This window comes from Conger conger, chromosome 13 (genome assembly GCF_963514075.1).
Source record: "Conger conger chromosome 13, fConCon1.1, whole genome shotgun sequence".
Classification (NCBI taxonomy): domain Eukaryota; kingdom Metazoa; phylum Chordata; class Actinopteri; order Anguilliformes; family Congridae; genus Conger; species Conger conger.
Genome location: NC_083772.1, coordinates 23,230,252 through 23,300,630, shown reverse-complemented (window position 1 = coordinate 23,300,630; position 70,379 = coordinate 23,230,252). Strand labels below are relative to the sequence as shown.

Here is a 70,379-nt window from a genome sequence, read left to right as displayed (position 1 = left end):
TGCACACCCTATTTCACCTATTTTTATCCATAGGATTGTGTGTTTTTCTTTTCAGGCTATTGAACTGATACTTGTCACAGAGCATTTGCAGATTTTACCTGCTCATAAAATATGAATGTAGCCCAGCCCTGCTTGTAATACAGCTCACTTACAGATCCTTAGATCAACTTAGAAGCTTAGAAGCTCCACCAATCGTCTGGCTCTTGACATTTGGGTCTCCCTGTTTTTCCCCCTCCAGAGGAGTCCAATAAGAAGCACCCGTTCCCTTGCCCCACCACCTATCGCACGGCCCTGGAGCACTACCTGGACATCACCAGCCCCCCCCGCACCAACGTGCTGTATGAGCTGGCCCAGTACGCCTCCAACCCCAAAGAGCAGGAGCACATGCGCAAAATGGCCTCCTCTTCCCCGGAGGGAAAGGTGTGTGACCTCTGACCTCTGACCTATCTTGTATTATTCATTCATAGAGCACTACAGTTTGTAGTCCTAAAGCCCGGAAGTGAGTTAGCATTTTTGATCCATGGGTTCCCATGGCAGATTTACAATGCATTTTTCCTCCCATAGGGATTTGGTTTTCTGCTGGTCTGTGGTTAACATAAGCTTAATAAGGGAGTTTCACATTTTGTTCGACAAGTTAAATTACATCTGTTAATAACAAACAGCGAAATTTGAAGCTGCTAATGCCTGCACTCTAAAAATGGCAAGTTTCTATATTGAAATTACAACAATGGTCTTATTCCCCCATATGTTTCATACCAGCCCATTTGCAGACATTACCATTGTACTTTCAACATAGCAACCTGCCCAGCTCTGTTTCTGGAGACCTACCACAGATTACATTACATTATTACATTATTGGCATTTGGCAGACGCTCTTATCCAGAGCGACATACAGTTGATTAGACTAAGCAGGAGACAATCCTCCCCTGGAGCAATGCAGGGTTAAGGGCCTTGCTCAAGGGCCCAACGGCTTTGTGGATCTTATTGTGGCTACACCGGGATTAGAACCACCAACCTTGCATGTCCCAGTCATTTACCTTAACCACTACGCTACAGGCCGCCCCCAGATCTGCCATAGGTTTCATTTCAAGGCTAATTTTGCACTCCTGATTCTAATAATTAGCTCCTCAACAAGATCTCTAGCTGTTGAGTGAGGTGTGCTTTGTTAGGTTTGGAGTGAAAACCTGTCGGACTGTAGATCTCTAGGAACAAGGTTTGGCACTATTTAAGCCGTAGAACTGAAATGGCTGCTTTGTTCTTGTTGCGCTGTGCACTGGTTCACCGTGCGTGTTTTCCCCGCAGGGTCTGTACCACAGCTGGGTTTTGGAGCCTCGCCGGAACATTCTGGCCATCCTGCAGGACCTGCCATCTCTGCGCCCGCCCATCGACCACCTGTGTGAGCTCCTGCCCCGCCTACAGTCCCGCTACTACTCCATCGCCTCCTCCGCGAAGGTGAGTACACCTGTCTTCCCACGTGAGTGCTACTGTCTATGCCGGTGAGTGGATAAGACTAAATATTACATTGATTAAAGTGCATTATAACAGCCAAATGATTGTCAACTTCTGTTCTCTCGGCATCACACCTGTCGACAGCCATTTTTGCACTATCTTTTCAAACATTCATGGTGGACAGAAAAAAGTTAGAATTTCTTGCCATATGTTACATTAGCTTACATTAGCTAACGTTCACCGTCTTGAACGCACGTCTGCTTTGTGAAATTCCCCACAGGTGCACCCTGACAGCATTCACCTGTGTGCCGTGGTAGTGGAGTACCAGACCAGCACCAACCGGTTAAACCAGGGTGTGGCTACTACCTGGCTGAGGAACCGGCTGCCCACGGAGAACGGGCACAAGACCACGGTGCCCATCTACATCAGGAAGTCCCAGTTCCGCCTGCCCTTCAAGGCCAGCAGTCCTGTCATCATGATCGGACCTGGGACTGGCATCGCCCCCTTCAGGGGCTTCATCCAGGAGCTGGCCTGGCTCAGGGAGCAAGGTGCGTGTGTGTATGTGTGCGTGTGTGAGTGTGTGTGTGTGAGAGAGAGAGAGAGTGTGAGTGTGTGTGTGAGAGAGAGAGTGTGTGTGTGTGTGTGTGTGGGAGTATGAGCGTGAGTGTGTGTGTGAGTGAGTATGTGTGTGAAGGTTCATGCATAAGATTCATAAACACCTTAGCACCTTTACTCTATTTTAAATAGCTTCAAATAGAATTTATAGCTGATTATTTATTTTCTTTGATCAAATGTATTTTCACGGTCACCAAGTCCCATACTCTATAGTATGCAGTAAATAAAATTATAATGAATAAATTATTCATTAATAAAATAAAAAGTAAAGTGTGTGTTTATAAAGACATAGAGAAACTCACACAGACACACACACACACACACCCACCCACAGAATAATGTTTGTTCTATCTCTCCCTGCAGGTCGGGATGTGGGCGAGAGCATTCTGTACTATGGCTGTCGGCATAGAAATGAGGACTTCCTGTACCAGGAGGAACTGGAGGAGTTTCAGACGGCTGGGGTGCTCACACAGGTCAGCGTGGCCTTCTCCAGAGACCAGGAGGAGAAGGTGGGTCCCTGGAAGCCCTGCAGCTCTCTCATTGGTCAGGAGAAGTGTCAGTCATCACTACCATAAATGGTAAATGGTTGGCATTTATATAGCGCCTTTATCCAAAGCGCTGTACAATTGATGCTTCTCATTCACCCATTCATACACACACTCACACACCGACAGCGATTGGCTGCCATGCAAGGCACCAACCAGCTCATCAGGAGCATGTGAGGGTTAGGTGTCTTGCTCTGGGACACTTCGACACAGCCCGGGCGGGGGATCGAACCTGCCAGACGACTGCTCTTACTGCCTGAGCCATGTCGCCCTTTACCAGACAGTGTCACTGTGTTTAGGGATATTTGTATTGCATGTTTTGTTAATTGTATATTGTACATAGAGATAGGAAATGACCAAGCTCCATTCTGAGACAAAATGCACTTCAAAACTACCGGATTCCTTTAGATATTCAGATTAGATGTGTTTAGATACGTGCATCAATATGTATTCAGTGGTGTAGGATAAATAACTGGGTGTTCATTCATTCCCAAATCATCTCTGTGTAACTTAAGCAGACATATCTGAGACTAGACAGTTAGCCTGGTTTTAGCCTCAAAACTCAGAATAGTGTGAGGTTATGAGACAGACAGAGAAGGTAAGTGATCCCAAGCAGAGTGAGATATTCATCTTAAAGGTCCTCAGAACAGGTGTGATCTGAATGTTTTTTTCATTCTGGAACCTCAGGTGTATGTGCAGCACCTGCTGAAGAAGGACCAGGAGCACCTTTGGAAGCTGATCAACACGGAGAACGCACACATCTACGTCTGTGGGTGAGTGATCCAGTCAGGTCTGTCAATCAAAGTCTCACCAAAACCTCTCATCAGATATGAAGGATCTGGAGAGGTTCAGAATTCAGCATCATCCTGTCTGGAGTCGATTCAGCAGCTAAACCTGTAACTTCTGTGTTACTGCCCTGCTGAAAAAAATCAGCTCAGGCTAGGTTTTGAAACAGCTGGTAGCTGGTTGATCAGTTAAACAAGCTCTATACTCAACATGGTTTGACCAGCTCAAGCTGTATTTTGAAACAGCTGGTAGCTGTTATCTCAAGCTGATCATAGCTGGATTTTACACCAGGGTGTGTATGTATCCCAGGGTTTCAGTGAATGGTTAGTCTAGATGCACGATTCTAAGGTAGAATCCATATATAAGTGGTTGTAAGGCCATGAACACAAGGTAGATGGGCCAAGTCTGTAACTACCACACCAAGCCTACAAATTGAGGAACTACTGTACCAAGACAAATACAAATTCAAAAATCCTATATTAAGTTGAAAAACAAGTGACAATAGGTGAATAACAAGTGACAATAGGTTAGGGGACTCCTGCAGAGGAGTTAAGATATAGCATGAAGAGATTCGTCTTCAGACTGCGGTGGAAATCAATGGCGGCTGATTTATGGTCTTCTTGCTGACCTGACCACCTCTTCCAACCTCAGAGCATCTCTCTTATTCCTTGTCGTCTCCTGTTTCACAGGGATGCCAGGAACATGGCGCGGGACGTGCAGAACACCTTCTACGACATGGTGGAGCAGACGGGCGGATTGGCTCGGCCCCAGGCCGTGGAGTATGTGAAGAAGCTGATGACCAAGGGACGCTACTCACAAGATGTCTGGAGCTAAATCACACCCTCAGACTGACCAACTCTCACAATCTGTGCACAATCTGTTCTGGATTTGAGTGGACGGGTTTATCGCTGCTGGTGTGATAGCCTCAGGGATGAACTGACTGTTGAGCGTAATATCTGGGTTAAGTTGGTCAGAGACCTAAGATTGGATGCTGTTAGTGCTTTTGCCTGACCTACATAATGACCGTCAACTGATTTAAGAACACTTTCTGCTGTACCCAAACCACAACAATACAATATCCTCCATTCTATTTTTTAGAGCTCATACAAAAACTGCTGTATTGATGGAAAATGATTGTACATATTTGTTCTTGAGAATGTGCCAAATATCTGCAGAGCATAAAGCACTGGTCATTCACCGCAGTGGGAGGGTGGTGTGACTGCACTGTGTGCTGGTGCAGGGTCATCTGAAGGGACAGGTGTGACTGCAGTACAGTGAGCAGATGCATGCTGGGAAGATTTATAATGTTAGTCAACATAAGATAATGTTATAGTGTTATTTGTGGAGCACTTAATCTATTCCTACAGACCATTCTGTTAACTGTCAAATAAAAACCAACCTGAATGAATGGCCTGGATTGCCCCATGCACACATTCTTCTTCTTCTTCTTCTTCTTCTTCTTCTTCTTCTTCTTCTTCTTCTTCTTCTTCTTATTATTATTATTAAAAATAACATAAATTCTTTATTACTATTATTAGTATCGTCATTAATATCGCCTTCTGACAATAAAAAAAACATGGAATAAAATGATGAAAATATAGTATTCATTCTTCATAACCTGAATATTTGTTTGACACAGGCAATGGCCTAGTGGGGCACCGGATAGCCTAGTGGCCAAGGTACATGACGGGGGCCTGGAGGGTTGTTGGGTCAAGCCCCCATTTACCAGTGCAGCTGTAACCCCACATTGCTCCAGGGGGGACTGGTCCCTGCTTAGTCTAATCAACAGTAAGTCAGCTAAATGACTGTAATGATACACTGTTGCATTACCCCATAGACATTATGAACATAACAACTCGTTGTTATGTGGCTAATGGAATGATAGAGTCTTGTAGAGAAGTGTTTGGAAAATACTGTAGCTTTATTAGATTTATCTGAAATTTCACTGCAACACAGCTGTCGCATGTACAGAAAATATTTCATATTACCTTCAGATTTGAATGCACGCAAGCACACATACGCACACACACACACACACATACACATGCACGTATGCACACGCAGGTACGCGCACACACACACAATACACAGCGCATTACAGGAAATTGGGCTTGGTGCTATAGTTGAAATAATGGTTGTCACCCACCATGTGACACCCCTGGAAGAGAGATGCGGCAGTTCTGGCTTCGTACTGTTGTACTGCCACATGGAGAGAAAGAGAGCAACCACAAAACCAAATAATAAAAAGTTTGTGCCCTTCCCCCTCATGGGTTCCAGGCAAAAATAAACCAATACAATAAACTAAAACAACAAAGAAAAAGAAAGAGCTGGCTGGATTAGTTAACGCAGCCCAGGTGTATGTCAGCTCCACCAGCAGGGCGTGGCAGAGACAAGTCTGATTCTCTGGACCGATTGCCTCAACAGTGTAACCAAAGCTGGGAAGGATTCAATAAGTGAAAAGAAAAAATTTACACTTGAAAATGTACAATTGTGTTACACATTTACACATTCTTCAGGCTACACTCATGCAGTTTGCAAACACATTTGTTACAAAAACAGTAAAAAAAGAGGAACAAATAGTTTCATGTTCCCATTAGTTACACCCAGCTAACATACAACATCATAACATTATAGTAACATAGGTGCAATGAAATAATGTACAAGAAAGAGAACACACAATTACACATAAAATAGATTTGCATTGACTTTTGCTTTGTCTGTTGATGTAAAGGATTTTTATCAGCTGTTCCCGAATGAGACTTTTTGTGGTCATGTTTCTTCCAAAAACCATAGTAAACATACCCCTTAAATGCCGTCATTTTCCATGAAGGTAAGAACCAACATCAAAATGTACTTTCAAAATAATGTTATTTCATGTAATGCTGGCTGCACGCTGTGCGATATCAGCCGTCTCTTACGGTTGGTACGTCACACTGTGCGATGCAGCTCCGACAATATCACGTCTTTTATTGCTGTCACACTGTACGTTAAGAATTCTATAATAAGAGCAGAGATTCCATTCTACGACTACAGTGACTAAGTCATCTGACATCCACGGGCAGATATTTGGTGTGAACTCAAGCAGGTGTTCTCCAAGCCTCATATACCAGATATTTGGCAATAATAAAATAATGCATAAATCAATGTATGAATTTCACCTGGAGTAAACACAGTTATTCTCAACCTGCCACAAACATTACAACATTTAATATTTCTTTTCAACTAAAATATATACTGACTAATAATCTGCGTCCCTGTGACTGTTTTCCCACATAGGGAATAAATAAAAGAAATAATAAATGCAAGCTTCAACCAGTGGCTTCAGCCAGAGGACGACATGAATCTCAATACCGAATAAAGCAAGGCTCTGTAGAACACTGCATGTAAATAAAAATATATATATATATTTTTTAAAACATACTTTTACTGTCTATTACAGAAAACCTGTGAAGAGATCAGTGGTATGGATACCGCTTACTGTACACTTCCGAATGCAGATGCAGCTTTACTGTACAAACTTGAAGTTTCTCGTCCCATTCAAAACCCGATTGGTCTCCATTTAGCCGACTTAATTTGAACAAATTCGACTTTGTGACATCTGAACTTCATCTCTCACAGGAACAACCACTGTGCTGATCAATTCAGCCAGAGTTAGCCATCCGTGGAGTCATTCTGCAAGGCCAACAGGAGAAACCAGAGTAGATCAGGTAGCTTTATAAGTGCCTAAAGTGCTCCTTTTCATACCGCAGAAATGACTACGATTGAATTAAGTATATATTGCACACACACTCCAAGGAGTACATGGGATAGCTCTGTACTTTCCAAATGGTATTTCTTGTTTCTTACTGCTTTGGAAAGCGAATTCATCTGCACACACAAACACACACAAACATGGACCAGAAACCAATTCTGGTCCCTCTTTCACCGTCTCTACAGTAACCCTTCCTCCGGTCTCCCTCCCTCCTCCTCTACCTCTCGGCATTGATCTTGTAGCGCAGGACAAAGTAGGCAATGAGGCGGAGGGTGACGAAGAAGATGGCGAGCACGATGAAGTCCAAGTACAGGCGGGCGTTCTGCACGTCCAGCTCTCTCAGGATCGCCTCAGACTTCTGGAAGTGACAGGTGTCGTCTGTGTCACAGTGCAGGTCCTCTCGGTTCAGTCCGTAGATGGAGAGAATGACTCCCTCAAACCCGTACCTGCAGGGACCAGTGAAGCAGGGTTATAATGGTGACTGCACTGAACATAACATAACATAACACAACAAAACGCAACATAACATAACATAATGCAACAAAGCACAACATAACACAACAAAACACCACAAAACAAAACACCACAAAACAAAACACAACAAAACACAACATAACAGCATAACATAACAAAACAAAACACAACATAACATACGATAACTTAACATAGCATAACAAAACATAATATAACCTACTGTAACGTAATATAACATAACATAACATAACATAACACAACATAATATAACATGACATAACATAACATACTGTAACATACACTCAGTTAGCACTTCATTAGGTATTTATTAGACTTATGTTTTAGAATTCTACTGCTGTAGCCTATCCACTGTTGTAATGTGTATCAGCTTTGACCAGTCTGGCCATTCTCCTTTGACGTCTCTCATTGACAAGGCATTTCTGCCTGCAGAACTGCTGCTCACAGGATTTTGTATTTTATTTTGCACAATTCTTTGCAAACTCTAGAGACAAGTGTGCGTGAAAATAACTGCTCAACAGGGTGGTGCAACGTTTACTCATAGGGTATTCATAGGGTATTATCCTGCTTATACCACGGCTAACTTGCCAAAGTAATGTAGCTATGGACAATTTATTTTTAGTTTAGAAACAAATGTATTAATTGAAACACAATGGTAATGGGGGAATAATCCCAGTTGCTGAGAAAAATTTGCTTTACGTAGCCTCAAATTTCCTGAGGTGACTAAAATCTAACTGCGTCATCGCCAAAGAAAAGTTCACTAGCTCACCTTTGGCGAAAGGAAATAAAACATTAAGCTATTAGCTAGTGTTAGCTCGCAAAATAATAGTAACCAATCTATAGAAATGTGAGACTGGATACCAGACTTCTATGTCATGCAACTAAATGGAGTATGGCTGGCCCTTCCCATTTTGAACTGAAGCATAGAAAGACCTCAGTAAAAAACTATGGAGAATAACACTATAACTATGGAGAGCTTTTCTTTGTCCGAAGAAAAACTATGGCACTTGATATCAGGTTTAGGTTTGCATAATGGCAACTGTTTATGGTTGTTACAGTAACAGTTAAGCAAACCACAAAACAATCAACAAGATGCTCACCACTAGATAACACAAAAAATAGCTCTGATGCCCAATTATATGATGAAATCACAGGAAACTTTTTCCGTTCCACTTGCCTGACGTATGACATGTAGGACATCCACTGCAGGTATTTGGGGATGGTGTCAAAGCTGACGAAGAAACCGGAGAAGAGCAGCACAGGAATCGCAGTCACAGGCCCCACGAACGTCGCCACCTGAGACACGACCCACAGCACAGCAGCCTGTACACTATACCTTTTAACTGCACATGTTCTCACAACGTAATAGATGTTCTGTGTGAATGCGCTACGTTATAGCATACAGTGTGACTGGACTGTATACTGTAATAGATGGCTAATTTACGTATCATCATAGCATATGGTGTGACAACATGCATAATGTAAGAGGTGTTTTACAAAGCCTCTTTAAGCAGTTATAGCGTACAGTGTAACTGCACTGCGCAATGTAAGAGGTGTTTCATAAAGTCTCTATTAGCAGTTATAGCATATAGTGTAGCTGCACTGCACAATGTAATAGGTGTTTCATAAAGTCTCTATTAGCAGTTATAGCATATAGTGTAGCTGCACTGCACAATGTAATAGGTGTTTCATAAAGTCTCTATTAGCAATTATAGCATACAGTGTAACTGCACTGCACAGTGCAATAGATGTTTTATAAAGCCTCTATTAGCAGTTATAGAATACAGTGTAACTGCACTGCACAATGTAATAGGTGTTTCATAAAGTCTCTATTAGCAGTTATAGCATACAGTGTAACTGCACTGCACAGAGCAATAGATGTGTTATACAGCCTCTATGACTCACCTGTAGCGACGTGGAGGCGGCTCCAATCAGCAGGCCCAGGGATTGAGCCACCAGGGAGGTCATGGTGCCGAGCGACAGGAAGAGTGTGAAGCGCAGGGCATCGCAGGGCTGCGAGGTCATCCAGTACACGATGCTGCAGTACGCCACCGGGAACACCACCTGCAGGGAGGGGTCACACTCTAATACAATACGCGAAAAGCACAGCCTACCGGGAGGGTTTACACTCACACTGTAACACAACAATGACCTGCAGGTGCGAGGTTACACTGCATTTAATAACGCTGCATTAACCTGCAGGAGCAAGGTTACACTGCCTTTAATAACGCTGCATTAACCTGCAGGAGCGATGTTACACTGCCTTTAATAAAGCTGCATTAACCTGCAGGAGCGATGTTACACTGTCTTTAATAACGACCTTCTTCATGACTTTTGTCTTTCTGTCATTTATCAAGCCACCTATGCTGCTGCAATTGATTGTACTTATGACTTAATTCCAATTATGTAGAGACCAAAACTCATCCTGAATTAATGGTTGTCTTTGAGGCACATGACATGTGTTCAGTACATAATAACATTGTGATTATTACAGTATCTATGGAATTATTTCCCAGATGGCAGTTGGTGAGCAGAGGCAGAAACCCTGGTTATGTAAAGCTGTTCAGGGACTGTTCTAAATCGGGCAACATGGCTGATTACACCCTGTGAGTGGTGGTTTCTCTCTCTTTCCCTCCTGTCTCTTCTTGTTCCTCCGTCCCTGTTTTGTGTTTTTTTTTAGACTATGATTTCATAAGAAATCGCAGCTGTGAATTCTGACGTGTGTCAGCAGCACAGAGGGTGATGATCTCTAGCTCATGGCACACTAAAACCAGTAGAATGGAGAATGTATACCTGGAAGGGGACATCTGCCATGGTTTTGGCCAGGTAGTACGCCTTCAGACTGTACCAGTAATTCAGGTGCTCCCTAAGAAACACCCCCATCTCTAGTGGAACTGCAGAGAAAAGGGGTGAGGTGAGAAAAGGCTAAATATGAGCAATTCCTTTTATTATGAGGAATTTTATTTTTAGACAATGAAAATGAAACAAGGACTAAGGACTAAGCACAAGCATGCACACACACACATGGGGAAGGCTGTCCTGCGGCAATGGGAGGATCTTTAACTCTCAGAACACATAGCTGCCATATCAGCACTAGACAGCCATCAGGACTGCCTCCCTGAAACAGTTGCTCTGTTCCCAAAAGAAGCAACCCTCTCGACATGCACACAAGCTGCAGCAGGATTGGGCCAGATCAGGTGAGGATAACCCACACACTCATAGGTGAGAACACACACTCACAGGTGAGCACACACTCACACACACTCATAGGTGAGAACACACACACACTCACAGGTGAGGACGCACTCACACACACTCATAGGTGAGAACACACACACTCACAGGTATGGACACACTCACACACTCACAGGTGAGGACACACTCACACACACTCGTAGGTGAGAACACACACACACTCACAGGTGAGGACGGTTGGCATCAGAGCGGCGAACATAAGGAAGAGCATGGAGAAGAACAGGAAGCCTGAGTTGCTGAGCACTTTCTTGGCCTCGTTGCCGATGCCCAGGTAGAGCAGGCCGATGAGGATCCCGATGCCCACGTGAGAGGTGATGCGCAGGTGAGTGAGCACCTGGAGGACAGCCGGAGCATCACACCGTAAGAGCAGGGCACACCTGGCCTAAACCATATATTTATTTTTTAACCATTTATATTTTCTCTTTTTTTGACTGCGTTGTCCTCCTTGTCCATTAGGGGGCGGGCTTTCTCACCGAATCTCTCATGATGCTGAGGAAGGTCCTCTTGAACAGGATGCAGAACTGAGTCAGACAGCTCGCTGAGAAACTGTGGCAGCCCTCTGCAGTGGAGGAGTCCTGGAAATGCATCATCACCATAATCATCATCATCATCATCATCACCATCACATTACATTATTGGCATTTGGCAGGCACTCTTATCCAGAGCGACGTACAGTTGAATGGACTAAGCAGGAGACAATCCTCCCCTGGAGCAATGCAGGGTTAAAGGCCTTGCTCAAGGGCCCAACGGCTGTGCGGATCTTATTGTGGCTACACCGGGATTAGAACCACCGACCTTGCGTGTCCCAGTCATTTACCTTAACCGCTACACTACAGGCCGCTACAGGCCGATGATGATGATGATGATGATGATGATGATGATGATGATGATCATCATCCTCATCATCATCATCATCATCATCATCATCACCACCATCATCAATATCAACATCATTATCACCATCACCATCACCATCACCATCATCATCATCATCAGCATAAGGACCCTCACTGGCCACTGAAGCTGCATCTAACTTTTACACAACATTCATAATCAAATCTCAGAGAGCGGGAGGTGGGGGGGGGGGGGGGTTAGCTGATCTCAGAGTGGGGGGGGTGCTCACCTCTTCAGAGGGTCTGTGCCAGAGGAAGGGGTTCAGTGCTCCCTCTTTGGGCCCCTCTGTTTTATAGTCCTTTTCACACTTCCTGTCCTGTAGAGCCTTCACCAGCCTGGAGGTCTGGTCCCCGTACTCTCCTGCAGCAACCTCCATCACTGCAAATCACACAGGGGAAATCACCATAAACCTCCATCACTGCAAATCACATGGGAAATCACTATAAACCTCCATCACTGCAAATCACACAGGGGACATCACCATAAACCTCCATAACTGCAAATCACACATGGACAATCACCATAAACCTCCATCACAGTAAATCACACAGGGACAATCACAATCTCCATCACTGTAAATCACAGAGGGGAAATCACAAACTCCATCACTGTAAATCACACAGGGGAAATCACAATCTCCATTACTGTAAACCACACAGGGGAAATCACTGTCACATAGAGCTAATAACCATAGAGATATTCACCGTATGAGGGACAGTGAACCAATCTTACCAAAGTCTGCTGGGTTGTGGTATGTTGGGCAGCTGAGGTTGAGGTCCTGGAGGTACGGTACCAGATTAGACACCTTTCCCCGATAGATGCACTGCCCCTGGCTCAGCACGTAGAGCTGGACGCAACCCATAAACCAGCACAAACCACACCACTGTTACTGTAGTCTTTCCTCCATCTCAGATATTAAAAGCAAGTGTGGGTGTGTGTACGTGTGCATGCATGTGTATTTGTGTGTGTGTGCATGAGTATCCTTTGCAAAGATTCTCAGGGAGTAAATTATGAACTGAATTCACCAATTCTTGACATGGCAACTGCAAATTTCTTGAATTGCCTGAACTGAGAGATAACTGAAGACTTTGCCAAAGCACTTGTGGGCAAGACTTGTTTTTAACAACCTCCTCAGTGGATAAATCCTATTACTAAAGCCATGTTTAGCCTTGGTGATATTTTCAAAGATAAACAAATCCTTTCCAAAGAGCATCTTGGACACCTCTCTTACACTGTGGCACCGACTCCAGGAGTACTCCGTTCTGCCACATGTTCCTGACCTTAATCCTGACCCTGGTCTGAGTCTGAGGGGTGGGGGTTTTGATATGGTGAAGGGAGGGGTTACCTTGTCGAAGAGTTCGAACAGCTTGGCGCTGGGCTGGTGGATGGTGCAGATAATGGTGCGCCCTCCCTGGGCCAGAGCCTTCAGCAGGGAGAGCACCTGGAGGCAGGAGGAGCTGTCGAGGCCACTGCGAGGGGAGGGGGGAGGGGATTGGGACAGTTCTGAACGCCATTTTAGAAGAGTGTAACTGTTTGAACCCAGATGATACTATCTTATATGTTTTAATAGTTAACTTCACTGCACACATTCTCTGTTAATTACTTCACTGCATGTTTTTTGTTAACTTTTTCTTATCATTTATTGTTGCTGTTATCTTAGCTGAGTGTTACTTGTATGTGAGATATTAGCACAATGAAATTAAATTTGAACTCAGTTTACATATAATACATGTAAAGGTCTCCGGATTTAGCAGCAGCTGCCAATATTCACCAATGTTGATTGTTGATTGAATCTAGGCCATAAAATAGTTTGTGCACCAGTGTGAGCCTACCTGGTCGGCTCATCAAAGAACATGACGGGGGGGTTGTTGACCAGCTCCAGGGCGATGGCCAACCGCTTCCTCTGCCCCCCCGACAGGTTGGCTGTGCGGGTTTTAGCACATTCCAGCAGACCCAGTGCAGTCAGGATTTCTCTCACCTGGAGGACAGAAGACGACCTCAGTGTGATTTTGTTTAACTCGTGAAAGGGATAACAATGTGAATTGTAGAATGAGTAAAAGGTAAATTCTGAACTGAAAATATTCTGAGAGTTGTCAATGTGTGGAACAGCTTACTAGGTCAATTACTACAAAGAGACATGTTCTATCTGTAAATGCTCAAGTCCAAGCTTGATCGATCTCTGGTCTGTAGGAATGCAATGAACCAGGATGGACTGAATGACCTGGTCTCATCAGGTCATATTCTTATGTTCTTCAATTCTGAGACTGGACATCATCAAATCAAAAGTAAAATCTATACTCACTTCATCACACTTGAAGTATATACCATAGTCCTAGATTGAGTTCCTTCAGCATTAATCAAAAAAGATTTCCAAAGTTTACATTCCTCATGAGAGATACAGTTGCATGAAAAGGAGTTGCAGGAAGACCTCACCATCTCTTTCCTGCCCTCGTCCTTCTCCTGGAGTTTGAGATTAGCCGACACCTGAAAAGAGAGAGATGCAGATTACTTTGGGCTTGTGTTAACATATCAAGTTTCACTTAAAAATCTTTCAAGAGTTCAGTCGAATTACAGCATGTCAGCATACAGGATTAAGAATAAGATTTATGAGATGAATATATAATTTATTAATAAGATATTAACAAAATTCTATGCCAGTAGTATTAGTTTTATTAGATGCACAAGAGTCACACTTTTGGGAAACCAAACTTGCTTGGTAGTTAAAATATAGGCTAGTCACTGTTCACATTCTACCCTCTGGCTACAGTTTCTGTAATGGCAGCACCGTGACCTTTAACCTGACCTCACTCCCTGACCTTGACTGGACCTTACCATCATGGCCTCCTGCACGGTCAGGTGTGGGAGGAGCATGTCGTCCTGCATGATGTAGCAGGAAACCTTGCGGAAGGAGCGGAGATCGCGAGGCTGTCCGTTTATCTGGATCTCCCCCTTCATCCCCGTCTCTCTACAGAAACACAAGAGCATGAGATAATGTTTATCTATGATCCCATTGCCCTGAGCTTATGGAATACATCAAACTTTAGCAGGAATAACAGCTTGGCTGTGGGGAATATGTCAGCCTGTATTTAACTATTCAAATAAATGGAACCACACCTGCCTCAACTGCCACCAATGTGTGATATTTTGCAAGATAAACAAATCCTTTCCAAAGAGGAAATCAGCTGAGGTGGAGAGGGAGAGACCAATTTTTTAGCCAGTTAAATTAGGGGATGATTAGATGCCAGGCAGGAGGAGCCAGGTTTTGTCGTGCACGTTCATTCAAAGTGCAGGAACATGCAAGCAAACGCCAGGTGAAAGGTGTCTTTACTATTTGCTAGGTTAGGGATGAGTGATTTGTAGCCCCAGCTTTCTACCTTTTGTCATTCTGAGATTAATAAACTGGGTGTTCGAGGTGTGATTTCGGAAAGCACTCACCTGTAGCCAGCTAAGATGTTCATCAGGGTGGACTTGCCAGCCCCTGAGGGGCCCATGATGGCCACTAGGCCGCCGCTGCTGAACTTCCCAGAGATCCCCTTCAGCAGGGTCCTGTGACCTGAAACCCAGGACAACAAGAAGGGCTCCTGAGTCCTCCACCAGCAGGGTATGGGAGCAAAGCCTTCCCAGGCACACCCAGTTCTCATCACAGGGCACACCTGGGACTCATCAGAGAGAACACCTGGGGTTCATCACAGGGCACACCTGGGGCTCATCAGCCTCCACTACCTGCCTTCTGGGGATAGAGCCATCTTCGTGTGGAAGAATGGGAACCGTGCTGGTTGACCAGTTCAGACCAGCTCCCAGCTCAATATGGTTTGACCAGCTCAAGCTATGTTTTGAAACAGCTGGTAGCAGGTTGACCAGCTGCAGTACCAGCTCAGAAATTTCTACCAGCAGCACTAGCTGGTTGACCAGCTTATACCCAGCTAGACCAGCTTATGACCAGATGATCAGCTCAATTTTCAAACTGGTCAAGATGGCATGGCTGGATTTTACAGCAGGGAAAACACCCACTCTCTCTGGCATAGTGGGTGTGTCTTGGTCAGTGTTGATTCCGGTGTCATGACCCTGTTATTTTAACCTATTTTCAAACAAGCAGGCTTTTCAGAGCAGAGGGTTTGTCTCTGAATTTATTCCATGCTGTTCTATTTATTTATTTGTCTAAATGAATCAAAAATAGATCTAGATAATCAAAGAAAGGACTGAAATAACCTCCACCTCCACCACTGGCCCTGCGAAATGCCCTGCAGTAACCTGTTATTCGTCTAATGGACGATCCTGAGTGCTTATCCTGTTGATTGCGGAGGTTTGGCAGTCTAATTAGACTTTCTGTTGTAATCTGCAGGGATGTCAGCCACAGATAGCGGCACGCATCTGTTCTGTTTCAGAGCAGACTGTGCTCTGCGCTGCATCAGAGGCAGGTTCAGAGAGAGACTGTGCTGTTTCTGAGGCAGACTCAGACCGGACTGTGCTCTGTGCTGTGGCTGTATGGAAAGGAGCAGAGCGTTTACAATCCACCGACCTCCATGCTGACCTTCAGGCGACATTCAGGAGTCATTCCCATTGGGCTAATGGGCAGGAACAGCCTCCATTTTGTTTTTGGTTAAGCCAAATTAATCTCAACTGCTCTGCAACAACCTAGAAACATGTGTCACACCCCTGGGAGGACAGATGAGCTGGACACAGGAGATACGGAAAATGCCAATTTTCATCAGCATTTATTTCAATAACACAGAGAGTGAGCCAATAAAAATGATATGCTTCGTCCACAACTCTCACGGGATTGGGATAGCAAATAATAAACTGAAATAAGAGACACTGGGAAACCACAGCCCCAGCCACCTACTGTGGAAAGAAGCACACTTTTAACTCCTGGACTGATTCCTAATGCCATCCAGGTGTGTGTGCCGACTTAACCTGTGGGTGTGGTCCTCTGTTTGCCCTGCTTCCCACCCACACACTGAGCCCAGCCGCCGGAGGATCAAAATAAAAAGTGTGCACATGGATGCAAAGGCGCAAGAAGATGTGGAACACCTTACGTAACTGTTAAAAGCAATTCCTTGATCTGATCAGTTAATTATCTGAAGAAACTGTTCTGTCTAGAGGGACTGAATGATATTACTGTAGGTTCACAGTGACATAACAGACTATAAAAATATGTGCACAAATTCATATCTCTCCTATTGTAACATTAACTTAATTTCAGATCAGATATGCAACCAAAAGAGGTTGGTCACCTCGGATAAATGTTCTATGTACCTTCTGTGTCAGATTTGAATAAATAATGGAGCCACACTTTTGGTACGTGTCTGTCTGACTCGGCAATCTGCCTGCGGTGAGAGTATGTTCTAGAAACACAACCCTAATATGAATAACAAGCTCCTTCTCACCTTACTGCCCGGTCACTATGGTAACAACATTATGCAGGCAAGCCACAAAAACCAAATGTAAAATGAGCAAACTGCTTTAGGGGCTCAGATCCTTTCTCAGATTAGAAAAACATGTCTGTTATGTTAATTAGATGTACCGTTCTCCTCCACTGTGAGAAGAAATGGTTGCCTTTGTTTGTGACGATACTGCTACCATTTTAAAATTTCGCAATTAAGACAATTTGCAGAGTAGAATGCAGTGGCCTGAAAAAGGGGAGAGGGCATTTGCACAAAAGTGAATTATCTGGATAAAAAAGACTTTATATTAACTTTGGGTTTGACTCATCTGTCTTGATGTTGCTTTAATAATTTGGTATTAATCGTGCATCATGGGAAATCATCACTAATCAAATTCAGAAAGCATGATTACATATCAAACCATACTGCATCATCATCATCCTCAGGAGCTCGTGACTAAACAATAATTTCAATGACATTTTTGTATTTGAGGTCTCATAAAAAAAGTTATAAAGTATTCATACACTTATTTAAACAATAATGATAGCAATTTTAAATATTAATGAAATGTAATACTTAAACATTTGATATTTTCATTACTTTTCAGTACTTTTAGTAATCTTTTTTTTTTTCTACAAACTGTGGATCCTGCATGGCACAGGTAGAAAGCCGCTGTTCACACAAGCTGACCTAATTGGATCTAAGAATAGTTCTTTAATTTTCTCTGGCTGTTTATCTGCAGCTCTCTGCATGAAGGAGTATGATTGTTAGCCTTACTTAGAGCTTCCCTCCTGTACAGAACCAGGGTGAACAAGCTTGTAGAATTAGCACAAGCCCTAACAGCACGGCGACCTGCACATAGACAGATGCAGATGATACCCTCGCCCATCTCTCCCACACAGCATCTTCCCTCCCTCATCCTAGCAACAGCATATCCAATCCCAGCAGGATACCGACAGGCTCCACCCCTCCCTCTCTCAGTTGAGGTTACTAGAGTTTGTTGACCGATAATAACCGGAGCAGCTGAGATGTTTCTCTGATGTGTCTCTGTAGTCGTGCATCCATTCAGGAAAGATCTTCTGTCCAGGTGTGATAAAGCTTATATGGACTATTCTCATGGCTTCCAAGTTTCATTTCAGTCAATCATGCCATTACTTGAGAAGGTTTCCCAATGTTCATTGGTACCAATGACAAAACAATGCACTCTAGACCAACAAAAAAAGTAAATGCTGTGTAATGAACAGTGACTGAATCTAACTGATTCATATGATATGGTTAAAAAATAAAAATAAAATACCAGTTTCTGGAACTGCTATCTCCACTGAGAGAGATTACCGCGGGGACTCTGTTAATTCCAGTTGGCACTTTAAGGTGTTAAATAAGACCTTGATAATGACAAGCACTTTGCATGCGGGGGACTGAGAACGGGGGTGGTAAACTGCAGTAATCAGCATAAGGACTTGTTGTACTCTGTAACAAGCGAGTCATCATCTGTTGTGTGGAGTAGAGAAGTCTTGCAGCCTGATGATAATCTCTGAGGTTCTTGGAAATTCTGTATCATGTAATTCCTGATCTATGCCTGGGCAGGAGTTACCCAGGCCTGGTTTGGCCTTGTTTGGAGTTTTGCTCTCTCAGTGGGATATGCAGGCTGTTTTTGTCAAACAGAACCCAATTTCCCATTAACCAAAGGTCTCCCAGAGGTCACTCCGATCAGCTGACCAGTCATGTGATCCATAAGGTCAGACTGAAGATACACCTGATCCCGGCCACAATGACTTACTCCGCCTTTTATAATTTAGCACCCACAAAGGGACCAGTCCTCATGAATACCAAGGGTACAAAACACACAGTTTATAACCAGCACCAGTGAGCACAAAACACACAGTTTATAACCAGCATCAGTGTGCACAAAACACACACTTTATAACCAGCATCAGCATGCACAAAACACACACTTTATAACCAGCATCAGTGTGCACAAAACACACACCTTATAACCAGCATCAGCATGCACAGAACACATCTCATTCAAACCTGTACTAAACTAAATACATTAATCTCACTGGTCAAGATGACCTTCAACTGCAGCTGAGAGATTGTTGGTGACATATTTTGAGAGTTCCAAGGACCATCCCTTGCTTACTGCAGCCAGGACCCTTGTAAATGGACTGCATTTCTACAGTGCTTTACAATGGACATCTCTCATTCACCCATTCACAATTGGACACACACACACACACCAATGGCAAAAGGCTGCCATGTAAGGTGCCAATCAGCTAGTCAGGGGCATTTGGGGGTCACATGTCTTGCTCAGGGACACTTCGACACACCCAAGGTGGGGTATGGAACCACCAACCCTCGGACTACCAGAACTGTTCTTACCTTCTGAGATAATGTCATCTTATTTGTAAGATAAAACTGTTTACATCTCAAATGTCTAAAATACCACTGAGGCTAGAGTTCAGGCCAGAGAGTGTTACCTTTCTTTCTCCACCAAGGTCCTTCGGGAACGGAATAGGAGACATCTTTGAACTGGATATTGACCGCAGGCCGCCGCGGTAAGTACGAGAAGCGCTGCGCTTCGGCTGGGAAGTTCTCCACTTTCTTACAGTATCCCTGCATTAACGGGGTCTGTTGAGCGCCAGGGTTGTTTGACACAACCTCCTCCATGGACACACACACAGTCCTGGGGTCGAGCATGAGGTCGGGTGGCCCGTCCGCATTCTGAGGAGGAAAGAAGCAAAACGAAAATACCAATATGTTAAACAAAAGCCAGCCAGTTAGCTGGAGGACAGCATTTTGAAAAGAAAGCAAGTTTATTGATGAAACGTGACTTATGACTGAGTTAAAATTATTCATAAAAGTAAAAATAAAAATGCACAGTATACTCGTAAAGTGCACATTTATTTAAGTGTTATGAAAGAAAACCAGTCTATATGGTTTGATAGAGTGCTTCCCTGTGCACTCGCATTAATGAAAGCACAGATCACCTAATCCCTACGCATCCCGAGAAGGCACAGGGGTTACTATCGGTCAAATTTATCCTGAGAGAAAATAAAAAGGAACGAGAGCTTCACACCATTTTGATTCGTTTAATACATGATACATTCATGCAATTATCAAAGCAACGCGTCTTTATGAGGAGTGATTATATATTCAGTAGTCTAAACACATGCATTCAATGGACTCTAAAAATATTAAGTACACGCCATGAAGTCGCGACATTAACTAAAATCTGATGTTAACAACGTATAGCCTAATAAATAAAGTCATGAAGAAGAATGAACTAATAACGTAGAATATTTGAGCATGCATATGCTTTTCCGAAAAGGGTTTACTTCAGTTCATACTGGAGGCTCGTACAGATTCGTACTTGTTCATTCGGTATGAAGCTAACATGAAAGAACACCTTGTCTCTAATGTAATAAATTGAAACATGGCAGGATCACGCAGATATACTCTGTGCAATGTATCAATAATCAAACATTGGTTTTATTCACTAGGCTTTTAACCTACAACAACACTATGAAAACAAATATTTTTTACATCTAAAAATAGCAATATGTTAAAATAAAAACATTCATGCTTACCATTATGATAGAGTTGGTTTCAGCTGTATTGTTAACCGGCTGTCATAAGACAAGCCATTCCTCTTTTTGTTGCGACCAAATTATCAAAACAGTAGCTACTGTCTCTTCAAATCTACCGGGGGTAGTATTTCCCTTTGGAATGTCTTCGTTTCCGCGATAACTAGTCCCTGTCCTCTCCTCTAGGCGGAAGAAAGTGCACCGTTATTGTTTACAAGCTCACTGCCAGTTCTTGATTGAGAACGACGTCACACTCTACCGACCGGTTGGCGACTGGGGATGCGCAGAGTCTGGGTCAGAGGAGGGACCTTGGAGAAAGATGCTCTTTCCCAAGAAACTCTTGGTCATTATACACAATAATCTTGGCATTACCATGATGCATCGATATGTATCATCCAGCATTCGTCTGGTTAGGTTTGCATCGGTGCAGTGAAAGTTCCGCAACTGCGTGTAGCTACAGCGAACGTTTTTGTAAAATTGCGCCCCGTGTTAAGCTAATAATGTGAAGTTTCGGACCCCTTAAAGCTTTCCAAACACAACGTTTTCACGGAACACTTTCTTTTCTTTACTCTTACTAATAACTAATATTGAAGACCGCATTCCGACAATATTAGCTAAAAATACGGATTGCGCAAATAAAAAAAAATTAAAAGCGAAAGGAGAACAATATATATCCAATATATGTGTTAAAAACATACACCGCGTATGAACACCCGTAACCGCTCAGTGTCGAGTCCTTAGGGACCCCCCTGGACAGGACAAGCAAAAGCAGTCTCCATGTTCCCCCTGGTGGTGGTTCTTACATACGACAGTCCTCAAACCTGGCTAGAGTAGAAGTGGGGGGTGGATCACTGGATGGAATTCGTGATATGGTCCACCCCCCCACTCAAAGGACACAGAAAAGGCTCTCAGGACAGTAAAACCCGAGCAAAATTGACATTTTCTTTACTATTATGCCCTTTGGGATTTTTAATCCACTTTTTGTTCCTTTGCATTCTGTATTGATTTTGTTAAGTTTTCTGATTTTCTCATTTGCAATTACTTCTAATAACACCATTGACTTAAGTTTGTTTAGTTGTCTTTAGTGAACATATATGTAAAATGTTTCGTTCCTTAGTCTATGTATATTAGCAGTGTTTGTGTTCTGCCTTAAAATGTTTTTAAAATGATGATTTGGATTTATTGAATGTGTTTTAAAAAAACAAAATGTTGTTAAAATGTAAAGAAACTGTAAAAACCAATGAAGGCACTTAGAAGGCGTTAGTAGCCTACATACTTCTGACAAAATCAAAAGGGTTTTGTCACTTTAACTATATGAGAAAGCCGGTGCGTTACGTTTTTCATATTGCGTTGGGTAATCCGGTAAGCAGAATACAATAATAGTCCTCATTTTTGGTTTTGGGTTTAATGCCTTGGGAACTTGTGGGAGGAACAAAGTTAGGTTTCAGATCATGCAGAATAGTACAGACCAGTAGTTCCCAACCACGATATGATGGAGGTTCATGTTATGCTTGCTATTGCTATATTGCAAAAAACCACATAAAAAGAGGGAACTATCAGATCCATAGAACAAGTGACCCAGAATGAAGACCAAGGCAGAGGATTTATTTTAATTTTATTTTTTATTTTTTTATTTTTATTCGATTTTTTCCCCTTTTTCTCCCAATTTGGTAGCCAATTGGACCCCGTCTGATTCAATTAGAGCTAGTATTAGATACACCGCCCCCATACCCCGTCCCTCGGCGGCCAAGGGGAGAGCGATACGCCTTCTTCAAGCCATCTCGTCTCACAAGTCGTGACCGTGATTCCGAGGTGCTCGAGGTGCTTGTTTTGTGCAGCGATCTACTAACCCTGCCAAGTCCCTCCCTCTGGAGCAGCGAGCCAATTATTGCTGCTCCACGTGAGCCGGCCAAACTTGGCTTTTGGCAGAAGGCATAGGATGTATAATAAAAGTCTGGGGTATTGTGGGATACTGGAGGACCAACAATGGCTTAGATCCCAGTACATAACCCCAGAGCGCTGTGCTGACACTAGGCTGGATACTGGGATACATTATTACCCTGCTCACTGCTTCCTGTGACCTGGACAACACAAGAGACATGGAATGCATTGTTAGCATTGTTGGCTTACAGCAGCTGACCGGCTGGCCCTGAGGGGGGAAATTCTGTTGTGGACTGAGCACAAAACAGCGTCATTAAGTTAATCACTGGAAAACCTCTTATTGTTCTTAGTGATTGGTTCTACTCCACATTTTGGAGGCTGGATTTGAAGAGACTTTAATGTATGTGACAGGCATGTGCCTTCTGTTTGTTTAAAATGTAAAAAGGAAATAAAAGGGAATGTTTTTGTGTTTGAGTAAGACTTGAGGGTCCCACCATCTTGCCCCTCCAACTCTCTCTCAAAGCCTCCTAATAACAGTGACCCCCCCCCCCCCCCCCACCATGCCAATAGCCAGCTGGCTCAACTCCTCCCCCTAGAGGAGAGCAGGGGTAGTGTATAAAAACAGCAGAGGGATGGAGGAGGCAGAGGTGGCAGAGCTGAAATGGAGAGGCTAAGCTTTGTTGTCTTTGTGCTGCTGCTGCTGTCAGCAGGCCAGGCTGCTCCCGCAGGTAAGATCGCAGTGCTAGCGGTTTCTGAGGACTGCGGGGGGGTTGTGTAGGGTTAAGGATATGGGGGGTACAGATCCTCAAATAGAGGTCCAGTGCACTCATGTTCGTGTGAATTATGAATCCGAACAGTGCCTTTGATCTTCGTATTTAACACAGTTGCTGATTGGGGGTTGAAATGTCTAAACTGTTGCAACATATTGACTCTACTGTCATGTGTACAGTGTATATGAGCCACCAGTACTGTTAGGCATACTTTTCAATAGCTGGACTGCATAGTTCAGTGGTAAACAACTGATTCAGTGTTGAACAGCTTCTCAGTGGCACTGCTTTGTAGCTGGTTCTTAATTTGGCTCTTTCTTTCAGCTGATGATGCTGAGGTTCAGAGCTGGATGTGTGGATACAAAGGGCACTGTCGCAGGTTCTGTAATATCCAAGAGTACGTTGTTGGCTATGATGGTTGCCCCCGGCGATACAGGTAACAAACAGGACAACAGTGTGTTTTGTAGGCATGCAGCATACTTAAACTATCCTCTGTAAGCTAGTTACATTGGACAAGGATTAAATAAAAATAGGAAATATTAATATGGTATGGTTATTGGAATCTGAAAATATGTCTGGGATTTACATATAAAACACTGAGGCAGCAAAAAGAATCAGGCAAAGAACTGCACAGAGATTTCATAAAAAGCAAATAGATTAACAAACTTTCCCTAACTTATGTACACTGTTTCAGCATCTTCAATACTCTTAAAAAATTATTCAAAAAAATTATATTTGCACAAATTATGTTCTGTAACTTGCAGAAGCCTATTTCAAGACGTGATGGCTGTGTTTTTAATTTCATGTGTAACGGTGTCTCCATATTCTTTTACATGAGTTATTCATCCATTAAACATTGAGCAATATGAATGAGTCCAAAATCAGAAGCTTTTAATTTTCCATTCCTCAACTGTGGCTCATATGTATTTAATTATATTTAATAATAATATTTTTGTAAATTAGAACTCCAGCACTGACCATTCGTTACTTTAATCACTTTCAGATGCTGTGTACTGCGAGCTTAACAAAAACCATGACAACAAGAACAGCAAAAAAAATAATCAAAATGATCCAAAAGACAATTCTGAATAAATAAAACTACTAAAATCAAGTAAGTTTCCAAGCAGTGGCTTTGTAAAATACCTGTTTGTTTATGTCTGGGGCTTGCATAATGCTCAAATTAGTCAAAGAGCCTGTGAGTTATTTGGTAATAATTAATAGATAGCATCTATCTAGATAGCATGAATATATAATGTACACTTTATGTCATAAAGTTCCATAAGGGGGCTTCATTAGTAAATAAAGGGATGCTCCACACAAATATACATGTGTACATTGATATAGTTGTGGGCATAGTGCATCCACTTACTATGAGCAGGATTTAAAGATTGAAAGCTGCTCTTGTTGCGAATGCGTTACATCATTCCCTGTATTGTGCGGCTAAAAGTCCCAACAAAAGCGCCAGACTGGCCCAAACATCCAGAGTGGCCTGGCAGTTTTGTGAATGAGTCATTCTCATGGTCGTGTTTATGTCATGAACAAAAAAGCTCAACAAAAATCCACATTCCAAATCCATTCAGTCATAACTGAACATGCGTATATCACATAATTTTAGGAGGTTGTAAGACATGACATGAAAACTGAGAAATAACATTTGAAAAGATCATTTCTATCTTCAGAAATCTGTCAATAGAATTAAAAACCTGCAGCAGAACTTTCCCCATTAGTACACAAGCAAATATAAGTCGTCTAGCCTACACACCACCAATACTGAAAGTTTTACATCAGCTTTTCATCACAGCAAACTGTTATAGTGACAACATATTTTGCCGTGATTGGTAGGCCTACATGTAGGTTGAATTCAGGTAATTTGGGACAGTTTGTTAATGCAGTTTCTTAATAAGACTGGTGTTGAGGGCAGACTCAAATTGTCCCAAATTACCTGACCTCACACATGTCACAAAGGCAGCAGAAACCTTTATTTAGTTTTCATCTTAAATCAGCCCAAAAGCCAAGTGACGTGAGTTAAACGTGTCATCGGCCTCTTTTAACCGATCCGTTAAGTGCCGAGTAACGAAAAAGCGCACATCTCGTGGCTCTCTGATCCAGGATTTCTGACACGGACTGAACTGACGATGACGTCGCCGCCACAGACCTGTTGTAACTAAAGCCCATTCACCTGACATCCAGCACGAAAGAGAGAGAGAGATAGAGAGAGAGAGAGAGAGAGAGAGAGAGAGAGAAAGAGAGTCAACCCGCGGAACACGAAAACAAGCTGAAATTAGGCCACCGGTCCATTGTGTCTGAAGAAACAGGCGCGCCGGTGTTAACACCGACCGACCGACCGCGGCGGCACGGCGGAGGGGAGGCGGCGCGTGCAGGTGCGCCTGTAAACACTGCCCCTGCTCTTTGTGCCCGTCTGTCATGTGCCCGGTTATTCACGCCATCTTTGTACGTGCTGTACGGGTCAGCACAGCGTGACACCGCCACAATGGAGCACAACACCCACAAATCTGTTTACAATAATGTCACTGCAGCCGACAGACCACCCGGAGCTTCTGGGGGGGGGGGGTGAGCGAGCGTGGAGACCTCCAACTCTAATAATGTGTTCACTACAGATGTAAAGTGGTTTCTCCCTCAGTTTGTTGTCTTTACATGAAATTTATTGAAGTACCCCCTTCCTACACGCGAGTGTTCCATATTATTGCAGACAATAGGAGGGGGACCCAGCAGATGTATGTGGAAGACATTAATTTACATTTCAGTTATTTAACCCAAAGCGACTTGCACCGGGGCATGAACCACAAACTGTTTGGGTTCCAGTCAAGCACCTTAGCCACAAGGCTACAGGCTGCTGATACTACATTCCACAGGCTGGAATGCTCAACTTACTGCAGATATTGTCTGCCAATTACTTCACTGCATGTGTGTTTTTAACATTGGAAGTTAACTCCATCTATCCATTATCTGAACCCGCTTATCCTGATCAGGGTCGCAGGGGGGCTGGAGCCTATCCCAGCATACATTGGGCGAAAGGCAGGAATACACCCTGGACAGGTCGCCAGTCCACCGCAGGGCACACGCACCATTCACTCACACACTCATGCCTACGGGCAATTTAGACTCTCCAATCGGCCTAACCTGCATGTCTTTGGACTGTGGGAGGAAACCGGAGTACCCGGAGGAAACCCACGCAGACACGGGGAGAACATGCAAACTCCGCACAGAGAGGCCCTGGCCGACGGGGATTCGAACCCAGGACCTCCTTGCTGTGAGGCGGCAGTGCTACCCACTGCACCATCCGTGCCGCCGGAAGTTAACTCAATTAAACGAAATTAAACTCGATTTTAAATTTAGTTTAAAGCACATTACACAGCCAAGGCAAGGGTGCTGAATGATTGATCAATAATTGGAAATAACTATATACATTCAGAGGGGAATATTGCTTGCCTAATCATATATAATAACTCATAATTGAAAATAACTGTTCCACAGTCTGTCCCCCTGAGTTACATCAGAATCAGCTCCATGGAAAGAGAAAACTCCAGAGACAGCCACAGTGACTGATTTGGCTGTTTGTTTAAATAGAGTCCAGAGGGAATTCCCCCCCTCTTTCCACAGACCTTTCAGATATCCTACAGCAAGCTTAAAACAAGTGGGCACTCAGGTAAAAACATTATTCAATTTCAACATTGGATCTGACCTCATTAGTCGCTGCACACAGCTGACCTTTGAGGTACATGCAGAGATTAAAGAGCAACACCGTCTGTGTCACACCGAGACACTGTGTAACAAACTCAAAACACCACGTGGCAAAGGAGATGTGAACAGATATAAAAATTCCATCATAACTTTATTTATACTTTTTTTCCTGACGGACAGGCAGATACAATAAAGGCAGCTAATGCAGAATATCTACAAACATAATTGCAAATACTTTTCTGTAGTATTCACTAGGACGTTGTTCAACTGAGAAAGAAACTGCATCCAGACGTATTAACTAATTATGATAAAATATACCTTCAGTCACTCAGCGCTGTGTACAATACGAAACAATTGCTTGGACATGCATAGAAAGGGGTAGACTTTTAACCAGATCATGAGTGTATATAAAAAAACAATACCGTACAGCAAAACAAATATCCCTGCTCTTAAGTAATAGTTCCTCTAAACAATGTTGGAGAAAAGTGGCATCATAGTAGCACTGAAAAGATACGTTTGGATACAGTCCCTTTTTCAAACATGTTTATTTTGACCTTCAAGCCTCATAATTACAAAATAGAATTCAGAATCCACATGAGGAGGGGGGTGGGGAAAGAAGTACTACAGTAGCAAAGCTTTTTAAATGCAGATAGTCACACTGACTAAGGCTCTCTGGCGAAGACTCAAATGTTCTTTAAAATCTGAGGAATAACATCATTCCACTCACTCTCTGCATTCCCAGAAGGTGAAAAAGAAAATCTGTTTAGAAGCTTCAATGATGACCATTACATTTCAGAACTAAATAAAGTATATCTTCATTTTGATGACAAAAATGTTTTCAATATACATGATGCAATGTCATAACTTCAAATCAAGCAAAAAAAAAAAAAAAAAAAAAATACAATACACAAATAAGCCAAAATGTAGAGGTCCCATTTCTGATCGTTATTCAAGAGGCTTTTTGTATTAAATTGAGAGAGAAAGCACTGTTGCAGAACCACATTATTTGAAAAATGGGTCCTTTTGCACAACGTCAGATGAGTGCATTTCATATAGTACAAGATGCTTTCTTATCCAGGGGTAACCTGGGAACTTCAGTGAGATGCAATATAAATGTTGTTGTGGTCAATATCAAAAGATCTGTGATGGGCCAGAAGCAATTATTTCAAACAAACATTAAATTGAGTCGACATGGCCCGAGAAAAGGAAACGGTACCGGGAAATTGATAAGCTATAGCTAATCCCTGGACAGGTCAAACGCGGCGATTATCCTGCACCATTTTGACCCTGCAGGCGGAATCGCCATGAGGCTGGGTACGTTTGCTTTTCCGACCGCTCTTGCCTCCTCTACTTGGTTTTCTTCTCCATTGCCAGGGCGTCGTGAAGTTTCGAAACATTCTTTTCGTAGTGGTCCATCACCAATGTCCCGTTCTCATCGAAGAAAGTCCCCACTGACTTGGTGAACTCAAGCTCCCTCGACTGTCTGGTTCTACCATCAATGAAAGCGACTCGCAGGGTGTACTGATCATCAAACCTGCAATATATAACATTTCCATTTTTATACAGAAACACACAAATCTGAATGCTATGACAAGAGCTGATCTGTTTTGGTCTTAATTATTTATATCAACTCAATCATATTTAGTTCTGACATTTGTATAAGCAGCTGCAGACTGCTTATACAAATGCAAGTGTATCCAAAAAGATTTATCTGCTCAAGCACAGGTATGAACCGGCAGTTTATAGAGCCATCAGAAAACTAAAACTAAGGTAACTGGTTGGAACAAAAACCGGCAGGCGGACTAGCCCTCCAGGACCAGAGTTGTGCGCCCCTGCACCTGACCACAAACATTCTGTCAGACTGCCCCTGGAGCAGGAGTGGCCAATGCCTGTATTCACAAACACTGGTTCACTGATAGATTAGATCACATACAAAAATTTCATACAGGGTCACACAAACAATCTTCAGCTGCCATTCATGCGCTTATCACAAAATGTAGCCAGATGTCAGATGGCATGAAAATCAGACATTTACAGCCCTGACTGCCCCATCTCAGCCCTGGAGGACCAGAGGGAGAACCCCCCTGAGAGAAATACAAAACATAATCTCAATGATGAGGAATAAGGGGGTTAGAAGGTAAAAAGGCAATGCTTGAGCAGGTCAAAACACCGTTGAAGGTTGTAAGTGGCCAAGGAAACCACACTGGCCCACTTGCCGTGAGACTACTGCCAAAGTGAACTAACATGGCAGCTGGTTTCTGGTGTGAAATCAAACTGAAAGTAACTGTCTGTGAGGGGCAGATGGGGGGAACAGTCTGTTGGGGAAGTACCTTTTCAGACTTGAGGAAAGTTGCCAGATGTGGTCTGGGTCCATGCCTGCTGGATCTCTCTGAACTGCAACCAAGAAGATGCTTTTCTCCTTGTAGGAGGTGTACAAGGTGAGAACTCCCATCATTATGAAATACGTAACTCGATCAATTAAGGAAAACATAATCGAGAGGAAACACAGGAGCTATATGCTATACTATATGTAGGAGTGTGCACCTGCCCCTACAAAAGCATCCACTACAAATAGCACACTTACTGTGCTAACCACCAGCCCAGCGCCTACTCTCTTCCTGGTTACACTTGATATCACTTCCTGTAGTTGCTGTAGTAGAGTTCTTAAAGCAACTTGCTGTATTTGAATTCAGTTTTTTTCCACTTCTATTAACCTCTATTTGCTGTATCTCTATTTGGCATTTCAATATATTAAAGTCTGTTTATTGCTATTTTTACGGTGTCATTTATTACTGCTGCAAAGCACTTTGTGCTGTATGCGTGAAAAGTACTATACACATACAGTTATTAATACTTGACATTTAGAATCACAGACTTGCACATGAAAACCACACATCAAAGGATATGATATAACACAGCAAAGCAGGACTGGTTTGGACTCAGGGAAAGGGTGGAGGTAATCCCACACTAAAGCTACAATAGCAAAGAGACAGGACACCGTGCAGATAAACAGACGCCCATCTACAAGGTTGAAGTTCTCCGCATAGCCGTATTTCTCGAGGAGGACCTGACGAAACAAACAAAAGAGGCGTCTAAATTTTTTTTTTTTTTTTAACATTTCATTACCAACAGTCACCTACTAAGAATAGCGTTTCAATGCTTAGCAACGGTTGGGCACAAGACATAAAAGGGGCAGTTATCAAAATGAAACTTCCCATGATTCATTCCGCAGGCATACCTTCTTTGCAGCATCGTCCAGAGAATTCTTGACAGCTGCCCCATCCCATTTGTCGATTTTCACCGGTTTCTCGTCAATCCTCCACTGAAATTAAATAAGGAATGGGTCACGAACACGGACTACATGTAAATTACCGACGGAAAACGCAGTTTCAAGTACAATATTTTCCGTATTCGCGTCTCTAAAATAACTGGTTGCATTATCCAAGGGTTACTTTTATATCTGCACTTATGCACGTTTGCAAGACCTGATATTGAAGCATCTGACCAACCATGGAACCCAATAAACTATTTAAACACATTCAATGTAGGCTTAACCAAAAATACTGCATTCTATTTGAACAATGCTGATGCCACAACACACTTTTCAACCACTGGAGCTAGCTGCCTTCTCAAAACATTAGACAGGTTGCTAACGTTAAACAAAGTACACAAGCGAACGGTACATACAGTAGGTAGCTAGTTACCTTAGCTCGCTAGCTACACAAGTAGCTAGCTAAGGCTTGGATAACAAGGGAACGATTTTTATTAAACAAATATGAGTATATAATTTATAAGTTGCTCGCAGTGTACATACCGACATTCCGCACGAATACCGTCGTAACTTTTGAAGGAGCTCACTGCAACGCAGTGACACGTGTACTTGTGCTTATCTGAAAAGATGACGCTAGCTAACGGTAGCTGGCTATTTAGCAAGCAAGACAACCCTCAGCCAGTCACAGCTGCAGTCTGAAGAGCTAACGTTAAGCTAACGTTAGTTATTACATACAAGCAGCAGCGTGCAAACGGCAATTGTGTACATACTGTACTAATTCAGGAATACTTTAATTTCCTCACATTAAACTTAAAGATGTTCCCATATTTTAGCAAATATAACTATAAATGCAGCATTTGCTATAAAGAATAACCGAATCAAATGCTGGCGCTAGCCGTTTCCTTACTGGGAACTCTGAATGAACAAACGTCAGTGTTATTTGATGAGAAAGGACGATAAACGGGAAGTATTGAAGTACATTTCAAATCAATAATGTAAACAATCTGTACATTGAATATGCCGCAATGGTGACATTAGCACCGATTCGATCAAAAAATGTAACATCTTACTTTTTCTAGTAAGCCATTCTTTCCGCTTTTCGCCGCCATCTTTTCTTCCTGTTCGTTTGCTGTGACCTGGGACAATATGATTGGCCAACGTAATAAATGTAGCAAACCAATCGACTACTGGATGAAAGGATGTGCAACCCGAATGAGGAAGAAAGAATCGACAGTGACTGCCACTTCAGAGCTTGAAATAGCGAATTTGGAGTTGTGCCTTGATAATAAACAAGTGAAAAAAATGGTTAAGTACAAATACACAGAGTGGTCGGGGTCACATTTAAGGTTGGCCAATAATATTATGAGGGGGAAAAAGTTGGCAGAATTGATGGAACTGTAGGAAATAAAAACAAATTGTTACTTCCCTTCCCATAGCGTCTGGTTCGGCAAATTGTTCTAACAGCCATTAGGTGTCACGTAATCCTGTCTGGAGCTGTCCGCATGTAAGGTCTTAAAAGTGTTGGGTGAAAGAAGTTTAGTGCCACTAGATGTGGAAAATAGCTTGCTGTATTATAAATCCTGTTACTGTCATCAACAAAACACCATCAGTCAAATTAAACACTAGGTCTACCTACACTCGTAACAAGCACAGTTCAAATGACCACAGCCATTATCAACACGTTTAATTCATATATTTCATATGTTAATATATTTGGCTCTTTAAGAAAGGGAAGTTTCCCAATAAATGCATTTGGTCATAATCTGGATGGTCTATGCCCATCACATTTTGGATCACATATTTAGAACAGAATCTACATTTTCACTGCAAATTACTGAACAAAAGAGACTTGGTGAAGATAAGACAGGTTACATATTAAATATGTAATGAGGCAGGTTTATTACACACAAATAGGGGACCAATGTTCCTGACATAAATTTCTACATTTCTTCAAAACACCAGGGTTCTCCTTGTAACATATTGAAAATGATCACAATAAAATATATGATTTCTAACAGTATCTTTAATTATAACATTGCAATATTAAATAAACCAACATATTACAGTATGTTACATAATTACAGGACATTACTGAAGTAGTGTTGTGTGTACAAAAAAAAACCTCAACATGCTTTCAACACTTGCGATAGTTCATGAAAAAAGGAAATCTAAATAAAGATACTGTTTATGCTTGCTAAATTGTGAAATTATTTTTGACAAGAGATGGAAGACAAGAGCTTTAAAGACCTGGAAAAACTCCAGTTACTTACAAACTGAAATTTTAAATGGCATCTAGGGTTGTGCAATGAAACCGTAAGCCCATGGAAAATGCTTGTATGTACAACATTCATAAATCAGGTATATTTACTTTGTACTTAGCATGTCCAATGGAAAACATTTTCCATCATGACATCAAAAAAATTACATTCTCCTCACAACATTGTGAATATTAAACATCAATTAAATGTTCACACAACAGGATATTGTTAATGTGTTGTGAATCTAATCATTTTAAGCCACAGCCCTAGATGCCCCCTGAATGCATTCATACATTCCTTAAACAAACTATTTTGCACGTTCCTCCTCACGCTGTGCGACCGTGTGCACTATACACGCGGTCTGAGGGATTTCCTTTCCGAAAGCAAGAAATAAACACATAATACACAGTGTTTAGAACAGAGCTGGGCATTGTATTGTGAAACAAGCTTCTTTGTCAGCATCTGATCCAAGCAGCACTATATTCCTAGCAGACTGTTGAAAGACCCCCCCCACCCCACATTAAATGTGGGGAATGGAGTGCCAACAGAACCCCTCCTGATAGGGTCATGCAGCTCTGCCACTCAAGCTCCATAGTTTATTCACTAAATTTACAACCAGGTTCAGTTAGCAGGAAACCAGTGGCAATTTGTGGATGGAATTGCACTGCACTGTTATACCTGGTGGTAAAAAAGCCAAATACATCTCAACATATGTGCATTATCTTTTAGATGAGGGTGTGGTAACAGCAAGCACATTTTCTGTGCTGATAAAACCTAACTGTCATTTTCAATCACGCCACCACCACCACCATAGGAAAGAATCCACTTTGGCACAAACCTAGTTTACTTCCCCTGAAATAACAAAATAAATCTATATACAGCGAGTAGGCTTATACGCATGTATCCATATTTTAGCGTACACATTGTGCATATTTCATTACACCTTTAATAATGGTTAGTTAAGCATTTAAACATTTGACATAATTAAAGCTCAATTTGGCAGATGGCAGACTAACATAACATGTTTCAAATGCTTTAACAGAAAGTAAAAATCATAAAATCATATCAATAGCCCTTGAAAGACTTCAACAAAAAGCAACAAATATGAATGAAATTCTGAATTCCTTTTGGAATCAGAATTGGCGTGTGGTTTTTAAAGGGTTTGGATTTGGTGAGCTAAACCTCAGTCTTCCAGCCCGTCTCTGCCCCGATGCATAGTTCAGTGTTGCAAAAGGCAAGACACAGTGGTCGGTATTTCCCATTTACTAAGAACTGTAATTGTGAACAGGGGAGGAATATGCATGTGTTTATATCAAGGCTACGCTGCAGATACAGGTACATCTTGCACTGACACAAGAGGGAGAAAACCCCAGAAAAATGAAAACATAGAGCAATGTGACTGCATGTAGTGTTGACTGCTTGTGGAAGTCTCACATGGCTTGTGATGAAAGCTACAGCAGCCCAGTAGCACCTGTGTTCAGGTTGCTGCCTGGAGCACTTTTAAGGTACTCTGCTTCAAAGTCACTTCATTGGCCAGTCACTCAACTGTTGCTGGATAAACCACAACAATAGCGCCAAAAAAAAAAAGAAGTATTGCTAATAAGTTTGCATTTTATTTATTAACAATGAAAACGAGAGTAACAATGAAAGTGTTTGATGACCATCTCACTAGCCTTTTCTGACCGACCCAACTGAGGGGACTTTTTCCAAGTCAAAGTAACTTGAATCCAATAGACCACAACAGTTAGTAAAAATTAAAACTAATGAAGATGGAAACTGCACAGGTATTGTTGAGGCTTTTGACAGGAAAGAGTGGGGTACATTTCTAAAAGTATTCCAGTGAAATTGATAGTGGTGAATCTGGTATGTGGTCAGTTTAAACAGTTAAAAAAAAAAAAAATCAGGTTAAGTTATCAAGTTGCAAGTTTGAAAAAGTAAAAAGGAATTATAACCAGAATCATTCAAACAATTCCCCGAATAACCACTACAGAAACGCTTAACCTTCACATTTTCCCATTGACTAATAACAATATATGCAGGCACAATAACCAAGAGTATTTTTAATTCTGAATAAACAAAGTCATATATTTTTTTAAAGGTAGCAATTACATTAAAATGAAACCTGTCAGTTCTCACTAATCATGTAACGGGTGGTAAAAACTCCCTCATAACCTTAGTTCCATATTTCATTTTTTTGGGGAAAAACTCTCACTGAAGCCATACATAATTTTTCGCCACGGAACATCCAAATTGAACCAAAAATAATAAAATCTCAACAAAAATGATGCTGTTAATATTTACTCAGCATTCCATTAATCAGGCTTGGATACATATGAATAAAATGAAAGACCAGTGTAACTCTTACATTAATGATCTGCCAGATTTCTTTTGTTGTGCAAATGTTCAAACTCCTTGAGCTTTCTACACTTTTACACATTTGGCACAGAAAATGAGCAAGTTCTTGGGAGTAAGCAGACTGCATTCCGTACTTTGTTGACAGTTCCATTCAGATAATGTGTAAGGGTAGTCTATTCCCATCCACTACATGCCTAAGTGTAAATGTAAATGCTAAGATAAATGTTTTGTGCTTCAAAGGGCAATGTCTGAATCTAAACTGCACCTGTAAGTCAGGTCACAGTGACCCATCAACAATTAATGCATTCATAACATAAATAACAGCCTTGTATTTTCTGAAGGATTATAAAGTAGATTTTTGCCCATTTTCTCACTTTTCCTGAAGCATTTTACCACTGGAGGCGACTAATCAAATTAATTTGAATATTAAGTCAAGAGATCCAGTCCTTTAGAACGATTGTGAAAAACACTTCATCCACTTGCATTCCAGAAATCATACAGTAAAGCTGAGCAACTAAGCAAATATAAATGCTTTATAAAAGCTGGTTCGGCACACACATCTTTGAATTCCCCACTGAAATAGAAGGGCTTTGAGCTGACCTCTGGTCTTATGAGGGCGGAAATGCACCGGAGAGGAGGGGGAAAGATGAGAGCCAGAATCTCAGCAGAAAAGTCACGGGGACGGCCTAAAATATTTTGGGTGTGGCCGGAAAATAAATATGAATATATGTATATGAATTGTTTCAGATGTGACAATATGGGGGTGTTTGCTCTTTAGTGGTTTTAAACAAAAAGAACAAAAGACGTGTTCCATGGAACGTCAAAGTTATGACTTGTATCCAATCAGGACAAATGAACAGGGTTGGTCTTATTCTGCTGAAAACGCCCCTGGGAACCTGCTGTCCCTCTCATCACAGCGCCGCAAACACTGATATGCATTTATGCATAAAATAACCCTAAAATAAAACTAAAAATGTCAGGTCAAGACACAGGTATTAATATTAATTTAAAGATATACTAACATACAGCATAACCTCTGCCCTAAAATGTCTTTGTTGTACAGTTTCATACTCATGTTTTTGGAAATGCCCTAGTATATATTTTTAGAAGATGCGGTTTGCCGTGTTGTTCTTGCACCCATGTGACCAGGGCTGCCTGTTGCCAGGGGCGACACTAGGTGAGAGACGTCTCAAGGCCTATAATGGGTGGGGATTTCAGGCGTGGTTAATAGATTTTGGGTAAGAACCAATAAAACACCTTTGCTCCCCACATAGCAACACTATGGTTGGCAGCCTGTTCATTTCTGGTAGAGCTGTTCAACTGTTCATTCCTGGTAGGAGCTATGCCCTTTGGTTTTCCGCCGTTACTCACAGAGGTCAGTGGTCCTGTTATTACTAAGTCCTACAGTATCTGTCTGTTTCCTGTGCCTGGGCACCTCCGATGCCTACTTTTTGGTGTACATTACCCAAATAAAAAAACAAAATGTATCCATGCGTTACATCTTTCAGAAATAACCACAAACCACCCAGGTGGTAGCATCTTCCATACCACTGTAGTACATCATACTGATTCTGCAAATTATCAAAAAAAGATTATATTAAATGCATTTGCGGTAAATGTAAGCTTCTCACTACTTCTGATATAATGCATATGATCAATCTATATTATTTGCAACTGAATAAATCAGTTTGTGACTTTCAAACAAAGTAAGATAATAGCAAAGTCATTATTAGATTAGAAAAATTCTGAAAAAAACAAAACAAAACAAAACAAAACAAAAAAACATGCCCCCTGTGCAATTCGATACTCATCGGGAGATTCCATCCTGATTTGCCTTCAACACTGAATCAAAGGACTTTGTGCCTAAAAGCGTTACATTTAAGTGCCTGAAAAGGACAAAAACGGCCGAAGCAAAGACAAGCGTGTTGGTTGACTGACCAAAGAAGGACTACGGGTGGGGAAGGGACAGGAGCCGGAGGGCTAGCTCTTTTTGGAGATGCGTACGGACCTGCGCGGGCTGTACTCGGCGTGGCGGTCGGGGAAGGCCCAGGAGCGCAGCAGGTAGCGGTCCGGGCTGGCCCTGCGCTCCTCGCGCTCGCGCTCCATGTTGAACTGTCTCTGCAGCCTCAGGGCCAGCTGGCGGTCCTGCCGCTCCTGCTGCAGGCAGCGCTCGTACAGCCGGCCCACGTCCACCTCGCCCCGGCTCCGCGCCCTGCCGCCCGCCGCCTCCAGGTGCTTGGTCTTCTGGTTCCTCTTGCGGCCGTGGCTCCTCCGGCTGGTCCGGGAACCGGGGTTCAGCCGCTGCTCCGGCGCCTCCAGTGGCTTCTGCGGGCACTGCAGGGCGTCGCCGCGCGGGCTGTAGAGCAGCAGGATCGGCCGCCTGCTGCTGTCGGCCACGTCCTCCGACTCCTCGCACGAGCCCAGGGCGGGCGGGGTCTGGGCCTTGGCCAATCGCTTCGCAGGAAGGCTGTGGTCCGCGCCGGGCTGCTCGAATATTAACCTTCTCTTATTGCACAGCTTCCCCTCTCTCTCGCTCTCCGTCTGCGAGTCCTGCCCCAGCTTCTCCTTCCTGCCCCCTGCTGGGCTCTGCCCCAGGGTGTCCTGCCCCAACCTGCCCTTCCTGCCTCCTGCTCGGCTCTGCCCCAGGGCGTCCTGCCCCAGCCTGCCCCTCCTGTCCCCTGCTGGGCTCTGGTCCAGGGCGGGGCTGGTGGCAGTGCCGCGGGACGACACCTTGCTGAGCTGGCGGTCCGTCTCGATCTGCCGCCACTTGTGCAGGATGGTGGGGCTGGCCTCGTAGCTGGTGGGCCGCTGCAGGCTGCGGCTCAGGTTGCGGGGGGTGGACTTGACCACAGTGGGCTCCAGGAAGCGGCCATCGGGCAGCCGCTTTGGGGGGGTGCAGGGGGAACACACAATGGGCTTGAAGTGGTTGAGCTCCTCTGAGATGCTGTCGTTGCTCTCGGGGCTGATTGACCGCTCCGGCTTGGAGGCGGTCGCTATGGCGACGCCCCGCCAGGGGTGGCGCCTTTCGGAGGCGAGGGCCGGGGCGGAGAGGGACCGGCTATTCTCCGTTGACAGCAGGATCCCCGCGTTGTAGCTGTAGGCCACGGAAGCCTGCCGACAGAAAACGTTTCAACAATGTAAGTCATCATGTTAGCGATGTGGCGAAGATGCTATGTACTGTAATGTACTGTAATGTAACACTTTGTGATGTAACATTCTGCGATAGGATGTAATGAAATGTGCCGTGACACACAATGCACTGTAATGTAGTGTAATGTAACCAATTGTACTCCATTGTATTGTAATGTACTCTATTGTATTGTAATGTACTGTATTGTAATGTATTGTAATGAACGTTGTTGTACTGTATTGTAATGTAATGTACTGCAATTTACTGCAATGTGTTGTGTTATGTTGTAATGTATTGTATTATATTGTAATGTGTTTGTTGTGTTATGTTGTATTGTAATGTATTGTATTGTAATGTACTGTGTTGTGTTGTATTGTAATGTATTGTTTTGTGTTGTAATGTAATGTACTCCACACCTCGGCCATGGCAGACAGCCGTGACGGGCAGCCGTCCTTCCCCCGGCCCTCCTCCCCCTCGGTACAGCTCCTGCTCCTCTGCACCACCCGGTTCTGCAGACTGCTGAGAGAGGAGCATGGCCAAACATTTATCACCATTATCACCACCCTTTACCGGAATATAATAATAATAACAACGCCTAGCGGACTACAGACTAGCATAGCCTAGCAGACTACAGACTCCTTCCAGGACCCACTTCACACACTCTCAGACTCAGTTCTCAAGACTCGGACTAAAGTAATTGTGCAAACTGTATAAAAGTTGGGTTACATTTGGCTGGAGGCTGGTTAGAGTAAGTGTGTAAACAGTATAAAGGTTTGGTTACATTCGGCTGGACGCTGGGGAACTCCGGGTTTTGCGGACGAATGCAGACGCGTGTCTGCTCCTCCTCCCTGCCGGCTCCTCGTTCTCCAGGTCGGACAAAACCCCAAAGATCTGAGGCAAAAACAAACAAAAAACTTGACACAATATAACTTGACTGATTCCCATATCGTAGCATGAGGGAGGCCAGGCTGCTACTGCACTGACTGTCAGCAAGTTATAATCTGTAAACATGAGCCAAGTACAGCCTGTCAACAGCTTGTAACCTCCTGAACCCAGAGTGACTTTGCCAGGAACGAGACCCCACCGTGCTCCAGCATTGTGACTGCCCCACTGTTTCAGAGGCCATAGGCTGCACTTATTTACAGTTATTTAGCTGATTATTTTATCTAAAGCAACTTACAGTTGATTAGACTAAGCAGGGGACAATCCCCCCTGGAGCAATGTAGGATAAAGGGCCTTGCTCCAGGGGCCAACAGCTGTGCGGATCTTATCGTGGCTACCAACCTTCCGGGTCCCAGTCCTATACCTCAGCCACTAGGCTACAGGCTGCCCCCAGCAAAACCAAACATCAGTGCTGGTCCTTGGAGGCCCAGATCCCACAGATGTCTGAGGGCCAAAGAGGTCCAGATAGGGACACAGTGTACATTAAAGTGAGTACTGTGAGATGAGGTCGATAGATCATTACATTTTTATATTGTGCTTTTCTCAAAGCACTGACAGCGATGAGGGGTAAACTCACCACCAATGTGTAGCACCCAACTAGGTGATACATGGCTGCCATTTTGTGCCAGAACCCTCACCACACACCAGCTGAGGTGGAGCAGGAGAGAACAATGTTTTTGCCAATCAGGGGATGATTAGGTGGCAGGTTGAAAGAGTTAGGGTAGGGAATTTAGCCAGGACACCGGGGAACCCCCTACTCGTATGAAGAGTGTCATGAGATCTTTAATGACCACAGTGAGTCAGGACCTTGGTTTAATGTCTCATCTGATAGACACAGGGGTTCCACAGATCACCGTGAAGAGCTGCAGTTTCTGATGTTGCTCAGTACTTAATTCATCAGTTGAAGCGTTGGAGTACTGGGTTCTCAGAGCTAAAATTGAAAAGTTTCAGACTATATAGCTAACAGAATCAAGTCAGCTAATTCCACACACCTGAAATGACAGTGAAATCACACTGAAATCATGTCCTGAAAACATCATCCATCCATTATCTTAACCAGCTTGTCCTGAACAGGGTATCCCAGCATACATTGGGCGAAAGGCAGGAATACACCCTGGACAGGTCGCCAGTCCATCGCAGGGCACACACACCATTCACTCATTCACTCACTCACTCATACCTATGGGCAATTTAGACTCTCCAATCAGCCTAACCTGCATGTCTTTGGACTGTGGGAGGAAACCGGTGCACCCGGAGGAAACCCACGCGAACACGGGGAGAACATGCAAACTCCACACAGAGAGGCCCCAGCCGACCGGGATTCGAACCCAGAACCCTCCTTGCTACAAGGTGGCAGTGCTACTCACTGCACCAGCCGTGCCGCCCCTGAAAACATCATCGTAAAATAATTCATACAGTGAAACCACACTGAAATCATACAGCGACCTCACTGAAATCATAGTGACACCTCACTGAAATCATAGTGAAACCACTGAAATCATACAGTGAAATCATCATAGTGAAACCTCACTTAAATCATATAGTGAAATTGCCACCAAAGTTGATTTTACACAGTCTTTCACACGCAACTCATCCTGATCAATAATCCAGAAGAAAAACCTACAGAGTTTTGAAAGTGCTTTGGTATTCCACAGTCCTCCATTTTCTGCTGAGGTTGTGTTCTCTTCTCCTCTTTCACTACCACCTGAAAAAAGGCATATTAGTGATGACACTTCCTGTAATTGCCACCATGGGAGCTTTTATGGTGAAGACTCCTTCTAAACCATCTAACCTACTGAATTGACCTTTAATAATATCTGCAACATTAGGGATGCCATTTTATTTTGCAATTGTGGCTGTGTTTCCTGGGAGAATATGGATACACAAATTAAACTGCAAAGTATTTGGCCAAACACTTCCCATCATTTTTATATTCTAGCTACATTGAGATCGATAGTTTCATACAGAGCTCTGAGCTAGCAACTTCCTTCCACATATCTTAGTATTTCTACAACTGAAATGATCATTTCACCACTGTCCAAAGCCTCATCCCAATAATTAATGAGCCGGAGTTGAATTTGCGGCTGCACCCAAAATGAACACCTAATAATAATCCACTTCTTTCACTTGCACACCAAGGCAATACTTTAGGTCAGTTACAGTTAGTGAGGGAACAAATACAAGACAAACAATGTTTAGCTTAAAAATCTGTTTGTGAAAGAACTGAAGAGCTTGGGAAATGCCAATATTAACATACAACAACTTATCTAGTGCTAGTCAAATAAAATAGTGATATATCATCGTTTAGACCTGGAGAGTTTTGTTATTTGACTGCAATCTTTCATTCTAGTGAAAATAAATCAATACTAGACAAACTTCGGGGAAATAAGCATCTTTTAAATGAGTCCTTTAATGCCCCCTTTACTCACTTCCTAAAGTCACTTGATATTTTAGTTTTCTTTCTTAAAATGTGATGCATTGCACGTCTGTGGTTGTATTAGACACCATCCCTGGCTTCAAAAAACAGTTACGTGCTTGTTATGACATAATGCGTTTACTCAAACATTACAAACAAAGCGCGGTTTTGAAAACACAGTATAGAGCAAAGCGAGTGGGGTGTCACTGGAATTACCTTATTCTTTTGCTGCTCATAGTCCTGTCGGATGTCTCCAGGTTTACAAATGTGAGCAGGGGAACAGAATATTTTCTCTGTAGGAAAAAAACAAACAAAAAAACGACTTCACAATCTTAAACTGAACGGCTTCCCACTGACTTAGTTTAGCTGTTTGAAGCGGCACAGATAAGCAATATAACATTTTTTACTCATATTTTGAATAAGGTTGCACAAACACAAAGAAAGATGAACAATTGAGATTAAATCAAAATAATACAACAGATAAAGTATGTGCGTCTTTTCTACCCAGAAAAGCTCTAAATCCGACTGTCACAATGCTATCTGTTGATTCCAAAAGCTCCACCCACAAAAAAGTGCACATGCCCGGACTAGTCAACACCAAACTGGATAGTTAGCCCAGACGTGCGAATTGATAGGTATAGTGAATTCAGGCTACTATTGTTTTCTGAATGTCATATAGCGAAGTATTGATTAAATGTTAGCAATTATACAATCAGTTCCCCATTTAAAAGTACTACCTATGTGGGGCAACGTTTTCATAGTTCTCCAACTTGCGAGCCAAAGTTAGTATAACTAATGGCACTGCCTGTCGCCCCCTACTCTCCCAAATAAAAACATACGGTCGACATAACGTTATGGACATTGCCTGCTGCAAACTTGGATTCGCCATGTCTGCAGCACTGAATTTACAAATACGTGGATGAACTAGTTAATGACACCGCTATGTTTCCTAGTCTAGATAGCTAGCCTTATCCAACAACTAGCAAGCTTGCTAGCTAGCTCTAACGGTAACTATAGTAACAGTCGCTAACTAGTTGACTGTAGCTAGTGTAGCATAGGCATAGCAACAGATGAGCGACTCTTCGGAGTGCTAATGTTCCACGCTGCTCACGACACACAGCAGAATAGCAACTGGGCTGTCTAGGCAGGTAGTCTAGGTAACCGTTAGCTAGCTAGCCAATTACAGTGAAACAAAAAGTAAGTTATGAAGAAGCCAGCTATCACGGCGATACCATGAAACGCTCACACTCCTGCCATTAGATGACTAGACCCGCTAAAGTAGCTGATGCTAGCAAGGTTACGGGAAAAACAAGCTCATCAGCTGGCACTAGGCTAGCGTTATCGTTCGTTACTTAATATTGCTAAACGTCATGCAGCGTTGATTGCATTAGCTACTTAGCTAGATAACATTGCCTTTTACGTAAACGCATCTCGCCAGCTAACGAGTTTACCGAGGGTAACGGAATAATGCCTGGTTATTAGTTTCACAACACAAAATTGAGGGTTTCAAACATAATCGCCACATTATGAAATTTTATATTTTGAGTTTCCTGTTATCTATTTAGTTGACTAATTGATGTTGCTGGTTCACAAGACAGCACATCTAACGTTAGCATAGGTAGGCTAGCTAGCGAATCTTAGCAAACTAACACAGGTTGTGGTCAACTCCATAGTTTAACTTACCTTCTCCCTCTTGTCGCTCCATTCTCTGTTTGCATTTCTCGGGATAACTCTGCCTGACCCTATCCCAAAGTTCAGTGTTTACCAGGCCCTTCTCCCGGGACTGTCTGCGGGCCCAGCTGGACACTCGGAGGCGACAGAGCGGACAGCACAGACTGGTAAATTGTACTGCTTGCTTAAAACAGGGAAGACACACCGAGTGTCTGCAAGGCATAGTAACGGGTTCCAGAAAGATTTCGTGGCACAACGGGCACCTGGCCTCATCCAACGTTAGTAACCGTGTAGTTTCTTTTCCTTCTGGCTGTTCATCCTTGGACCCGTTCCTGCTTTTCTGTTTTTCCCGCTGTCCAATAAGTCCACTTGGGGACTTGGCGGGGCCCGCAGCCGCCATGTTTATTAGTGTTTCCCTGTCTCAATTCAAAAAAAAAAAAAAAAAAAAAAAAAAAAGAATGCTCCGCCTAGTGGACAAACACGGGATTAAAATGGTCCCATGATCACATGTGTGAGGTGACATGATTTATTGACTTAGCTTGCATTACGCATATTGAGTGATTCATTGGTTTTTGAAACTCTGGCTAACTAAACCAGTCAGTTTGACGGATGAAGTTATGGGCCCATACCGATGGCCTGAGTATGGAAGGACGCAGTCGTTTACGGGTCCGCGTTTCATCGCTCTTCAGCGACCCCTGCTGGTTGATCAGACGCCGGGAGCAGTCATTAGCCCTTTACAGATGCATCATAACCAATGCTCCAGGAATTTTCCATGCCGGCGTCCAGTGTGTACGAACTGGAGCAGGAGTCGATCTTACACGTAAGACATTCCTCTTTACCCGATTAGGTCCTGGTAAGAGTTATGAAAACATTTTTTGTCCCGGGCCTCAGAATGCCGCCCTCGTAGTTACAGACCACATTATATAATTATAGAATATGTATTAATGTATTTTCCAGCTGACAACAAATTTTCCATGAAGGCGTATTCGTAATTAACATACTAATTGACTGATACACACAACTAGCAGTTGAATAATTCCTGATCTGTAACATTAATCTGACATAAGTTGTATGTAATATTTTAGACTTCTACCTTGTTTCAATGAAATGTGATTGTCTTTCAGTTAATTGAGCATAATAGATTTTATGTTTATAAATAATTAAACTTAATTTATTTTAGCCCATTCACAGTAACATATTATATTTATATGGCATGTAATTAATTATTTACATCAATCGATAATGTAGTCAATACATTCAATCGAAAAACTAAATAATTACCTTTCTCTCTTACCACTTACGCAGAAAATCTTAAGTGTGTTAATCGCTTTTAATGAAAATGATTACTGATATTCCACAAGTTCAAACATAATTCAGAATTTTACACCAATTCCAAGTCAGTCACAATGAAACGCATTAAAACTTAACCCTTTAAGGTGCAAGATCACAAATATGTTATTTTCTGAACATTGCAATGCAGATATTGTAACATTAGCCTACTGGTAATCGAAAGCAATGCAGTTCTAGAACAATGACTTATAATAATAATAATAATAATAATAATAATAATAATAATAATAATTTTATTATTTGATTATACTTCATAAGGACACACAGATCGCGAGTGTGCTTTACTTGCAAGATCAGTGGTAGCAGAAAAGTGTCAGTCTTCGTGTCTATAGCTTTTGGATTGCAATAGAGAAATGATAATGAACTGAAATATATATCTGAAATAATGATTTCAAAACTGTTGAGAAACCAGCTGTGCTGTAAAATATTTTTTCAGTCCTTGTTATATATGAGAGACGCAGCATCTAAAAGGGAAGAGGAACGGTTAAACTGTTAGAAACATTTCAATAGGTTTAACCAGATGTGTGCTATACTGCATGTGGATCTCATGTTTTAGCATTGTTTTGTTCCCTTATTCGTTGGTATGTGACACAGTGTGGGTTATGTTGCGAATGCTCGCCCCTGTCAGAGCCCGTTAACTTACACTAATCCCTTCCCACAGCTGAAGGGGCCGAACGGCAGTTCTGTCGGCAGGCACACTGGACGGCAGAGCCCGCTGTAGTTAGCACAGACCCAGGGGAAGGACACAGCATCCCCTCCCAGACCTGCCATCAGAGAGAGAGAGAGAGAAAATGTGCAGTCTGTTTCCACTGAGTACAGCATGGGGTACATGGGCCTGTGGCGTAGTGCTTAAGGTCGATGAATGGGCCCCGCAAGGTTGGCTCAAGCCCCGGTGTAGCCACAATAAGATTCACACAGCTGTTGGGCCCTTGAGCAAGGCACTTCAGCCCACAGTGCTCTGGGGGGATTGTCCCCTGCTTAGTCTAATCAACTGTAAGTTGCTTTTTGTAAAAGTGTTAGCAAAATAATTTACAGTATGGCCAAACAAAGTGCAGGATCATCTATTGAACTATTAAACTACGAAGTATGGTTTTGAGGAAAAGGATCAGGAGGTATTGTAGATAAACTAACAAAGACAAGCTTTGGAAAACCCTAACGCTCCAGCACTACTGCAGTGGAATAATTCTAATGATATTGCTCACTCTCTGGGGTTTGATAATACTGAATATGTGAGCACCTTATGCTGTGACAGGATGAAGTAAACTTCCAGTTGAAAAATCTCAACTCTTTGAAACTTTATTTTCAGAGAATTTCTCAAGGTTGCTCTTGACCAGATACATAGCCAAAACAACGCCAATAGCCAAAACAACGCGCTTGCTCACACACACACACACACACACACAGACACACTCACACAAGCTAATATATACTGTGTAAACAAACAATAGCAACTACAGTCCTGCCAGAAGAACCATAATGCACAAAATACAAGCCATATAAATGATAACAGCAGAAGCATATTATAGACAATTGTCGTTATCCACCATACTCACAAGCAAAGGCCATGGCAATAAGCACCACCAGGAGCATCACACACTGGTACTTCATGACTGTCTGATGATCCGGACCCTCCAGAGCAGTATGGCTGCGGTTTGGCTGTTCACCCTTGCCTTACAATCTGGGAGGAGGGCTGAACTGTACAGGCCATTCCTTCTGCGGCAACGTGAAACGGCCCTCAATGCGAAATGCAATAATGCGAAGATGAATGGACCACATTGTGCCTAACTGCATTTAGTAGTGCCAACACATCCAGCAGCAGTACACAGCCGCTAAGGGAAGATTGAAATCACCTGATTTCAGACGCATGTTTTCCCTTTCGACTGTGGCAACCTTCGGGGGCATTGAGCAATTGGCATTCTTCAGCTGGAGCTGTGTCTGTTTTGCGAGCCCCCATGTCTTAACTCGGGTGTGCACAACAAGGGCCAATCTGCTTCAGGATTTTGTGCCAAATTCTGCTCTTAATGATTTAATTAGCGAAATAATGTCTTTATCAGACATTTGTAGATGCACCAGCTGCAGCTGCAGATTTTACTGTGCTCAAATAGAAGTGAACCAACATCATTTTATAGCTATCAGAAAAATAAATTAAGGTTGGAACAAAAACCAGCTCGCAGACCAGCCCTCCAGGACCGGAGTTATGTACCCCTGGCCTTAACTCCATTGTTCCCTCAGACATTTTTTGGACAGCACCCTGTTTGGTAGAATAAGAAGACCAAGTATGAGGAGCAAGCAGTGAGGTGGAGAGAACCAGGGGTGGAGCAGGGACATTTTTTCAATGGCAAAAAAAAAAAACCTATTAGCGTGCTATCTCCTGATTTGAGCCCGCTGTAGTTAACACAGAACCAGGGGAAGGACATAGTATCCCCTCCCAGACCTGCCATCAGAGAGAGAGAGCAAATGTGCAGTGTTTCCACTGAGTACAGCATGGGGTACATGAACAGCCTGTGGCATAGTGCTTAAGGTGCATGAATGGACCCCGCAAGGTTGGTGGCTCAAGCCCCGGTGTAGCCACAATAAGATCTGCACAGCCGTTGGGCCCTTGAGCAAGGCACTTCAGCCCACAGTGCTCTGGGGGGATTGTCCCCTGCTTAGTCTAATCAACTGTAAGTTGCTTTTTATAAAAGTGTTAGCCAAATAACATGTACTGTAATTTACAATATGGCCAAACAAAGTGCAGGATCATCTATTGAACTATTAAACTACGAAGTATGGTTTTGAGGAAAAGGATCAGGAGGTATTGTAGATAAACTAACAAAGACAAGCTTTGGAAAACCCTAACGCTCCAGCACTACTGCAGTGGAATAATTCTAATGATATTGCTCACCCTCTGGGGTTTGATAATGCTGAATATGTGAGCACCTTATGCTGTGACAGGATGAAGTAAACTTTATTAAAGAAAACCTATTCGCATGCTATCTCCTGATTTGAGTGTGCCTTGTTCAAAACCCCACTGACACAGGGAAATCGAGTTGAAGCCATGGAGATTGGCTTAATCTGGCTCTGTTATGGAACTTCAGACAGCGCTATCCTACAGCACATTCTTCTGCCGGACACAGGCTGGTCAAAAGCCTAAAAATAGCCTCAATGTCTGATCTCAATCAGTCACTTTGTGGTCGAAAAAACAAAACCAGTTCTGTCATGCATTCTTTAAACAGCCACAAAATTTAATTGGGAATATGATTGAGGACAGCGATGTGGCAGTTTGATGGAACTCTTAGAAACAACTAAACGGAACTATTTTACATTCCTTACAGTGTCACTGAGGGTTAGTGAGCAAACAAAACAGCCCCGTTCCTCAAATCACGGTCTTTAAGGGCAGATTGCTGGTTTTCCACCCTCCCTGTTCCTGGGAATCCGGTGTCAAGACAGTCTGGTCAATCAATAGCACTAATTGTTCAGTTAACTGCCTGGGAAAAAAGAAAACCAGAGCCCGACTTGGATTCAAGGTCTAGATTTCACTATCCCTGCAATACAGCAACAGTTCTGCAGTGTCTGAGACTATACTGTGTGTTCTACTCTGTTACACGCAGTTTAGATACACACAAAACGGGCACAGTTACTTGGCGCCATCTTCTGGCTTACCTGTGGATTGCAACATTTTCAGTCTGATTATCATGGACTGGGTTGGATTCCACTTTAGCACATTCCCTTCTCCATCGTCTTCCGTAGAGGAAGGAATTTTGTGACAATTTGTCTGACATGCAGCAAGCAAACTTAACAGGTGATCTGTAATGGAGGGTAGAGAAGGTAAAAACCAAAAAGGAACTGAAACCACCCTTGTAGACGTAGAAGTGCTAACCCATAGCAACCACAGCTCTGTCTGTAACAACCACCCAAGCTTATTCTGATTGACAATAAAAACACACAAGCCAGCAGCTTGAATGATAAAAGATTTTCACTGAGGATTTCTTAAAACCACTCAAAAACACAAAAACCCTCCCATCCTTCAAAATGCACTCATCATGAATTATTAACCAACCTCCAAAGAAAATATCAATGAGGTTGGAACATATTGCCACCTCCATTTGACAATGCAATGATTCACCCTTGGCAGGAAGGAGGAACAGGGGAGCAAGGGAATATAATTGCTCCCTTCCCTTTCATAATTCAGAACCGAACCCTGGGAGGAAGGAAGACAGCATAAAATTCAAGCCATGTTTTTTTGTGATTTAACAAAATCTGAAGCAGAGGTTGACAATTCCATTCCTGCAGGACTGATGTGTAAACAGGCTTGTTTTCACCAATTAAATCAGCCAAATAAGCTATCCATTTGTGTACACTAATGTTGGTTTAATCGTAGATGAGACCAAAATAAGATGTTTCATGGTGGGACACTGGAGCAAACCTCATCTATGAAACTATCAATTATAATGAATTATTTTTTTTGCCAGACCTACAAAACAAATTGAAGTACTACTAACTAGACCTACTAGTGTGAAAGCAGCAAGCAGCAAGACCTCCCAGCCTGGCCATTGAAACTACATTACCCGTCAGCCATCAAAAAGTACACCGGTTCAACCGCAACTGTTGTCATAACTAAGGAATAATGTCTGCAGCCATGGGTTCCAGTGATAGAAAATGATGATTGTATTAGTGCTGTTTTTTTTTATTTCAAAAGTTGCCCTGGTAATTAGATAGCGTTACCTCTTTAACTAGCTAGTTCTAAACGTTACAGAGTAGAAAGTGACAAGCAGTCTGCGCAGTTTGCTAGTTCGCAAAGTTCCCAAATGTAACTGCTTTTTGCGGTCGTCATTGTGGATGTGGCAATAAGCGCTGTCCTTCATTTATTTATTGATAAAAGGTAAGAATACCGCAAATGATAGAAGTAGCTACCGAAGTTAAAACATGCCATCTAACTAGCTAGCTAGCCGTCTGTGTTGATGTTTAATTAGCTCGTAACGTGACAGAATGGTTGTTACGTTATTGACCAACTTGACCACTGGAGAAGTCAAGTCAACTAGTAAGGAAGCTAGCTGGTTGCTAGTGAAGTCACCTGTGGCGTCTATTGGACAGGTACTTGAAATCAGCATTGTGTAATACTAGTAACTAGCATACGGGTAACGGGTAACGGAAAACGAATGATAGGAAAACGGATCATTTTCTTGGAAACGTTCTTTTTCTCTTGGAGACGTTCTTGTCATGGGGGACTGTGGTGATCTCAACGCGAACCTGAATTTCCGTACCACTGGGGATCCCCGCTTGGATAAAGCAATTTACCAATGGATCTCTTGGGATAAGGTAAGTGCATCATCAAACGAATAAAAATGTTGCTGTCTGCCCTTACATTTCCTTCTGGACCGAAAAGTAATCGAAACGCATTCTCTCGGGTGCTCCTCTTTGAATACTTCTGGAAATGACTTGATTCTTGAATTCATTGGTTTTCTTTGTACATATTGTGTCTGGTTGATAACTAAAAGTATTGAGCCTTTGTTTGGGGAAGTGACATCTCATTTCTCTGGGTAAGGCCGGTTACTCAATGCACGGTCGAAACCGGATCCTTTTACTTATGGAGTTGCAACATATGGTCCCAGTTTTAAGGTACCCACGGGGGTAACGTTTAAATAAACTTTTGCTGGAATGTGCCTGTGTTTAAGGGGTCAGCCTCTTTCTACTGCTGTTGCTGCTACCACCCACCACACTAAATGGTTGCAAAATAATATTCATTTTTTTAATTTTAAAAAGAGAGAAAGTATTTGCATAAGCAGCAGGTGATATACAATAGCCAGGGTACAGAACTGTGATGGGTTGTTGTGGTGGTCACTTCTATTTTATTCTATTGAGATTACTAGTCAGCTCATTCCTCCATTGAGGGACTTTCCTCTAGGGGTATGTCAGTTTGCTAGGAGTTCTATCTAGTCTACTGACAATATCTCCCCTGAGAGGCATCAACTAATTTCATTGGTATTAATGGGGCTGTTCTGCTTAAGTGGCTAAGACATGAATGAATGTAAACACAGGCACTGTATTTACAGAAATAGTATTAAATGGTTAGTATTAAAGTGCATGTGACATGAGCCGTGGTACCCTTACTTACTAGGCTATTTGATGTAGCTGGCCAGTAAAGGTAATTTATACTGATGTCAGTGGACCAAAAGGACGAATCAAGTCAAGTCATGTTTATTTATAAAGCACATTTATAATGACTACCATCAACCGAAGTGGTGTACAATTTCTAATTACTATATACGTTAAAAAAAAAAATCCAGAGTACTGCAATAATAATACATAAAGATGCAACAAGAAACAACAAAGACTAAGAAGAGCACCTTTTTAATTGATATTTGTTGAACCCCACTATTTATGTTTGCTGCACTTTAACTGTGTATGGCTAAAGGACAAAAGTTGGCACATAGGCTTAAATGAAGCAGATATACTGCATAGTGTACCTTAAAACCACAACATAATTCTGGGCTCAGTCCTCATGTTAGCAGCTTCAGTGGAAGTTCAGTTTTTCATGGCTACATAAACCCTGGCTGGCCCCTTCTCCGGTCTAAATGTCAGACTCATTCTGACCCTAGGGGGTTAAATAATATAGCATGGCATTCCTTTTCGTCTATAGCCCTGTTTCGCAAATCATGGTCCTCAAGAGCCGAGAACTGCTGGTTCAACACCCTCCCTTTACCTGGGAGTCAGGAGTGAAGACAGTCAGGCCAAACAGTAGGCTTAATTGTTCAGTTAAACAATTGAAGGAAAGAACCCCTGGGCTGGATTTGGATTTGAGGGTCAGATTTGACTCCTTGGAATACAGTTTTGCAGTTATTGCACAAATCAAAGATGGCCTCCTCGCCCTAACTGTTGATGCCATACTTTATAGGTGAATGGCTGAGTTGGCATAGCCTAACTGTTTCATAATCCATTTTAATCACAGGATTGTTCTGTAATCCAACCAAGCTGCTTGTTAGCTGGAGTGTTGTTGTGGACTTTTGCTTTTATTGTCCTCAGTTAGGTGTCCTTCAATTACTGTAATGACCACTTTTGCTGTAGGATGCAGTTGCATGGTTAACTGTTTCACAAAGACCAGTACATTTTCATTTGCACTTTTTTTCTCCACAACAAAAGGAAAGTTGATTGAGTAGATTTTTTTACAGCTTTTGGGACGGGTTTAATTTGGCGAAATGGAACCTGTATCAGGTTAAAAGCATATTGTTGTTTTTGAAAAGCCTTATTCAGGGTGGAGGCACAACAGTCTATAACACTGGCATCAGCATAAAAATGAAAAGTGTCCTCTGGTACATCTTCAACAAGACAGTTTGTGTATACAAAAGAGGACCTAGCAAAGGGGAGGCCTGACTGAAAATTACTGTTCTATTACCGATATGAATGGTCCTGGGCTGAAAATAAGATTAAAATTGAAAAATTCAGGGAGTAAAACCATGTACAGAGTACAAGGTTTTTGGAGTCATTTATACTGTTATTGTTTTTCTCTGAAGCACAAAACTCCCCAGTACCAGTTACAGTAAGCTGGCACAACATCAGAAACTCTAAATATGTAACATGCAAAAATGCTTGTGTTGAGTGTCCTTCTGATGGGTGCAGAACCCACACACGCAGGGGCAGGTGGAGTGAGTGCTTGTGTTGAGTGTCTCTCTGGTGGGTGCAGAACCCGCACATGTGGGGGCAGGTGGAGTGCTTGTGTTGAGTGTCCCTCTAATACGTGTTGAGGGTCTCTCTGATGGGTGCAGAACCCGCACACGCGGGGGCAGTTGGAGTGCTTGTGTTGAGTGTCTCTCTGATGGGTGCAGAACCCGCACATGTGGGGGCAGGTGGAGTGCTTGTGTTGAGTGTCCCTCTGATGGGTGCAGAACCCGCACACGCGAGGGCAGGTGGAGGCCCTGGTCCAGGAAGGCTGTGTGGAGGAGCTGAGGTGCAGGCTGGGATCCAGGATGAGCTTTGGGACCGCCGGGCTGAGGGCGCCCATGGGGGCTGGCTTTGCCCTCATCAACGACCTCACCATCATCCAATCAACACAGGTTAGCCAACCGATGATCTCACCATTATCCAATCAACACAGGTCAGCCAACCAGTAACCTCACCATTAACCAATCAGCACAGGATAGCCAACAAGTGCCCTCACCATTATCCAATCAGCACAGGTTAGCCAACCAGTGACCTCATCATTATCCAATCAGCACTGGTTAGCCAACCAGTGACCTCGCCATTATCCAATCAGCACAGGTTAGCCAACCAGTGACCTCATTAATATCCAATCAAGCCAAACAACAACCTTTAGTGTCCAATCAAGACGTGTCTGTATGGTGTTGATTAAGGCACAGTGTCTGAATGGTGATTGTGTGTGCGTACTGTGTCTGTATGATGGTATGTGTCTGTATGGTGTTCTGATTAAGGCATGGTGTCTGTACGGTGTTGTGTGACAGTACGGTGTTGTTCTGATTACTGCTGTTCTCATACTCCAGGGCCTGTATAAATACTGCGCCATCGCCTTCCCTGATCTGCACAGCCGAGGCCTCGTGATTGGCTACGACACTCGTGGACAGGAAGCCAGTGGCTGTAGCAGCGAGCGGTACCTCCCCTTCCCTTCCCTTCCTCTCCTCCTCTTCCTCAGCTCCAACATTAGTGTCTGGCTTTCACATTTATGAGCCTGAAGATTTCACTGTGAAACAGTCTGCCTGGTGACGTGTGTATTTTGTGTGAACATGTTGGTGTTCTTAGTTTTACTCTTGGCAGAGAGGCTGTGTTAAAGGCCTGTGTTTCTCCATCACACAGACTTGCCAGGTTGGCGGCTGCCGTTCTGCTTGGCAGAGGCATTCGCGTCTATCTCTTCTCCACTTATGTCCCGACACCGTTCGTGGTAAGTATGTCCTCATCCACTGTGTGTAGCCCCTGGGAGAAATAGCTGCTCTACTCTGTTCTGTACAAAAAGCAGAAGTTTCCGTTACTGTAATGTCACTAATAATGTTGCAGAGGGGTTCAGAGGGTAGGAGGGTCTTCATCAAAACTTACGAGTGAATTTTGTGCTCAACCCCCCACCCACCCAAACCTAAGCCATACGCTGTGAAGAAGCTTGGAGCTGCAGCAGGAGTGATGATCACCGCCTCTCATAACCCCAAAGAGGACAACGGATACAAGGTGCCCCGCCCTTTCACCACTGACCTTTCACCCCTGACCTGGTGGACAGAAACGTGTTTAAATTTGTTCTGTCCACCATTTTACCTGAGTTTTTCCTCCAGATGGTTTCACAGAACTGACGCTGATGGGGCAGCCTGTAGCCTAGCAGCTAAGGTGGTTGGTCGTTCAAGCCCCAGTGTAGCCATGATCAGATCCTTGAGCAAAGGCCCTTAACCCCTCTTTGCTCCAGGCGGAGATTGCTCCCTTGCTCAGTGTAATCGTCTGTAAGTAACTCATGTAATGTGCTGTCATGATGCTCCCGCTCTCAGGTTTACTGGGAGAGCGGGGCACAGATCGCTTCGCCCCACGATAAGGAGGTCCTGCGCTGCATCGAGGAGAGCGGCGAGCCCTGGGGGGGGTCCTGGGACCACGGCCTGGCCGAAAGCAGCCCCCTACGCACCGACCCCACCCTGCACATCTGCACCTGCTACGCAGAGGAGCTGCAGTCCATCTGCTTCCATAGGTCCACCGGCCATTTTACGGTCTAAAGAGTGTAGGCAGTGTGTGTGTGTCTGTATGTGTGTGTGTGTGTGTGTGTGTGTGTGTGTGTGTGTGTGTGTGAGTACAGTACAGGGGTCAGACTGTGTCTGTTTATATCTGTGTGTGTGGTACAGGGGTCAGACTGTGTGTGTTTATATCTGTGTGTGTGTGTGTGTGTGTGGTACAGGGGTCAGACTGTGTGTGGCTGTACAGTACAGTTCACAAATAATGAATTTGAATATGCCCAGAATGAGGAGCACTGTAGCCTCTAGTCTGCTGGAACCATAGACCTCAAATCAGCTGCTTTTGGTTTCACTAAGGTGGGTTCAGGAAGTGAAAGTGAAATTGAAGTGAGTGGTTTCTGGGTGGATTGTCTTGTGTTTAGCGGACCTGCTGTCTTGAGATGGAGGGTGCGTGTTTTTTTTCTCATTGATGAGGATTTAATTGTCATTTGAACTCTGTTTGTTTGTTTGTTTGCTGTATGTTTAGAGAGCTGAATGCAGAGACGAGGCTGAAGTTCGTCCACTCTTCCTTCCACGGGGTTGGACACAGCTTCGTCCAGCAGGCCTTTCGGGCGTTCGGCTTTGCCCCGCCCATCCCTGTACCGGAACAGAAAGATCCGGATCCGGAGTTTCCTACCGTCAGCTGCCCCAACCCAGAGGAAGGGGAGTCTGTCCTGGTGAGCGCATGGTCTCCCTTCCTCCGCCAGTTTCATTTTAAATGGTTAGGTTAGCAGAACGAGAGGGCACAAATGGAAATTCCATACAAATTTCTTCACACAGAGTGGTCACTGTGGAATAGCTTGCCAGGACATGTAGTGGAGGCTGAAACTCTAGGGGCTTTCAAGACCCGGCTTGATACGGTGCTAGGTACTATTTAGCTTTTAGGCAAACTAGCCAGTATGTACACTGTAGTGGGAGGAAAAAAACCGGGGGGGGGGGGGGGGGGGGAGATTCAGTCAGCCAGGATGGCAGTGTCTCATATGACGGTTGGCGGTCGTAGCAGTAAGTGCTGATGTATGTACAGTTCGCCATTACACATTAGGGGAGGACAAATGGAAAATCACTTTAAGAAATGACAGAAGACAGTAGTTAATATTTGGAAGCAGTGATAAACAGTGATAAATATCTCTTGTAGGAGCTCTCTCTCCGGCTGGCTGAGCGAGAGGGGGCCACAGTCGTCCTGGCAACCGACCCTGATGCCGACCGCCTGGCTGCAGCAGAGCTGAGCAACAAGTACGGCAGATCACACAGATAAAAGGGCTGGGGAGGGCCTCAGCATCATGTGGTGAATAAACAGAGAAAGTGTAAAAAATATATTTAAAAAATTTTTTTTTAAAAAAAGGTTAATAAAAGTTCGGCTTGTTGCCATTTATTAAAGAAAAAGTTGCCAAAACCATTTATCACGAAATAAAATACTTTTTTACAAAATAAACCAAAATTCTGCGGGAGAAAAGGGGAGCCAAAAACTAGAATACAGAAACCACCAGTCCTACTCTTATCTCAGGACTGAGAACAGGCCTCGGTTATGTAGACCTCTGATTAGATACATGGCCACAGGTACAGTGATTACAATTAATCACATACCTGCATGAAAGGCCGGTGCTGCCCCCTGGTGGACAGCACCCCAATTTCCCTTACTGGCACCACAATGCACATATAATACATACAAACATCCATCCATACATGCTGTTATTACTGTTATTGAGCAATGTCCATGGCAGAGGTATGCAGACTTCAGGACCTGTGATCTGAGTGAATCCCTTGCAGCCGGTGGAAGGTGTTCACAGGTAACGAGCTTGCGGCTCTCCTGGGCTGGTGGATGCTGTTTAACTGGAAACAGCTCCACTCGAACCCCACCGACACCGCGCAAGTGTGCATGCTGGCCACCGCCGTCTCCTCCAAGATCCTCCAGGCCTTCGCACGGGTCCACGGCTTTCATGTGGAGGTAGGAGGGGAATGTACCGCCACACATGTACCGCCACACATGCACACGGCCCTTTTCACTAATACACACTGTTAACCCATTATGGACTCTATAGGCGCCCTATAGAAAACCCATAGAAAGGCCTAGGAATCACAGTGCATTTCAACGGTCATGTGTCTTGAAAAACGGTCATATGATCAAATACAATGCTGCCATCACATCCGTCTGTTTAGGGAGATGTAACATGCCGGTTGCATTTGCCCATTAGGGGCTAAATATATTTGACTGCAATACATTTTCTGAAATGGGTTGCATCAAATGAAACTGGCAGTAATCTATATGCCCATATGTTATAAAGTGTTGATAATATATTTCATGTTTTTGTTTTATGTTTTGAGTGTATTCCCTTTCCGTGGTAGATGTTCCATAATTCCATGATTGTGAAATGTTGAGTAATCTGTGTGCAAATGGAAACACTGATGTATAAGTAGAAGTACAGAGGCTCCCTGTGGTGATGCAATGTGGGCTGCTATGCAGGTTTCTGGTCACAGATCATTATCCTTTAGTCAGTATACTCCTGAGTCTGTTCATTCAGGTGCTCACAAATGGCACCGTAACATTCTTATTGTATTTTTATTTTATCATCGCATGTTATATTTGCGACTTCCACAGCTACACAGACTACAGTTTATCCTTCACACACAGCTGGGTGTTGTGCTGAAGCAGGTGAAGTACTAGGTGTGAATAGGCTCCAGCAGTAGTGCCCCACCTACTGTAGGAATGAAACCTGCAACCTCTACGCTACAACTTCTTCTGCTCCCTCTTGCCCTATCTCAAGGAAACTTTGCCAGGTTTCAAATGGATCGGGAAGAGAATCGATGAGCTGAGGAAGGTGGGGAAGGAGGTGATCTTCGCCTTTGAGGAGTCTATCGGTATGTAAATATCATGATTAGGTGGCTGGTTGAAAGAGCCATGGTTTGGAATTTAGCCAGGACACAGGGGAACCCCCTACTCTTCATAAAGAGTGTCATGGGTTCTTTAATGATCACAGTGAGTCAGGACCTCGGTTTAACGTCTCGTCTGAATGACAATATCTCCTCCAGCACAGTGTCTGCACTGGGGGCATTAGGGGTAATTTGACCAGATGGAAGATCATCCCCCTACTGGCCCACTAACACCACTTCCAGCAGCATCTTAGTTTTCCCAGAAGGTCTCCCATCAAAGCACTAACCAAGCCCACACCTGCTTAGCTTTAGCCATTTACTTACCAAGCCCACAGCTGCTTAGCTTCAGTCATTTACTAACCAAGCCCACTGTTGCTTAGCTTCAGCCATTTACTAACCAAGCCCACAGCTGCTTAGCTTCAGTCATTTACTAACCAAGCCCACAGTTGCTTAGCTTCAGCCATTCAGCAGGAACAGAGTGCATGATGGGATGGCTCCGAGTACACAGTGTCTGTGTGTGGCTGGATGTCCAGGGTTCATGTGCGGCAGCATGGTTCCAGAGAAGGACGGGGTGAGTGCAGCAGCGGTGTTGGCGGAAATGGCCGCCTATCTCGACCGCCAGAACCTCACCCTGAACCAGCAGCTGGCCAACATCTATCACATGTGAGCTGCTCTCTATTCTCCTATCTTCGTGCTCGTACTCACAGTGTGTGTGTGTGTGTGTGTGTGTGTGTGTGTGTGAGAGCTGCTCTCTATTCTCCTATTTCCTATCTGTATGTATGTGCATGTGTAGGCGTGTGAGCTGCTCTCTATTCTCTTATCTCCTGTGCTCGTACTGTGTGTGTGTGTGTGTGTGTGTGTTTGTGTGCTGTACTCACAGTGTGAGTGCATGTGTGACTCAACCCGACGGTCCGCCCCCCTGCGTGGCTGTGACTCTCCTGGTCAGGTACGGCTCACATGTCTCCACCACGTCCTACATCTTCTGTCACGACCCTGCCGTCGTGAAGAGGATCTTCTCCCGGCTGCGCTGCTTCCACGGAGAGAACTCCTACCCAAGGTCGTGCGGAGGTCACTGCATCGCACACGTCCGAGATCTCACCACGGGATATGACAGCAGCCAACCCGATAAAAAATGCGTGAGTGTGTTTTACCTGGCTTTAACCGTGACATCAAAACCTGTGACACCTGTTCAGCTCTGTTAAACAAATGACTCATTTAAATACTAGTACCATTTGTGCGTGTGTTACCTGCCTGTTTTGTGCGTTTCCTTTCTCTGTTTTGACTGGATGCATAAGCACTGTCCAACTCAATGCTGTTTATTCCTGCAGGGTGTGCTGTTGTGGTCAGTCAGCGTTTAATTGGTCAGCTTGAGGTAGTTAATTAATCTCACCTGGAATCTCTGGCTGGTTCTCCAGGGGAATGTTGGAACAAACAGGCACAGCTTTGTGGCTCTCGAGGGGAATGTGGGAATTGACAGGCTCAGCCTTGTGGTTCTCCAGGGAAACGCTAGAACAAACCAGCACAGCCTTGTGGTTCTCAGAGGGAAAGGATGAACACGGCTGGTCTGATATTTCAGTTTCCTTTTCTTCTGATGAAGATTTGGTATGGCCGAAACGTCAGCTCTGCTGATTTACTGCATTGCGGCAAGCGAACGAGTCTCATTGTTTCACTGGGTTCCCTGCCTCACAGGTACTGCCGATCATCAAGAACAGTCACATGATCACCTTCACCTTCCACAGTGGCGTGGTCGCCACCCTCAGGACCAGCGGCACAGAGCCCAAGATCAAGTACTACACCCAGATCTGCGCTCTGCCAGGGGAGAGGTCAGAGGCCAACCAATGCTCTTCTTTTCTTACTAAATAAATTTGTAATTTGTGATCATAAACTGCCCTCTATTCTGGGTGACACAGCGGCTGGTTGTGTCACCCAGAATAGGTGACACAACCAGCCACATGGCTCAGGCAGTAAGAGCAGTCGTCTGGCAGTCGGAGGGTTGCCGGTTCGATCCCCCACCCGGGCTGTGTCGAATTGTCCCTGAGCAAGACACCTAACCCCCAAAATGCTCCGGACGAGCTGATCGGGGCCTTGCATGGCAGCCAATCGCCGTCAGTGTGTGAGTGTGTGTATGTATGGGTGAATGAGAAGCATCAATTGTACAGCTCTTTGGATAAAGGCACTATATAAATGCCAACCATTAACCATTTACCATTTCGTTGTGCGTCGCCCCGTGGAGCTATTGACTAGATTCTGTAATGATGCGGTCTGCATTCGATTGAAGGTTGTGAGGTTCACTAGTGCACCCCAGCGTGTGCCTTCACCTAACAGCTCTCCATGCTCCTTTAAAGGGGAGGTTCACTCTGTGGTTAAAGGTTAATATACCTCTTAAGGAGCAACTATTGCTGTGTGGTAAACATTACATTACATTACATTACATTGCATTACATTATTGGTATTTGGCAGATGCTCTAATCCAGAGCGTGGTACAGTTGATTAGACTAAGCAGGAGACAATCCTCCCCTGGAGCAATGCAGGGTTTTTAAGGGCCTTGCTCAAGGGCTCAAGGGCCCAACGGCTATGCGGATCTTATTGTGGATACACCGGGATTAGAACCACCGACCTTGTGTGTCCCAGTCGTTTACCTTAACCACTACTCTACAGGCCGCCCCATTTGCTACTTATCATGATTCTGATTTCGTTTCTCTTCGTTCACAGTGTCATCTCTAGTCTGGAGATGGAGCTTCACAAGGTAACTGATGCTCTGGTTGAGGAGTTTCTGGAACCAGACAAAAACAAGCTTATTCGGCGATCTTGAATTATCAAACTTGAATTATCACGACACAAAAATATGCATATTTCTTCATATGTTCTATGAAGGTATACCCTTGTTCTCAACTGCATTGTTTTCAAATGTATTTTTAATTCCTTTGTGTGTTTTCTATGTTTATTGAAAATGTTTATGGAAATATGTTTTGGTTCTCTTGTGATGCTGTTCGGTACAGCATGAAAATTATTATTTATTTTCAGTGTGGCAGTTAAACGTGCCTTCATATTAAAGCAAAAACATTTCTCTCTCACGATGCATTTCTGACTACATACCATAGAGATCCTTCTCAATCATAACTGGTCTTTTTAAGACCAGTTATCAACGATAACTTTTTCATTTTGAATTTCACCAAAATATTCTGTAAGTTCATTTTTCAAAGTCGTTATCAGCTTTTGTTAATCCTTCTTATGGAAAGGTTTAAGCACATAGTACAGTAATCACTGGTCTTACGCTTAAGTTACTGGGTCTGGACAATGTTGAACAGTCATAATTCACATACCATATAAAGTTACATTGTTGGTGAGTTACATGCAACTAGCTATGAGTGGAGATATAGTTATGAGTTGGTTACAAGTCTGTTACAAGGATAACACTTGTTATACATTGCTTTACAAAGGAGTTTTCAGGCATTTCTGACAGGTGTGTTGAATTGCTTCCTTAGTGCAGGTATAAGAGAGCTTTCAGTATCTCATCTAGATTCTACGACTGATTGCCTTTGGAGTCTGTTATTGGCATTTGTGAACATGCACATCCGAGTTGTGCCTGTGAAGGTGCAAGCGTGGACATGTCCATAACTACTTTCTGCAGAAAATGTCACGAACGGACATTAATATGTCCCAAACATTATGGCGCCCTGAAATGGGGTGCCATAATGTGTCAAAAATCCTGTAATTTCTACTCCGTGAAACTCACTGTATATACTCAGCTCCTGAGGCTGATAAACCCTCCATAACAAGCCTGAGGAAGGGCTCATCTCAAATAGAATGTCAAAAGAATCTAAACAAATACAGACTTGGATTAAAATGTGGAGAAAAAAATATTTTAAGAGTCAAGTATTTGTTGCTTGATGTTTAGATATTAGCATTGGTAACGCTTGAACACACAACACATGAAAACCTCTAAGTCGATAGACTACAGCAGACCAATAAGTCTAATGAATACCTAAAGTGCTAACTGAATGATGTTGCATATAGGAATGTAGATATAAAAGGCCTCTTGTATGAAACTCAAACCTTTGCTAGTCTGGAATGCACAAAGGACTCATTATTTGACTGAAGGATCATTGCCGGGGGAAACTGACTATTTTTAACCTTGACCTCTGACCTTTCTGATACAGCCATAATTACAGGTCATTGTCTTGTTGTATGATGAAGTTCTCCCAATGAGTTTGGACGCATTTCTCCGTAAGTTGGCAGACAGAATGTTTTTGTAGACTTCTGAATTTATTCTGCTGCTAATGTCATGAGCTACCTAATCAGTAAAGATTAGTGTGAGCCCACTCCAGATGCAGCCATGCAAGTCCAGAGACTTCCTCCACTGTGGTTCACAAATGAGCTTGTATTTTGTATTCTGTACTTCTTTACAAATTGTAATCTTGCAATCTTACTACTGATGAGTGGTTTGCATCTTGTGCTGTAGCCTCTATATTGCTGCTCTCTACGACTTTTGGAAGGGGCTGTATATTTAACCCCTTAAGTCTCACTGGCCCAAAGGTTTTTTTTTTGCATCCATTCCTTTTCAACCTGCAATTTTCACTGTGGTAACTGATATACCGTTTGAAAGCGTTAAAACTCAAGGTTCTATCTGTATAACCTATTTTAACAAGTCATTGCTTTAGCGACAACAGTTCCTTATTTTGTAACACGTGGGTGGTAAAAAAGTATGAGGGGACCTCACATTTTGGAAAACCACATACTACAAGAAATAAGGTAATGTTCGTGTCCTTTTCACAACAAGTGTACAGCAGACCCAATGCATAATCGTTTCTGATTCTAAAAGTATGCTAACTCGGTGAAACATTGATAGAATGTCCATTATTTACTTAGAATTTATCTGGAGGAATTATCATTGTTGTCCCTTACGCTGTTGTATACTGCTACAAGAAATGCTATTATCTCCGTTTTGCATAGGCTCTCTCGAACACGATAAGCCCAAGTACAACCGTCTCTGAATAGTATTTGTAATTTATTTGCAGAGATTTATTTGCGTTAGCCCCCACCCTTGTGTAAAAAAATCTGTATAATTCAGCTCATCAAAGAACCGACTGGCATGTTATTGAAATGACGACTGAAAAGCATTTAATGACATTACGTTTCCCACGGTGTATAATTTGTTAGGCTTGCATAAAACAACACAGCATTTTTTCGCTTGCGTAACTACACTGTAGCGTTTTAAATACTCATGTGGAGTCTGTTGCGCTTCGACAAAAAGAGTTCTAGAGATGTTATGCCAAAAAAGGTTGACGTTTTAAAACAAACGCGATGCCAACGTCTATATAGAGGACTTCCTTTAGAATATTTCTAAGGAAGACCGTAAAAACACCACTGACAACCCAATAGAGGGCATTTTCAGTGACGTAACCCCATTTTATATCCGTGAGCATATACATTCTCAAAATATTTTATTTTTCAATATGCTTAGGAGCCAGCCTGCTTTTGAATAATAAATAGTATGTGAAATTATGTGTTTGAATTGATGGGGGTTGGGTATTTGACACAAACTTAAATGAATATATTAGTATACAAGATGGTATTGTGATTATTGTATTTATTTTTTCTGATCTTCTCAACCCGTTTGCTGCTCACACGCGGGCAGTGGGCAAGCACATTAAATGAAAATAACATGTGTGGCCTTATTTTATATTTAATTGGTGGTTAAACTCCTGGGGCCTCATTTATAAACGTTGCGTAGGCACAAAAGAATGCGTACGCCACTTTCTAAGCAAACTTTGGCATTTATAAAAAACGAACTTGACCGGAAAATGTGCGGTCCTCCACGGAAACTCTGACCCATGCATACGCACATTAACTGGAGAAATGAGAAACTGTGCCTTTAATGCTCGTGACGTAAGACCAGGAAAACGGGAAGTGAAACAGGATTTAAAAAGGTATAAAGATTTGCCGGGAGTTATGGCTGGGTATGGCTGCTGTAAGGACGTGCTTCGTCCCTGTTATACTTATTAAAGTGTTGTGTTGTTGAATCTCGCTATACGGGTTCTCTCCCTTCCTAAGTGCAACACAACATTTGGCGACGAGAGAAGTCGAAAATGATATACAACAGATACCACTGTGTAAAATAAATCGAAATTGATTGTTGTTGATTGTACTCTTAAAGGGTTCTGATTTTCTGCATGTTTACACTAGGACTCGGAACTATACTGTCCTCTCAGGTCCTATTTGCACTTGTTCTTGTGTTCAATTTGCACTTTGTTGTACGTCGCTCTGGATAAGAGCGTCTGCTAAATGCCAGGCAATGTAATGTAATGTAATGAAATATTACCTCTCACGTATCATATACGAAGAGTTAATTTGCATAAACGGATAAAAGCCTCTCTTACAACGAATAAACAAACAGCTGTTTGATTGATGCTCCCTGGAGTGCCCAAAAAATATGATTTAGGATGATAAATATAAACGGAGATGTTGTTGTAAAATAATCCCTCAAATATGTAGACGAATTGTGTTATGTTATTTAATGTTATTAAATGTATTCTCATAAATAATATGGTGAACAGTCGGACAAATTGCGCTGCACTGATGCCGTTTACAATGTGTCAGTCGGGCAGATACGAGCATAGTTTCATATATTGTAATCATATTCATATATTATGTTTTATAATGTGTTTATTGTTATACATTTTTGTTCGTTTTATCTCTTAATTTTGTAACTGTTTTCAATGGTGCTAGAAAAATAACGTGTATTATTATTATTATTATTATTATTATTATTATTATTATTATTATTATTATTATTATTATCATCGTCATCATCACATTCGTTGTGCAGAACTGTTCGTCATTTACAATCAATCAGGATAATTCCCACACCTGTAGCTTTTCAGAGGCAATCAAATGGCTGAAATCCCTTTTCTTGGCCTTCTTTTCAGCGTTTGCCATTGTCGTCTTCGTGAAATGCATATTCATTAGGGGTGTTTCACTGCCTATTTATAGGCAACTGTGGGCGGGACATGAAGCTGGCAAAGTTGCGCCACATTTAGAGTTGATTGTGATTTATAAAGGAAAACTGGCGTGGGACGTGCGTATGCACTGTTTTATAAATCAGAATATTTTTTTGCCGTACGCACGTCCTAGGTTTCATGCTTAGGCAACCTTTTTACGTGAATCCTAAGCACAGTTTTATAAATGAGGCCCCTGGATGTTTAGTTTAGGATTAGGTTTACACCTTATTTTTTAGAGGCTAGTTGCCTACAGCCATAGCCTACTTTGGCCATTATAATTTAGCATGGCTGTGATTATTGTTTCCTAATAGGCTATATACATATTTTCCTAATTACGAACGTTAAGAACGTAACGTTACTGCGCACGAGTATCTAACTTTATCACTCACAATAAATAAAATACGTTTGCTTGATAACGGATCTCAGAGTTTTGTTTATTTGACTCTTGTATTTGCACTGCAGATGCTGGTTGAGAAACGGTGTCTCATTCTCTTGTATGCAAATGCCCAGTGATAAAGGAATCTTTACTCTTTAATCTTTAATCTGCCGTGCTCAATTTCATGTGTAAATTGCCTGATGCGGCTGGATCTGCAAGCGTTTGGTCGCTACGAAGCCTGTTAAGTTGGCCGGGTTTCCCGATAAAGAACGTTCTTAAGAGATAAGAAGGCCCTTAAGAACGCTCCGGACCCTTCTTACAAAGCCTTCTTACGAAAGATCATCTTAGGCTAAGAAGGTGTTTCAGGAAACGCGTTTTCTTCTTTCGGGAGGCCTAAGAAGGTCCTTAAGAACGTTCTTATCTTAAGAACGTTCTTAACGCTTTCGGGAAACGCGGCCATTGTCCTTAAATTTGAGAAGAGATTGTCCAGTGTTGTGACTTGGCTCCAATGTGTTTTGAATCTTTTCAGTGTGAAACAAACTTCCACTTTCACTGTGTTTGACTTTCACATTTGTAACTTTATTTCAGTAATATTTGGAGTAATTCCGAAAGGGCTACCTCTCAGAAGAGACCAGGATTATGCCATTAACCAAAAGGGTTCAAGAAGAGTAACCAGCTTGTGTGTATTTATTTAGTGCAAATGTGTAATTTTTTATATTAAAAATAACATAATTGAATACCTTAACATACATTGCCACTTTAATAGCAATATCAAGTCAATGTGTTTACATTCTTTACATGCTATTTTAAACTAGTCCATATTGGTGCTACATTGTGGCCACATATTAAAATGCACACATTTTATTAACTAGCTAGAGATTGGCCTCAGGACTAACACATTGACATACATGCTCAATCAACCTACATAATAGTTCAAAATATTATTATATTATACGATTATAATATTACAAATGATAAAATATGAACTAAAGGTTTTTTGTTTTTTTTAATGTCCGTTAAATCTCAGACAAACATTCATATTTAGGCTAAATCCGAAAAAAACGCACCCTGTTTTACTTGGCATTTAGCACCGCATAGCCGTCATGGAGGCAATTGAAAAATAGCTAGGTAGCTAAGCCTTACAATTTAAACTGTATTTACAAGCAAACAAGCGCAAAGCCTTAACAGGCTGTAAACATACCTGTAGCGAATCAGGCGCTACTGCAGTTGGAAACGGAATCGCGTTCAACATCTGACAAAATATGCGCACGGGATGTATATGCGCACCTATGATGTATAAAAAAAATGCATTAACCTGTTATATTTGCATAACTTAATTCGCAATTAAGAATCGTGGGTGAGCCACTGCCAGGTAGAACATGGGATCTGGCTAAAAACCCAGTTAGGCATTACCTTTTTTTCGAAACATTCTGCATATCCCATGCATAAGAGAAACCCCGTTGCCGAACGATCTCAGGGGTCTTAAAAGTGCACTCTTCAGGACGTCCGTTAATTTGTACATGCGCTTCCCACATTTAAAAGGAGAGTGCGGGCACGATGCTTGAGGATCCCTATCCGCTTGAATGGTGCTGAAAAGTACTGAATTGATAATAACCGATTATACAGCTTGCACGACGTGGAATGCAGTCATAATAGCTGAATAACTAAAAGGAAATTAATAACACAATATAATCGTTGATAAACTTAGAACTTAGAACATATAATACTTAATTTTGTTTTACCTTAAATAGAAAAAACACGGATAACCAACCGTTTCTAACTGGAACAATTGACGTTACCTATATCTACTATTTTTCATTTTGTGCAGAAAACTGGAAACAGTCTCAAAATTAGCTTGAAACATAAAATTAGATAGAAACAATCAACACATATGTTATAAAAATCCATTTTCAACATGGAGAGGAAAGAAAAAACGACATTCACTTAAGAGCATCTTTATTCTGGCTGCAAACTCTAAAGATTCTCCGGCGGATCTGCTTCAGTTTTAGGCCGTACATGAGGGGGTTTATGAGCGGTGGAACAACGAGGTACGCGAGAGACATGAAATGACTCAGACCCAGCAGACGAGTGCTGGAACCATAGCGAGCGTACATGATGTCAAAAGCGCCTGCGACTGCAACATTTCCCAATGAGATTAAATGGGGCAAACAGGTCTGCATAAATTTATTCCGTTCTTCCTGCGATCGGACAGATGCTTTAACGATATTAAAATATGAAAAAAAGATCACTAATGCTTCAGAAACGTGTATAACCATGATAATGGACCCGTAAATGTTGTTGATAGTGGTATCTACACATGACAGCTTTACAACTGCCCAGGCTGTGCAGTATAGCTTTTTGATATGGAATCCACAGAGTGGTAGTCTGGCTACCAGGCCGATCGCAATTGCCGACTCACAGATGGAAAAAAGCCAGGTAATAATCAACCATTTAACCACCTTGCGAGGCGTGATGATGGAGTGGTAATTGAGTGGTTTGCATATTGCGACGTACCTGTCATAAGCCATCACCGATAACATAGTGATTTCGCAGAAGACGTAGCTGTATATCACAAATATTTGAGCGAGGCAAGCTTTATACGGAGTAACACTCAGGTCAGATAAAAAGTCCACCAATATTTTCGGATAAAATGTAGAGACACCAAATACCCCATTTGCACATAAGCTGCACAGAAATATAAACATTGGCTCATGGAGCGCTCTATGTAAAACAATTGTCACAATCAAAGTCAGGTTCACTAAAATAGTAAAAATGTAAACGAGAAGAGTGACGACAAAGTATATGTTTTTGTTGGACTTCGTATCATTCAGTCCTTGTAGAACAAACACTATTGCTGTTGAATTCTCCATGCAGATCTATAACAGGTGTGTATAAAACACCGGGAAGACCGATATGTTTTTGCGCCAGCTTTTCTGGTGTAATTTCTCCTGCACCACCAAATTGGACAAATACAGACCGTCAGCGATCATCAGACTATCTATTTGTACGATGACATGTACATTTCCTACTCCAGAATATTCTATCTCTGATATTATCTGTTAACAATGCTCATAATTTGAGTAGAATGCAAATACCTATACGGTTGAAATCCTTCAACACATTTTCAAATTTAACACAGAAACCTTCCTTTATCAAATAATTTCTTGAGGTTCAAGCCAAACGGCTAAAGTCTTCATTTAATTAGCTTTTAACTGTAGATGAGAAAGCAACACACAGACAGAACGATCTTACTTATGTCCACCGCTTCACGCTTTATATCCGGATTGTATAAATGTCCTTTGAGATTTGCCAGCTAGTCACCGTCCTACAGCGAATTTGCTTAATGAGATGAAGTGAATAGAAAAACAACACAGGCAAAAAAAATTCCGAGAAGAACAGAATGTGCATATTCAGCGTGCATGAAAAGTGGTGTGCATATGTACAGCGGGCAGTGGGCTCAATAATCATTGGATTCCTTGATATATATGTACAGAAAATACTGAAAAAAGTACAGTTATTGACCGTTATTAATGCTTTATTTTCCAACATGAGTAGTGTGCTTTATTAGTGATTCAATGGAATCAACCAAAGGCTTATATAGTCATAAATATATTTAAAATAATATATAATTAAAAACAGATTTCACAATTATTGGCACCCCTGGTATAATTATTTGAATACCTGAATCATATATAGATATGACGTTTGTACAAGTACCATCTACAGCCACTGACTGCAAATATATATAATAGATTTTACTGTGTTCAAGTATAGGAATGTACCAACATAGTTAATACAGTCATTGGAAATATAAAACCAAGGTCATTGGAACAACATCCAAGAGCAGACTTGTGCACCCCTGCACCCCCAGTCAACCTCTTACAATAAACAATAAAATGACTGTAAATTGACATGTGTATCAGACTGTACAAAATACCATGTTTTTAAAAGTCATTTTGAAATTATTATTTATGTCAAATTTTAGGTTTTTTGAGTGACAATTGAAAGTTTGTCCCTAATTTTCTGATAGATAATCAATCAAACTTTAATTAATCATTTCCACTGGTCATTGCTCCAAGGGTACTTTATGGATGTCAAATATCAGAAAGATCCGAGCAATCAAGGTTAAAAGGTTCATTTTCCCTGTGAAATACCCCTGTGTCAATCACTGAATCCTGCATGCAGTCCACACAGGAACAGATTTTCAAACCATCCTGTCTGGCACCAACAATCATTCCATAGTCAAAGTCAATTCGATCACATTTCTTCCCCATTCTGACATTTGGTCTGAAAAACAGCTGACCACCTCTTGACCATGTCTGCGTGCTTGTATGCATTTAGTTGTTGCCACATGATTGGCTGATTATATATTTCCATTAACAAGCTGGTGTTCAGGTCTACCTAATAAAGTGCTCGGTGAGTGTATATTAATATAAATATGAATGCTAAATTCCAATGTAAATGTGAATGAATATAAATGTAAATGTTAGACATACAAGTAAATTATAGATGTCAAAAGTAAAGGGAAGTACAAACACTAATTGCAGCAGCTGAATGAGCGTTGTGAAAATGTCTAATCCAGGCAAATTAACTAAAGTAATTTGCAGCTGCTAAAAAAATTAAATTGACTTCCGAATCAATTTTGCCTGCATCCCTGTTATTTTTCATGGTTTAGTAGAAGTTCTCGTAATTTCCTGTTGCTTAATGAGTGTCTAATGACAGTGGAGCGATAGCCCACTGAGAGGAGGTATATACGTTTCGGTTGTTATTATTTTAAGGTCAGATAATTATTTTAATATAATGTATATTAATTTCACCTTGGCTCATTTCTAAATTTAGCTAAATCGATGACTAGTTAGTTAGCTTTAAATTAGCCAGAGTGATTAGCGGTTATCTAAAAAAAATATATAATAAAATAAAAAGGAGGTAACATTGCTGAATAGGACTCAGTCGATTCGAGTTTTTCTGCCACGAAAACGCACGACAATTTCACTTTTCACAATTTCACAATGTCACTTTTTACATTTTTTTTTCTGATGAAACATTCCATCTGCTTTTCCAATAGTAACGGTTACGTTCCCCGAAAAAATAAATAAATAAAATAAAAACACTTAAAGAGAGTCACTCCGAGGGAAATGAAAGAAACCAAACAAACAAAAAAAAGAGGGTCTAAAAAGTCTAAAAAGTGACTCGATGTACCTCATGGCCACCCACTGATTATTTCAAACGATAGACAAACAGATAGACCCGAAACAAAGAGAAAAGAATGGAGTCACAAAAAGGTGGAAGTAAAGCAATTGGTGAGGACGACTGATGGCGCTGTTCTCCCAATTCCCAAAACTAAATTCCACCCAAAATACCCGGAGAGACAGCTGAAGATGCATCCTCTCCAAAGACCAGGATAGAGACTGAGGAACACTGCAGTAAAACACCTTTTATCCTAAAACTAAAACTAAACTAAATAAATGGATAGAAAATCAATTCGAACCATAACAATACACTAAGCAAGTGATTGAACACACCTGACAAATCAGAAATAGCTGAGAAGCCAACTAATTATATACATGCAGTAGTCATAAAGCAGAACTTTACACATCATTCACCATCATAGATTGGCTGTATTGAAAAAAATACAATTCTGACATGAGAATGATACATGTAAATCATACTTTCAAAAATCTCAATATTTACAGCATTGAATCAAAAAATCAATTTGTCTCTGTGGCTGTTTTGTGCACAAGTAAAAGCAACTGGACTATATCCTTTATTTATGCATGATATATATCATTAAAAACATTGTTCAACAAATGTATTACTTTATTAAAGATTAAAATGCTCATTAAAATGCATTTCGTGTCTTTTATTAGTGTTTTACAACACGGGGGAATAGGGACTCATTCCACTTTGCACGTTTGGGTTTTGTAATCCGAATGTAAATTAGAAACTATTTTCCATACACAAAGCG

At 42.4% G+C, this 70,379-nt stretch overlaps 7 protein-coding genes across 16 annotated transcripts in view; 2 read left to right on the top strand and 5 right to left on the bottom strand.

Annotated features, from left to right (window-relative positions):
• The window catches only part of LOC133107981 (NADPH--cytochrome P450 reductase-like), a 19,124-nt gene extending 14,142 nt beyond the window's left edge, over positions 1-4,982 (top strand). For 5 of the 6 annotated variants that reach the window (XM_061217351.1, XM_061217353.1, XM_061217352.1 and 2 more), the window contains exons 11-16: positions 239-420; positions 1,303-1,452; positions 1,730-1,997; positions 2,428-2,573; positions 3,297-3,382; positions 4,085-4,982. In XM_061217351.1, coding sequence (XP_061073335.1) covers positions 239-420; positions 1,303-1,452; positions 1,730-1,997; positions 2,428-2,573; positions 3,297-3,382; positions 4,085-4,229 — 977 coding nt within the window. In that variant the 3' untranslated portion in view covers positions 4,230-4,982. Of the gene's footprint in view, positions 1-238; positions 421-1,302; positions 1,453-1,729; positions 1,998-2,427; positions 2,643-3,296; positions 3,383-4,084 lie in introns of all 6 variants that reach the window. The other variant, XR_009704634.1, reaches the window with a different exon arrangement.
• A 315-nt stretch (positions 4,983-5,297) lies between these two features.
• Positions 5,298-20,819, bottom strand: LOC133107876 (ATP-binding cassette sub-family G member 1-like). Its single transcript, XM_061217147.1, is given in 16 exon segments — positions 5,298-7,592; positions 8,816-8,934; positions 9,544-9,702; positions 10,432-10,532; positions 11,059-11,227; positions 11,367-11,468; positions 12,017-12,165; positions 12,520-12,634; positions 13,133-13,256; positions 13,620-13,765; positions 14,221-14,271; positions 14,620-14,752; positions 15,223-15,340; positions 19,652-19,895; positions 20,762-20,798; positions 20,800-20,819. Coding segments are annotated over 16 exon segments (2,016 nt in total). The 3' UTR covers positions 5,298-7,363.
• A 6,421-nt stretch (positions 20,820-27,240) lies between these two features.
• spcs2 (signal peptidase complex subunit 2) lies at positions 27,241-31,557 on the bottom strand. 2 transcript variants are annotated; one of them, XM_061217224.1, is made up of 5 exons: positions 31,450-31,557; positions 30,347-30,430; positions 30,016-30,175; positions 29,439-29,574; positions 27,241-28,642 (listed from the first exon to the last, which is right to left on the bottom strand). In XM_061217224.1, exons 1-5 carry the CDS (start codon positions 31,486-31,488, stop codon positions 28,456-28,458), a joined length of 606 nt encoding a protein of 201 aa, XP_061073208.1. In that variant the 5' UTR covers positions 31,489-31,557; the 3' UTR covers positions 27,241-28,455. The 2 variants fall into 2 exon arrangements, with proteins under 2 accessions (XP_061073208.1, XP_061073209.1); XM_061217225.1 differs by lacking the exon at positions 31,450-31,557 and adding an exon at positions 30,923-31,052.
• Positions 31,558-32,254: 697 nt separating this feature from the next.
• Positions 32,255-43,556, bottom strand: rnf169 (ring finger protein 169). Of its 2 annotated transcripts, none has more exons than XM_061216134.1 (6): positions 43,164-43,556; positions 41,697-41,773; positions 40,689-40,769; positions 38,904-39,013; positions 38,539-38,641; positions 32,255-38,103 (listed from the first exon to the last, which is right to left on the bottom strand). In XM_061216134.1, exons 1-6 carry the CDS (start codon positions 43,549-43,551, stop codon positions 36,973-36,975), a joined length of 1,890 nt encoding a protein of 629 aa, XP_061072118.1. In that variant the 5' UTR covers positions 43,552-43,556; the 3' UTR covers positions 32,255-36,972. The 2 variants fall into 2 exon arrangements, with proteins under 2 accessions (XP_061072118.1, XP_061072119.1); XM_061216135.1 differs by having other exon boundaries at positions 38,539-38,638.
• A 1,584-nt stretch (positions 43,557-45,140) lies between these two features.
• On the bottom strand, positions 45,141-46,153 carry defbl1 (defensin, beta-like 1). Its single transcript, XM_061216445.1, has 2 exons — positions 46,055-46,153; positions 45,141-45,265 (listed from the first exon to the last, which is right to left on the bottom strand). The coding sequence occupies exons 1-2, from the start codon at positions 46,107-46,109 to the stop codon at positions 45,141-45,143; spliced, it is 180 nt and encodes a 59-aa protein (XP_061072429.1). The 5' UTR covers positions 46,110-46,153.
• A 2,942-nt stretch (positions 46,154-49,095) lies between these two features.
• LOC133108614 (glucose 1,6-bisphosphate synthase-like) lies at positions 49,096-60,111 on the top strand. 3 transcript variants are annotated; one of them, XM_061218223.1, is made up of 15 exons: positions 49,096-49,362; positions 49,690-49,799; positions 52,364-52,531; positions 52,976-53,082; positions 53,286-53,370; positions 53,565-53,648; positions 53,957-54,150; positions 54,657-54,846; positions 55,305-55,402; positions 55,937-56,114; positions 56,932-57,025; positions 57,571-57,700; positions 57,984-58,173; positions 58,727-58,860; positions 59,750-60,111. In XM_061218223.1, exons 2-15 carry the CDS (start codon positions 49,701-49,703, stop codon positions 59,847-59,849), a joined length of 1,851 nt encoding a protein of 616 aa, XP_061074207.1. In that variant the 5' UTR covers positions 49,096-49,362; positions 49,690-49,700; the 3' UTR covers positions 59,850-60,111. The 3 variants fall into 3 exon arrangements, with proteins under 3 accessions (XP_061074207.1, XP_061074208.1, XP_061074206.1); XM_061218224.1 differs by having other exon boundaries at positions 49,096-49,574; XM_061218222.1 differs by having other exon boundaries at positions 49,096-49,799.
• Positions 60,112-66,354: 6,243 nt separating this feature from the next.
• LOC133107456 (olfactory receptor 11A1-like) lies at positions 66,355-67,284 on the bottom strand. Its single transcript, XM_061216444.1, has one exon. It carries the CDS (start codon positions 67,282-67,284, stop codon positions 66,355-66,357), a length of 930 nt encoding a protein of 309 aa, XP_061072428.1.
• Between the last annotated feature and the right edge of the window lie 3,095 nt (positions 67,285-70,379).

What these genes read in the sequence shown, in the direction of transcription:
- spcs2 (XM_061217224.1), bottom strand. Translation starts at nt 31,488, where the DNA reads ATGGCGGCGAAAAGCGGAAAGAATGGCTTACTAGAAAAA. An exon ending in AGAATGGCTTACTAGAAAAA is followed by an intron (nt 30,431 to 31,449) that starts GTAAGATGTTAC and finishes ATTTAATTTCAG; the next exon opens with TGGAGGATTGACGAGAAACC. An exon ending in CCTGCTTTGCTGTGTTATAT is followed by an intron (nt 29,575 to 30,015) that starts CATATCCTTTGA and finishes TTGATCGAGTTA; the next exon opens with CGTATTTCATAATGATGGGA.
- defbl1 (XM_061216445.1), bottom strand. Translation starts at nt 46,109, where the DNA reads ATGAAGTACCAGTGTGTGATGCTCCTGGTGGTGCTTATTGCCATGGCC. An exon ending in TATTGCCATGGCCTTTGCTT is followed by an intron (nt 45,266 to 46,054) that starts GTGAGTATGGTG and finishes CTCTGATGGCAG; the next exon opens with GTCTGGGAGGGGATGCTGTG.
- rnf169 (XM_061216134.1), bottom strand. Translation starts at nt 43,551, where the DNA reads ATGGCGGCTGCGGGCCCCGCCAAGTCCCCAAGTGGACTTATTGGACAG. An exon ending in GGAGCGACAAGAGGGAGAAG is followed by an intron (nt 41,774 to 43,163) that starts GTAAGTTAAACT and finishes TTTTTCCTACAG; the next exon opens with AGAAAATATTCTGTTCCCCT. An exon ending in ATGAGCAGCAAAAGAATAAG is followed by an intron (nt 40,770 to 41,696) that starts GTAATTCCAGTG and finishes GCCTTTTTTCAG; the next exon opens with GTGGTAGTGAAAGAGGAGAA.
- LOC133108614 (XM_061218223.1), top strand. Translation starts at nt 49,701, where the DNA reads ATGGGGGACTGTGGTGATCTCAACGCGAACCTGAATTTCCGTACCACT. An exon ending in CAGTCCATCTGCTTCCATAG is followed by an intron (nt 54,151 to 54,656) that starts GTCCACCGGCCA and finishes CTGTATGTTTAG; the next exon opens with AGAGCTGAATGCAGAGACGA. An exon ending in CTGGCCAACATCTATCACAT is followed by an intron (nt 57,701 to 57,983) that starts GTGAGCTGCTCT and finishes TCTCCTGGTCAG; the next exon opens with GTACGGCTCACATGTCTCCA.
- LOC133107456 (XM_061216444.1), bottom strand. Translation starts at nt 67,284, where the DNA reads ATGGAGAATTCAACAGCAATAGTGTTTGTTCTACAAGGACTGAATGAT.